This window comes from Folsomia candida, unplaced genomic scaffold (genome assembly GCF_002217175.1).
Source record: "Folsomia candida strain VU population unplaced genomic scaffold, ASM221717v1 Fcan01_Sc035, whole genome shotgun sequence".
NCBI classification, from domain to species: Eukaryota; Metazoa; Arthropoda; class Collembola; order Entomobryomorpha; family Isotomidae; genus Folsomia; species Folsomia candida.
In genome coordinates this window covers 927,027-998,404 of record NW_019091227.1, presented here as the reverse complement: position 1 = coordinate 998,404, position 71,378 = coordinate 927,027, and the positions used below count along the sequence as shown (strand labels likewise).

The following is a 71,378-nucleotide window of genomic DNA, read 5'->3' as shown; positions in this document are numbered from 1 at the left end:
AATTTTCTGCTTTCTCAAAATGGTGGTTACATATTGCTCAGATCAAGGGTGTATTTTTATTTTGTAAAATTGTTTACGATTTTACAAGTTACAAATGAATGACTGAAGAAGTCAATTGCTTCGCTAGCAATTTTTAAGGATTGCAATTTTGCTAGAGTAAAATGCCGAATCAATGTTTTGTAAAATTTGACAAACATATTTTCTAAATAGATACGTTGTTTGCTTCGCCCAAAAATATGAATAAGTGATTAAACAAATAAGTCCATAATTAATTGCTAATTAAATAAAATTACTTGGTAATTCTTTCTACTTGTAAACTACAAGTTATGCAAAATGATTACACAAACTTTTACAAATTATGGTTACGCCCGTAATTATAAATTAATTTAAGTTGACACTAAAAAAACTTGTGTAGTAAACTCTGTAAAATTTAAGGTTTAAATCTCTTGAGAAATTTACGAGAATTAATTGAGATTAAGTTTTAAATCTATGTGTAATGAGGTAAGAAAGTAAAATAAATATGCATACATAATTACATCGTTTTCACTACCTACCATTAGTATAAGGACTTTCGGGAATTTGACATTGTAACAAATTTAGAGGACTTTACTGCTTATTAATTTTATAAATTAATCAATTATTAATTAATTAAATTAATTATATTTTTTAGTAGCAGGCATTTAATTTTCAGGTTTTATGAAAGATCCTGTTCATCTTAAGTATTTTTAACAACATTTTCATGCTTCCGTTCCCATCGGTCTGCTGTAAACTCTCTCTATCGCATGAAATGCATTGTGGGTATCAATCTAGATCACCTTTAATTATTATTTTTTACTTCTAAAAATAAATTACCGGCGTATAAACCCATCAAAAATTAAGATTTTAATAAACTTGATTAAATTCAATATTGATGTTAAATTCACGCCCTGACCTGTAGGGGGTGGGCCGATTGACCCCAAAAGTAGGCAGGATCCTCCCCCTCTGGGGTCATATGTATGATGCCGCAAACCGATCTCGATTATCCCGATACGTTCTCCCGTTATCCTGCTGATGGACAGACTAGTGGTCTCAACGGTCCAGTTGTTGCACCAAAGCGGTAAGGAACTGAGAACCGTACCGAACTTTTTTAACTGGAACCTGAACCGAACCGATTCGAACCAACGGATCCGGCCCAACAAGTAGTGTTATGATAAGATGGAGTAGCTGCCTTAAAACAATCTACCTCACGTATTTTTGCTGAAATAGTGTTTGTCTTATGTATAAGTTCCTAAAGAAATCCACAAATTGAGATAAGAAGCTCGGTTCGGCGATTAACCGGAACCGAGTCGAACAGGTAATAAAAGTTCGGATAGGTTCGGTTCTTTGTACAGAACGTCACGGGCTCTTAAACAATGTCCTCTCTCCCAGTTGTTAACTTCTCATTTCTTGCGACACATATTTGTCACACACCAGCAAACAGCAAAGCAGGAGAGGCACCGTCGTGGTCTTTTTCAATTTTCAAAGTCCCGTCCCCACCACCACCGCTCATTCATCCATTTTCCCGACCTGCGGGCAATCTGTCAACTCAAAGTCAGACCAATTTATCCAACCACACATTTCTAATTTCATAACAATGAACTGCACAAAAGAACTGGAGGAAAGAACAACCAACTCCACGTCAGCAGAGGAGCTTTTTAAGCCGCCAAGAATTTAATGGGAAAATAACAATCCATCTTAGGTTACGGTTCGGTTCGGTCAGAACCGAGATCCGTTGAGACCACTAGGACAGACTGAAAATTAGGAATCAGTTAACACTCGTATTTCCATTGAGTGTAATTGTCCGTAAATCTTTGTAATTTCAGTAAATTTATGATAAAAAATCCCACTGTTTTGCACCAAAAGTTTTGTGAAATCTGGAAAGTTTTTCAAAACTTATGTTGCTAAGCTCAATTTGAGAAATATGCGAAGGTTGAAGGTTGACGTTAGTACGCTTATTATAAATTGTGGCAGATAATTAATTGTAAATGTAAGTATTTCAAAATTAGTTCAAGCAGATTTTCTAGCTTTTAAACATTTAATTTTGTCCGCTGTTTCCAATTTAAGTTTGAGCATTTACTTGATTGGCTTGTGAAGGTCGAAATTTTTCAATGCTGTAATGTTTGTAATTTTGTAAATTTTGTAAGAGCTTGACGTTGTATTAGTAATATTTATAAAATTTGCAAATCGAAGTTAACACAGATTCCTTTTTCTGTTACGTGGAATATTTATGACGATACGTTTTAATTTTTATTTGATCAGTTTTGAAAATGTACTTTTTAAACAATTTTAAACATATTATTTTGAAGAAGTTCCTTTTAAAATTTAATTTCAAAGTTTTTGAGCATCTTTTTTTCAAATTTGATTTAATTTTGAAAGTTTGAATTTAGTATATGCTTGTCTGTGTGTTAATAATATTTGTAAAATTAGGTAAGTTAAAGTAAGCACAAAGAAGAAATTAGGCAGATCAGATGATCTGATTCAGATCATAAGAAACAAAGCAAATAGATTTCAAAGTTCCTCCTCTCCACTATGATGCAATTTTTTGACATTACAAATTACGATTTTTGATTTGTTAAATTAAAAAACTGTCCTAAATTACACTAAAATCTTCAATGAATGATAATCAGCAATTTAAATATTACCAGTAATTTTATTATAATACGTCATTTCCGTTTTCAGTTTTACCAGATCTGTCATCAAGTTCCATGTCGCTGAAATCTTCCGTTGCAGATTGAATGGTTTACTGATTTTATGGTGCATACCAGAGTGTAGTCGGATCGAATCCGAACCAATCCGACCCGTTCGGATCGGATTGAATTGAATCCGCTTGAATCCGATATCCTACTACTTTCTATGTGTAATTGGTGCATACATACATATACACGGCAATATTACAGAATATGTAAATACAAAATCCAAAGGTCTTAATTTCTCCCGGGGTTTCAACAGTTTGTCTTAATTTTGCACGCTGTTAATAATCTGGTAGAGTCACATATATACTTCGCACTGGTACTCATTTGGTAATAATTTCCTACCAAATTGGTAGTAAATTTTGTATCAGTTTTTCACTTGATGGATTTTTCATGAGTTTGCTAACTGCTAATCAACTTTTCATGCCTGTCCCAATCGACTTTGACTATTTCGGTCATTGAATTTTTGAAATTTAACACATTTTGAACACATTATTGTATGATTGAAAGTGATTTTACATTCCTGAAAAGTTAGGACACATCTAAATTATTACCATGATTTACCATATTTTACAAATACATTAAATTCTACGTCGAGCTCTTACAAAATTCTAATTATCAAAATTAAGCGACTCATAAAGATAAAATTCGGAAAAACTACTTAAAATTAAGATTTTGGAAACTTATCTATTATCTATCGCAGGCTACAAAGTTTCCAAGCAAAACTTTCAACATAATATGTAATCTTCTCAGTATTGTTGCGACCGTGGATCTTTTATCAGCTTATTAATTACAAACCAACCTTTTCGTGAGTACCCCGAAAAAAGAAATATTTTCGAGTACTCCGTCAACTTTTGCTTTCTCTCAATCAGTAGTTTCATCGTTTTAAATATGTTTATTTGGTCGAGATATTTATAGCTTGGTGTTAAAAATCTGGTAGAGTTACATATATACTCCGTACTGGTATTGATTTGGTAATAACTTCTTACCGGATTGGTAGAATTTGTTGCAGAATGGACAATTTTTCATTTACATGACATTACTAAACGGTATTGTCCGTTGTTAACATTGCCTGTGGAGTTATATATGTGCTCCCATCAGTAATAATTTAATACCCGTTTTCTAAGAATGTAGATTTTATATAGTTTGCATTAATTAAGCACAAATTTGTTAAGATTTCTGGAATAAGTGAAGACCAAAATATGAACAAACTAGAGGTATATTTATGATTAGAAATTTATTTGCATGTCAGACTTTTAAAATATTTTAAAATATGAATTTTATTTTATGACTTTCTAAAAATTTACTGAATTACAAAACCCACGTTGAAACCTACACTCTTAGAAATCCAGTATTAAAATAATTCCAAGCGGTATTTATTTATGACTCTACCAAAGTGGTATTGATAAGTAATACTGCGTAGTAGTAGCTCGGTATTAAAGTTTTACCATGTCGGTATCACATTTTTACGGACCGGTAAAATTTTGATAAAAGGTGGTAGCAACTTTTATACCGAGATATCAATATCTGCGTGATTATACCCGATTTCTAATGATGTACATCTCTTTTGGAATATTGACGACAACATCGTAAGTCCTATTTAAAATCTAGTTTCCTACACTCTAAACAAAAATGAGTAAAATTTACTCAAGGTTGGGTAAAAAAGGGGATGACACAACTAGAAGGTAAAATTTGTCCAACGTTGTGCAAAATTTATCCAAAGTTGTGTAAAATTTGCCCAATGTTGGGTAAATTTTACCATTTTGTTGTGTCATCCTCTTTTTTACCCAACCTTGGGTAAATTTTACTCATTTTTATTTAGAGTGTAAATAGTCTAGCTAAATAAAAACAATTGCCAATTTTCTGCCGACTTTGATCCGCTACAATAAATATGTTTATCTTCCAAATTTGAGGACTTCGTTTACATTGTTAAAATTTGGTATAGTCGGGCAGGTATTAATTTCTCAGTCTTAAAGTTGTCACCGCTTGGTATTAAAAGTATATCGGTCCGTAAAAAAATTGCTACCGATTCAGAAAAACTATAACACCGAGCTGTTACTGCACGGTTTTACGTATCAATCCAACTGTTGACTGGTAGGTCATATATGAATACCGCTTAGTATTGTTTTAATACTGGATTTTTAAGGGTGTACGTAAAACGTATGACTATTATATAAATAGAGACGGCATTTCTCCACTTCGCGTTTTTTTATTTCGGACAGACACTGTTTTAGACAAGTCAGATTTAGGGAAAAAAGATCTGTAAATAAATCGGTCAAGAAAACAGAACATTATAAGTTGAATTTCTGATCTATTTTATTTTAATTTCTGGAATAAAAAACACTTAAAATCTAGAAAATGGCGTGTATGTACATATATATAACCTGGTTCAATTTTTTTTGACCATCAATTTTCATTTTAATCGAAACGCAACAAGAAATTTAAAAATTTACATGTTATTGTTTACATCAGTAAATTCTATTCCCAATGATAATCTTGTCGAAATTTTACTCAAGGCAAAAATACAGAAATTGTTGAAATCCCGGATATATAAACCTGACTTTTTTTTAAATATATAGAAATACTAACCTTGTTTGTTTTGCACAGCGAGACAATTCACGCAGGCATTGGTAACATAATAAAATCCATAAATTATACAAGCTTATCAACTTTTACAAAATTTTAGAAAAATTTCGAAGGTAAATTGGTTCACAAATTTTTTCAAGCTTATTAATGTATTACCAGGTAAGTTACTTACCTGGTAATACATTAAAGTAAAACTTACCCGGTAAGTTTTACTTGTGCACAACACAAAGAGATTTTTTTGGCTTAGCTATCGTCCTAAACTTGACTTGATAACTACGACAATTGTACAAAATTTGATACATAAGGTCAACAATGATAAAACTAACGCACACCTTTGACCTTGGTAGCCTTGTAAAATTCGTAAATTTTAAATTCGTAAATTACGAAAATTCGTAAATTCGTAAATTCGTAAATTACGTAAATTCGTAAACACTTGCACATATTTTTGCGAGATTTTACAAATACTTCAAAGATTAGCTCACAAAGATTTTGTAAAATTGGTCAGATCAATGGTGTATTTTTATTTTGTAAAATTATTTAGGAACAATTTTACAAGGTAGAAATGAATCACTGAAGAAGTGAATTGCGTCGCCAGCAATTTTTATGGAATTACACTTTTGCCAGAGTAAAATGCCGAATCAACACGTTTTTTAAAATTTGACACATATTCGGCAAATAGGTAAAATGATTGGTTCACTCGAAAGTACGATTAAGGGCAAAAATAAATAGGCCCATAATTTTTTGCGAATTAAATAAAATTAATGGTTAATTATTTTAACGTGTAAACTACAAGTTATGTAAAATGATTGCACAAACTTTTACAAATTATGGTTACGTCCGTGTTTATAAATTAATTTGAGTTGACAATTTAAAAAAAACTGTAAAATCTAAGGTTTAAATCTCCTGAGAAATTTACGAGAATTAATTGAGATTAAGTTATAAATCTATGTGTAATGAGGTAACAAAGTAAAATAAATATGCATACATAATTAAATCGTTGTCACTGGCTATGAGGACTTTCGGGCATTTTATATTTTAACAAATTTAGAGGACTTTACTGCTTATTATTATTTTTTTTAATTAATTAATTATTAATTAATTAAATTAAGTCAATTTTTTTAGTAGGAGGCATTGAATTTTCAGGTTTTATGAAGGATCCAGCTCATCTTAAGTATTTTTGAACCATTCAAAAACGATGCAATACTTAAACGGCGTTCTGCAAGTGCAAAACTGCAAAAAATTCTAATCCCATGTATGTGACTTTCTATCAGGATGGTTCTTTTGTTACGTGGAAACCCTAATAACCAATGAATTGCTAATGGGTACATTTTTTCCGCCATTTTACTGAACAATAACAGCGACGAATGTTATGTAACATATCAAACTTTAAGATTCACAAATTTCTAATTATGTAATTATGTAAGAAGTTCAACAGCTGAACAACAATCGTGAAATTTAAGGTCGGTACCAGTTTTCTCGAAAAGTTTCTCCCACAAAGCGACACACATCTCAACGGAATTCAGACCATGAAATTACTGAGAAAGCCAAAGTCGACCCGATGAAAATATTTCTTTTTCGGGGTACTCACGAAACGTTGGTTGGTTAGCATTTTAAAAAATTGATGCAAACTTCAATGATAAATCCAACAAACGTGGTAAGATTGTGGTTTATGATATAATATGTTTTCCACCTAAATTATTTAAATTGCGACAGACAATTAAAGTTTTAAAAAGTTAGCTTAAGAATTTTTTCATACTTAAAAAAATAATTTTGAGCAGTCTCTCAAATTTAATTTTGAAAATTAGAATTTTGAAACATATATTTAACTGTAAATGCAGGTTTTCTAAATCTCAATTTTAAGTAGTTTATCCCAATTTTATTTTAGCAGTTTTCCAAGTTTAGTTTTGAAAATTAGAAATTTGTAAGAGTTTAGCGTTGTGTTAAAAGTGTTTGAAACATCGATATGATACTAATAAATAAGATCCTTAAATTTTCTCTGATGTAATCTCTGAAGTCATTTTTGAATTATATTATTACAAGTTATGTATTTTTTAATTTGGTAAATTTCTAAAATCAAATCACTAATTTAGTAAAAGTCGATCGGAGTAATCACGAAAAGTTGGTAAGCGATTAGCAAACTGATTCAAAATCCAGCGACGCAACAATTCTGATGAGTATAAAAGTTTTGCTTCCAAAGTTTGTAAAATGCGACAGATAATTAATTTGAAATTTAAGTATTTTTTAATATAGGTTTAAATAATTGTTACAAATTTAATTTTGAGCAATTTTTCAAACTTAAATTTAAGCAGTTTTATAATTTAATTTTGAAAGTTGGAATTTTGTGCGAGCTTTGGTTGATGAACCCGACGTTGATTAGTAATATTTCTGAAATTGGGTTAATCTAACAAATACGAAGATATCATTTACCCAGGTTACTATATGAGGACAGTTTTAGATTTGTTATTATAAAGTAAGAGTATGCTTGTTAGTTTGTTAAATTTCAAAAATAAAATTAGTTAGTTACTTTAAACTATTTCTTGTTTCGGGGTACTCACTCACAAAAATTTGGTTTGCAATTTTAAAAAAAAACTGATGCCTACGACCAATCTGACAAGATTATTGTTAAATTTCAAAAATGAAATTACTTAAACACTAAAAGTAAAAGTTGTACGGACGGATTACTTGAAAATATTTCTTATTTCGTGGTACTCACGTAAATTTAGTTGGTAAGTAGTTAAAAAAACTGATTCAAAATCCAGCGACGTAACAAATCTAAGCTAATGATTTGAAAGGTTTTCTTCAAAACATTGTAAATTTCTAATGGGTATTAAATTTTAAATACAAGTTTTTCAAAATTATGGCAATGCGGTCCAGTCTGTTTCACGGCGTAAACTTATTTTTTTATTATTCGCATTTTTTTTCACACATTTTTGTATTTCGAGGGTGAAAAAGTTATTTAAAATTTTTTTCTCCCCATTACGCGTTTTTATAAAACACTTAAATTTAACAATAACAATTTAACAATGATTTTCATATACAAATTATTGTTGGGTGACGATTCCCCGGACCTTTTTAAGCTTGCCGCTCCTCAAATTTGTCAGAAATTTGTGATTTTAGGAAAAACGCCACTTTAAAAAATTCTAATTTTTTTATCCAATGTTCTTCATTGGTGGGAGGTTAATTTGAGACAATAAAATTTTTTTCGGAAATATATCCAATTTAAGAAAAATGGAAGAAAAATTTTGGGTTCCGGGGAATCGTAACTTTTGTCTAATAGGGTACCGGGGAATCGAGGCCCGCTAAATCCTGCGACAAGTGGGTTCCGTTTCCCTGTAACTTGCATAAGTAAAAAGTCCAGGGAATCGGAACTTTTGGGTGACGTTTCCCAGGTCCTAATTTCCAATCCCCCGGCACTTGAACCAGACTGACAGTGGATTTTAAGTTCGAGATAAAGCAATTCACGCACTCATTGGGGACTTTATACAATCCGTGAAATCCGAAAACCTGCAAAATTTTTTAAATATATCTGAAGAAAATTTGCTTACAATTTAAAAAAAAACTTACCCAGATCAATGGCGTATTTTCAGTTTTTAAAAATTTACCATGAAATTACTGAGAAAGCAAAAGTAAAAGTCGACCCGAGGGATTACTTGAAAATATTTCTTTATTCGGGGTACTCACGAAAAATTGATTAGCATTTTAAAAACTTGATGCGAACTCCAGCGACGCAACAAAACTGATAGATTATGATTTATCTCTGATATTGTTTTACTGTTTTACTTCATGACTTTGTAACCTGCAACAGATAATTACTGGTAAATACATATATAATTTTGAATTAAAATTTTAAATAGGTTTTCCAAATTTATTCGGAGCAGTATTTTAAGTTTAATTTTGAAAATTAAAATTTTGTAAGTAAGAGTTTACCGTTGTGCTAAAAGTATTTGAAACATCGAGCATATTATGGTAATAAACAAGATGTTTTCATTTTCTCTGGTATTTTGAACGTTGGAATTTTTTAAGAGCTTGACGTTGTTTTAGTATTTCTAAAATTGGGTAGATTAAAGGAAATACAAAGATCACGGCCTGATGATGCCACGTCGTCTTGAAGGCTCCAAGTTTATATTTTATCATCTAAAACCTAGTATTTTTCATATTAAATGAACCCTTGCATAATGCAAATTGCAAATAAATTCTAATTCGCATAAGCTTTGCAAATTTTGCAAGATTATGTTTCCAATATTTTTCAGGACTGTAAAAATCTTTGTTAAACAATTCTTACACATTTCAAAGTTTTGACAAGAACTGGAAAAGTTCTTGTGGTAGGATTTATGGTCTAGTTCGGTATGCATGCGAAGAAGATTTTCAAGAAAACCCACAAAGCGACAAATACCTCGTCAAAATTAAAAGGATGAAATTACGGAGAAAGCAAAAGTAAAGGTTGACCTGAGAGATTACTTAAACATATTTTTTCGGGGTACTCTCAAAAAGTTGATAAGCAATTAAAAAACTGGTACAAAAATTGAGCCACGTAACGAATCTGATAAGATTATCGTTTTTAATATGACAGGTTATGTTTTGAAACTTTGTAACCTGCGACAAATAATTAATTGTATATGTAAGTCTTTTTACGCAGTTTTTCCAAATTTAATCGAAAGATCGAAATACTACAAGAAATTCAAAAAAATTATTACTGTTCGCATCAGTTACTTCAACACCATGCACAGTGCATCTTAATAGACTTTATTAAAACCAGAAATGTAGAAATTGTGTAAATGGCGGATAAGCCTGGCAAAATTTCCCTTTTTCTAAACAGTGAGGTAATTCACTCAGGCCTTTGTGACATTGTGAAATCCATAAATTTTGTATGGTTATAATAATAATAATAATAATAATAATAATTTATTGCATCATAGCCAACAGCCTTTGCACATCATGAATGGTTACATAATATTGATATCATAAAATCGTAAAAAAGTAAAAGTAATTATTGGTCAGAACATAAGTCAAAATATTTGGCGACTTTGTAATATTTGGCGACTTTGTAAATTTTGTATGGTTAAGACATTTAAAAAAAATTTTTGAAATGTTTGGGAAGAGAATTAGCTTGCAAATTTTTGAAAACTGGTTCAGATCAAGGGCATCTTTTTATTTTGTATTTAAAGGATAGTAAAATGATTTTGTAAAATTTATGGATTTCAATCTATTCCCAATTAATTATCAATTATCGACTTGACAAATAAATTTTTTAAAGTTATAAAATTTTACAAAATTTTGCAGCTATTTCTAAAAGTATAATTACCTTACAAATTTGTATACACTTAAAGGCGTCCCTTTATTTTGTAAAAATTTGTGAAATTAATTTCCAAAAATTTCCAAATTTTACAAAGTTACAAATGACTGCTTGAATTTCCTCAATGATGCCAAGTCGCATTGAATACCCCCAATTTCTACCTAGTTTATCTCATCATGTAAAACATAGATAAACCCAGAACTTCATCAACCAGATTGGAAGTCAAGGTAACGAAGAATCCTCGAAAGTGTAAAGTAAAGGAGAAAGTTCTCTCAATTTCCCCAATGAAATTCTTCACTCACGAACTTTCCAACAAAATTAGGAAGTGCAGAGGGAAGAGAGAGAAAGTCAAGGCAACCATGTCCCCGAGTGAGAACAAGCCAAAAGAGAAAGTAGAAACGTGATAATAAATTGGAGATTAGAAAAAAATAGCGCAAAATAAATCAACAAAATGGAACCGTACGCGGTTTTGAATTAAAAAAAGGGGAGAAAAAACTTTATGACGAACCGTACATAAAGCAGGCTAACCATTTTTTGCTCTAATTACTTCAGGTTAAGAATTTAGAAAATTTCATAATTGTAATTTTGTAAGACATTATCTAATTTTGTGATTTTGGTTCTGTTTAAAGACATCAATTTAACAAAAGGATTTTCAGTTTTACACAATTCACGCAGTTATTGGCAACTTGTAAAATCCGAAAATTCTGTAAACTCTTACAAAATTTTACAAATATTTCTGAGCAAAATTAGCTGTCAAGTGTCAAATAAAAAAAAACGGGAACCCGTGCTGTATTAAAAAAGAAAAAAAACTTACCACGAACCGCACGTAAAATAGACTAATCATTTTTGAGCGAATTAAATAATTTAAGGTTAAGAATTTTGAATTTTGAACTTGAGAGGCCAATATCTAATTTTATAAATTTGATTCTGTTTAAAGATAAAAATTTATTTAACAAAAAGATTTTAAGTTTGACGATAAGACAATTCACGCAGTCCTTGCTAACATTGCAAAATCCGTAACTTCTGTAAACTCTTACAAAATTTTACAAATAATTCTGAGCAAAATTAGCTTTCCAATTTTGAAAAAAATACGGAAAAGAAATCAGTAGAATGGAACCCGGAATTTTGAAATTTTATTCAATTTTAATTTGGGAGGACGAGATCTAATTTTATAATTTTTATTCTGTTTAAGATAAAAATTTAACAAATGGATTTTCTGTTTAACATGACATGACAGTTTAACATGTCGAGTTTAATAAGACAATTCATGCAGTTGGTAACATTGCAAAATTCGTTGTAAACTTTTACACAAATATTTCTGAGATAAATTAGCTTTGCAATTTTGAAAAATAACGAAAAAAAAACAGCAAAATGGTACATGTTTTTTGTTAAAAAATAAACGAAACTTTACGACTAACCGTGTATGAAGCCAACCATTTTTGAGGGGCTTAAACTTAAATTATTCAATTTTGAAATTATTCAATTTTGAAATTTTGAAATTTGAAATTTTCTTAAATATGACCTTGTATGGGCTGAAATCTAAATATAAATATTATTCTGTTTAAAGTAAGAATTTTACAAAGGGATATTAAGTTTGGCAATAATACAATTCCGGCAGTCCTTGGTAACTTTGTAAATCCCGTAAATTCTGTAAACTTCGACAAAGTTTTACAAATAATTCTGAGGAAAATTAGCTCCAAATTTTTTGTAAATTTGCTCAGACCAAAGACATCTTTTAGTTTTATACACGCCTGGAAAATTATGTTACAAAATTTGCCTCCATATTTCCTATTGGAATTATAAATAGGTCGAAAGAGTAAATTTGCTCCAAACTTTAATCCATGCCAAACTTTGTAACGTGTAAAGATTGTTAAGTAAAACACGGGAAAAATAATTTTACAAAACTTTCAAAGTTCGCATTCAAAATTCAAGATGTTAAAGGATTTGATGCCAAATAATAGAAAATCTCAAACATTTAACTATCTACAACATGGAGTTTTGTAATATTATGTAGGTCAATTCGGAGAAAAAATTTAGAATTCTGACTCACCGAGTCAAGAACGCTGTCCCTGACTCGGGCTATATAGAGTCTGCACTGCAGGTTTTAAGAATTTAGCTGGAAATTTGACATTTAGTACGAGCTTGACGCCGTAGTCATAATATTCTTAAAATTTGAATAGAAATGTTTAACAAGGTACACGGTATCCTGAGTTGTTGATAGTAGGCAAATTGACAGAATTATTTTTTGCACAAAATATTACATACAAATATTTATTGCAAAAACTTGCAAATTGCAAATATTTAGCAAAACCACGACACTTTATAAATATTATTTCCTAATTGTATAACCTAAAGTGTTCCAGATTCATATTGTAGGCTGCGCCATAATCTGTCAACTCTGTTCTGTCTGGGTAAATTGTGGAACAAAATTGCATCCTTATTGTTTACGCGAGTTTCCGAAATTTGACAAATTTCGCAAAATTTGCAACATTAAATTGACATGTGGTAAAAACGTTTTGCAACGTGCAACATTTTGCAGATTTGTACTATTTGTTCCAGGTATTCATCCTAAATATGTGCGTTTGTGGGGAGGAAATTGTACAGATAGTGTTTCAAGTTTCAAAATTTTTCAAATTGTTTAATTTAGAAAACAAACATTAATTCGAACGGTAAAATTTGCGAGATGGAAATTAATATTTAAGCCAATTTTGCAAGTTTTCAAAGACCAAATGCAAAATAATGCCAAAACTTATCCGTATTTTCCAAAATTAATACAACGACTGACCATTTTATTTAAATATCGATCACAAAAGTTTATTTTTAAACTAATTATGTGCAAATCACAGTAAATCCATAATTCGTTTCTATATTTTTACATTTTTTCTACCGCCTCTCTTAAAAGTTTCACATGAATACAAATTTTTTAATTTACAGTTCTCGCTTACAGTTACGCATCACGTATGTAGATACTCCTAAGTTCTGTGTAAACGTTGTAAAATTGGCCTTCATTCAGGACTTATCATAAATGAATTTATGTAACTGTACAATTATTTTACAAAAGAGACATGTGCAATTTTATAATTTATTTATTCGCCTTTACAAATTCGTAGAAACGCTTCGAAATTTGCAAAGTTTACTGAGCTATAAATATTGACGTGAATTACGTTATACATAATTAATTTTCTCGTCTCAACTTTATCCAAGTTTTAAATTAATTTAAATTTTACGAGTTTCCGCGCCCCAAATATTTTTCCCTAATTTTGTCTCACTTTTCTCCAAATATATTAGGCAATTCACGCAGTAATTGGTAACTTTGTAAAATCCGTGGAGCTTTGTAAAATAACTTTACAAACTTTTACAAAATAAAAAGACGCCCTTGATCTGAACAAACTTTAAAAAATTAGTAAGCACATTTCCCTTAGAAATATTCGTAGCGTTTGTAAATTTGCGAATTTTACGGATATTACAAAGTTACCAAGGGCTGCGTGAATTTCCTAAATTTAAAAAATAATTATTTTTCTTATTTTCAATGTTCCTTAATCGTCCAAGATTTTTAATTAATTTAAATTTTCCGACTTTTCGCGCTCCATATTTTCCCCTAATTTTGTCTCACTTTGCCCCCGAAATATATCCCCCCTTTTCACTTCCTCTCATACGCCCACCTTCCCCACGCCTCCTCCTCCTCCCCCCCACAACCCTCTTTAACCTCAAACCTCACATTGTAATTACACCTTAACAACCCAACCCTCCCCTTTTCCACCTCCTCCCTCTTAATCACCCCGCGCTCCTCTAAGCGCTCCACTTTCTCTCTCACTTTACCCCCATCCCGCCCCCGCTGCACCTCCGCGACGACCTGCTTCATCACCTTATCCGAATTCCTGTCCTCTTCCTGCCTCTGAATTTGCAACTTGATCTGAAACTCTTTAACTTTATCTTTCAAATCCCGCTCCTCGTCGCCAAACCGAATTCCAAACCGTTTCATTTTCTCTTCCAGTTCAATCTCCTTTTCGAGCTCGGATCTCACCCGGGTTTTCACCGCGTCATCGATGACATACTCGTACCTAGCGTAGGGCGGGTAGACCACGGAAATCGGGACTTTTTCAAACCATCGAAGAATACTGAGTTCCGTTTCGAACCCGAATTTTAACCGGAAACCGTACTTTGATCCGATTTTTTTCTTCACTCCGATAAAGTTTTTTTGCCAATCGGACCGATAAAAGGAGCCGGGATGACCGGGGATTAGGATACCCGGGTTTTCCAGGACTTCAACGGCACTCCATTCAGAGTTGTAGGTGATCCCTTCCGGTTCGGAGTGCTGGAGGGCGAGTTCGATTAATAACTGGGGGGTAATTTCGGGTCGGACGTATTCGGGGTTTATGCCACGTTGGGATTCTTTAAAATTGTCGAGGATTCGGTGCACAATGTCTTCCCCGATTTCTCCGATTTTTCGTTTTTCCCGGACTAAAATGACCAGCTGGTATTCATACGAGGTGAAAAGATCAAAGGCTGTGGTGATGAAGATGTCGCGCAGGGCTGGTTTTTGATCGGCGGGGAAGTATTTTTCGAAGGCGAATTCCTCATCGGAGATTGGGGTACGGTGAGACGGGTCTAGGGCGGGATAGGAGGAGTAGCGGGAGTAGAAGAAATCGTCGCAGTATTCGTCCGCCTCGTCTTCGGAGGAGGGGGAGGAGGACGTTCCGTGGTGGTGGTGATGGGAGGAGAATATGGTCGATTCCATGACGGATACGAAGGTTTTGGTGAAGTGGAATAGGAGGCGGGGTGAAGTGGGGGGTGGTAGGGTAAGGTGAGGGGGAGGAGGGGTGATTTTAGGAGTGGGGGTGGCCTGGGGTGAAGTGGGCGTGGTATTTTGGGAATTATTGGTTTGTGAAGTGGGCGTGGCGGCGGGTAAAGTGGGCGTGGCCGCCTGTGAATTATTGATAGCTGCCTGCAAATTGGATGGGGCAAGGTGCGAAGTAGGCGTGGCTCCGTTTGAAATTTGCGGGGTCTCCTTAATTTCTCCTTCCACCCCACGATCTGTCGACTTGACATCCGTCTCCATTTTTTGACTGGTGTAAAGTCCGTTTCTGAAAAATACAGGAAACAGGATGATTTAGAAGTTAAACAGATTTGACTTTGATTGTTGGAAAATTTTCAATTCATGATCGTTTAAAAAAAAGTTGAGAAATTATATGAAAAATGTACACCAAAGATTTTCTGAATTTTAACAAGTGATCAACAATTACCATTCAGTGTTAACAATGTCGGTGTAAATTAAACAAACCTAAATTTCGAGTATGTCTCAATGCAAACTTTTAATCGAAACGAGCAGAAAAATAATTTGCTCTGTTCGAAGTCATTTGCAAATTTTTGTGAGAGATGGATTAAAATTAATGATTTCTCAGATAGTCAAAAGAAATGACAAAAAAATTATTAGATCAGCTGGTTAGAAAACTTTACACCAAACGTGTCGTCTTTAAAAATATTCCGGGATGCATCGTTCCTTTTCCTTAAATACAATTTGCAGAAATTACATTCATAATTTTAATATTTTGCGTAATGGTTTTCTACAAAAGTTGTATTTTGACGTCGTTTTACAATTGTTTTAAATAAAGGTTAAAAAACGTAATTCGTAGATTAGACGAGTACGTATCCACAAAGGTTTGTTTTAAGTTTTAAAGAATTTGCAACGCCTAAAATTGTGCATACAGTTTTAACAGCTCCCTTTTTATGAAACTTGCAGATTGCAAATTAAAATACTTTGAGCGTCTCGGATTGAAATCTCGCAAATTGAGAGTAGCACAACAGAACTTGCGAAATTTTGCGAGATATGTGAGATTTCGCAAAAATTTTACTGGAAAAATATGTGATTTTTTCACAAATTTACCCAGGAAGAAGGCGTGTTCTTATTTCTAAAAATTATTTCGCCAACTCATCTTCACCATCACCAGCAAGAGAAATTACAGAAATCCATTGAAACAATATCAAAATAGGTGCTTTTAGTAGATTTGCAAAGTCATATTTTGCGAATCCACTCACTTCTTAAATATTTTGATCTTCTCAAGTTTGCTAAATGATTTGCGACGCGAAATAAGACATTGTCGTGAGTAAGCCCATTGTCAAACTTAAAATCTCCTATTAAAATTTATGTGTTTAAAGAATTCTGAATTCAAAATTAGATTTTCTCGTCCGGCTTCCGTAGTTAAAATTTAAAAATTCACACACTCAAATTTAATAACTATAACAAAATTCTATGAAATTTATCGTCGAGATTTCAATTTTCCCCAATTTTGTGAAATTTTACTAATTTTGTCACTCCTAAATTTGTGCATGCAGTTTCATCACTCCATTTTTTGCGAAACTTTCTCACAAATTAAAATTTATGTCAAATTTAAAACCCATTTTTTAAATTTATATTATGTGGAAATAATAATTAACATTTCAAGGTAAAATTGCGTCACTATTTAATTGTCAAAATATCAAAATTCCAAAATTCACCCACCTTAAATGACTAATAAATAAATTTTGAGAATAAAATTCAATGGAATTTATTCCAGCCAACGAGTCTCCAGGCTCCAGTCAGGTCCGGTTCAGTCTAGTTTTTCTCATGTTCAGTCAGACCCAAGCAAGAAAATCTCACCTTTCTGGTCACTCCTGCTGACCAACTGAGAATTCAACACGGCACAATTTTACCTACATAGATTTTTTTGTCTCGCTTACTTATTATTATGCAACAACAACGAGCATCATGTTGACGACTGCTGACCATTTTTGGTGTTCTCACCTTCTCGCCAAAATCCGCCTCTGGTTTTGTGTTATGTTACAATGTGTACCTCGTCCTGTTGACGGTGGGCAGTGTAAGTAAAGTTTGCACTGTAAAGTGAATAATTTTTAGCTTATTGAAGGTCTCCCAGCGTAATAGCCTCCGATTTTAAGAAAATTTGTCTCATTCGGTACGGAATTTCAGTTAATATGAAGTTTGCGAAAGATATATCTACGAAGAGACAAGGTTTTCAAATCCCATGATTTTAATTGAATTTTTACTTTGTAAAATTTCAACTACACGATTTCACGAAAACATAACAAATTTCGGGAAATTTTTAATAATTTCTTGATATATTATTTGCCTACCAGCGCGATATGCACTCCGATTTTGAGCAAATTAGCCTTAATCGATTGGAAATTTCATTAATATGAAATTCGCAAAAGACACGATCTAACTATGGGCACGTTTTGCAGAGATACTTGCATCCAAAGAGGAGAAAACACGCAGTAAATTTTGAAAGTATAAAATTTGTTTACTTTCAGACACATTTTCTCCTCTTCGGATGCAAATATCTCTGTCAAGCGTGCCAATTGGGAAATTATGTCTTTCGCAAATTTCATACTGATCAAATTTGCGACCGAGTGACATTAGTTTGGTCAGAATTGGAGAGCATACGCTGGGAGACCTCCATAGTAATTTAGGAAACCTACAACAAATTTGGATGTGTTGTGTTGCATTTGTTTGCTTGCGAAAACTGCAATAAAAATCTGAACCCAACCAAATCTGGACTATTCCAGGGTAGAGGTTGAGTTTGGTTTTGGTTAACTTTATGCAGGCGACATTGGTATCATTATTTTTATTAGTATGCCATTCAGCAAAGCCAAGGTGGGCAGGTAAATGAGCAGAAAGCATTAACATTATCAAGTCATCAACAACTAATTTGTCTCCGCTGTGCGGTGGTAAAAAGACGGCTGTAAAAAACAGCAACGATCACAGGTAGAGAAGAGAGAAGCGAGACAATATCTGGGCTCATTTATGTATGTATGGACACACTAAATAATTTGGTAGTAAAATTGTCACCAGGATGGTAACGAATTCCGTAAAGTAATTGTTGGTTATCAGGTCGGTAGAAAATTTGAGGTGGTAGAAATTATGGGTACCATTTGGTAGAAAGCAATGCTATTCATTTAGAATTATTTTATTACCAAATTCATAACGAGTTTCTACGCTCTAAAAAATTTGGTAATAAAATTGCCACCGCGATTGGTAACGATTTGTCATGAAAATACATAATGATGGAGTAATTGTTCGTTATGATGTCGAAATTATGGGTACCATTCGGTCGCGAATAATGTTATATTATTACCAGTTCGTAACAAGTTTAATTTCAGAGTTAACGCTTTCGGTAATAAAATCGACTCCTCAATGGTAATGATTTGTCACAGAAAAAGTAACCAATCAATTCAGTCCGATAGGAAAAACTTGAATTTCATTTTTAATAGTATTTAATTATAATAATTATCGCTACCATTCGGTTACACATTTTATGCTTATTTTATCTATTACCAGGTTCGTAACAAACTTTAATTTTCGCAGAAAACAAATATTACCACTTTTACCAAATTCTTTCACCAAATTAGTAATAATGATCATTACCATTACCGGCAAATGGTGGATGGCAATTGGTAAAGCGTTAAAGAGTGGCAATTGTGGAGTGGCAAATGGTGGATGGCAATTGGTCAAGAGTGGCAATTGTCGAGTGGCAATTTGTGAGTGGCAATTGTTGGATGGAAAAGTGCATAATACCCATTACCACATAAGTATTTAGAGTGTTGGCTCAACCTAACCAAGATAATAAAGAGATCAATCCGTTCCTGAAAATGGATAAGTATGCTCATTCCTTTTTATGGGCATTCAAATGCATCTCGCGTATCGTTCCATGCGTAATTAACCTGCCTAGAAAAAAATCTATACTGATGCAAATCACGGAACCTGCATAAAGGATGTGAGTTCATGTAATTTTCCTGTAATTTGGACCCCTTCTGACCTCAAATGACCGTAAAAGTGACCTCAAATCCCCCTAAAAAAATCGATCAAATCCTTTATGCAAGATCCATCCCCATCTAATTCTCACCTGGCTTTTAATATTAATTAGTAAATGAGTTTGTATGTATATCCAGTAGTGCTTCGTAACCTGCACTTTTTTCCTAATGAAGCAATTCATGAAGTCTTTGGTAACACTGTAAAATCCGGAAACTTACAAACTTTTACGAAATTTTTGCAAATATTTCTGAGGATAATTACTGTTCATCCAATATTAATAGTCGCAATTTCTTGGAAAATTTTCTGAGAGGTTATTTGGTTGCTAATTGAAAAATAAATAATCTACCAGGTAACCTTTCAGAATTTTTTGAGACTAATAATACTGGACCAACAGTAGTTCACAAATTTTTGAAAGCTTAATCAAATCAAATGAGCAAATTCACGCAGTCGTTGGTAATATTGTAAAAAAATTATGTAAATTTATAAACTTTTACAAAATTTTTCAAACATTTATAAAGAAAATTCAATTCACACAGTAACATTGTAAAATCATTAAATTCTGAAAGTTTACAAACTCTAAATACAAAATTTCGCATAGCTCCAAGGAAAATTAGCTCACACATTTTTGTGAACTTGCACACATCCTTTTATTTTGTATTTAAAGGTTGTAAAATTATTTTGCAAAATCTGCAAAATTTACAAAGTTACCAAGGACTGAGTGAATATTTCGTGAATATTTGATCTAATTTCTTTTTTACTAATTTTAAATTTTGGATGGATTTACACAACGATAATGGTTTATCTAGAATTTGTACTGTTGTAATTAACATTTAGATTTATTCCCATTTTGGTTTTGGTCATTTTTCAACAAAATATATGACTCTATATTTAAAATATTTACAAAGTACAGATTCCTATTTATTGAAGAACTATTTTGTTTTTAAATGCACGTATTTTTAAAACAATAGCGAAAATATTTTAATGATTGAAATCTAGAAATATCTAATGTGTGTAAGAAAATGTAAAAATATTTTGAAATTTTTGGGAACTACCAGAGTTGCTCAAAATTAAAGACAAAATTAAGATAACTGTTGAAACTTTACGGAAATTTTATATTTTCATTTCTAGGAAAATGGAAATTCATTCCTGGATAAATTTTAATAAAATTCTGATCAAGTTAGATATATATAAGCACCAATTCTAAAATTATAAAAGTTTTTATTTTATTTTATTTATTTTATTTTATTGTTAGCCCAAAGTCGAATTTATCGTCTCGTGGTTTACTTAAGAATACAATTTTTTAACCAAATCTGCCGACCCCATCCGCAAAAATTGGTCGCCAAATGGTCGAAAAATGAACAACCCGACCGTCGGGTTTTCATACGGCTAAACGACGTCGGAGAGACGTCGACTAATGCGACGAAAATTTTGCGACCACTTTTAGCAGTTGATTCGACCATCATATTATAAGACAATACGAACATATTATTTTAGGTCAGTTTAACTACTTTTTCAACGCCTTTTCCACCGTCGCATAATTGAAAATTTTTCAACGGCTTTGCGACCGTTGCATAATTTAAGATTTCTCAACGTAAAATCCACCATTTCCCCATCCAAGTGCCATGCTTCCGCGATTCTCAAGTCAGTCCACACCATCGCATTGTGCTCATCGAGTCACACTTATTTCTTGTCCTTCCAAATTAAAAAATAAATCTTCATGTCATCCCAAATTGACAAGGCAAAAAAATATTCCATAGTCCGATTCCTCAGGGACAAAGTTAGTTGAGATTGTCCCAATAATATGGATCGAAGAAGACCAGAAAGAAGTATTTTGGCCACCTTGTAAAGGATCTGCCTTAAAGACTATGGTGAAAAAGTGCGAAATTGTTCCGCTGCCATCCTGGACTTCTCACACTTTTGAAAAAATTCTAGGAAGTTATGGTAAGATTTAGAAACATCTTTTGTTGTATAATAAAATGTCGGTTCAATGTATGGCCTGTGATAATTTACTATTATTATTAGGTTCATTTCACGACGCCTGTTTGAAGCTAAAACAAGCTGAGGATACCTCAAACATTGAAAGTAGCCAGGAGGACGACATTGGAATCCGACGTGGACGCAGGGTCCAGAAAAAGAAGGATGTCGTAATTGAGAGCCGTGATTCAAGTAGTGATTCTGAATTGGATCTGGATAATAGTTTATTCCTTGCTCCTCCCACAACGCAAATCAGTGAGGATCAATTTGACATTACGATCGGTAAGTTAACTGGGTTAACTTCTATTTTTATATTTCTTAACATTTATATATTTAACTTGTTTTGTTGTCAAGAATCTACCGGCGACCAGCCCCACCCTCCAGATGAGAATAATCAGCAGGTAGCAGTCGTTCCAGAAATTCCTCAACCTGTTATCGTTCAAGAGGATTTTGATGTTGAACAGGATCCTAAGTTATTTTTGGCGACGGCAGCGGATACAGCTGACATCAAGTCTCTAATTGAAGGCATGTTTTTGTTAATATGTTATACATATTATATTTCTATATTTATGGCTATTACACTTATTACAACTTATTTTATTAATTTGATGCTGTTTAGGATTCATGAAAAAAGTTTCGAGTTATTAGAGAGACAAGCAGAAGATATAAGGGAAATTAAAGCTGCCATTCACACGTTGCGTGCAAATTCACAAGGTGGCAATTTGCTCCCAGATTATTCTATTATACCACCTTTGCCGATCGCTGGGAGATTGGAACTCGTGGCTTTTGAGGATTGGCTGAAATCATCCGATTCCCATAAAAAACTGCTGGTACAATAAAAACATATTTCTTAAATAATGTTGATCCAAATTGTGTGGTAACTGAATTTATGAAACTGCAGATCTCATATTTGAGTACAACTGGCGGTTCAAATACTGACAGGAATACTAGGCAGGTATTGCTAAAATTAATTGGTGGCAGTTTGAGATGTCAAATTAATTATACCGGGAAAGGTAACAAAGTCGCACTGGAAAATCTGGAGATTTTGAAAATTTTAAAGGGTGAGAGCATGGTGTGAAGTAAATAAGTGTTGCAGCTGGTTTTCATAATTATTATTATGTCATTTAGATTCTGTCCGTACTCGGTATCCTGTGGCCAATGACGACGAGATATTAGGGACAGCAAAGAATTGGTTCAAGTACGCCCCTAAAGATGGAGAAGACCAATAGGACAGGTCGGTCGCCCAGGAATTTAAGACGTATTATTGCAAAACGAGTCCAACAGAACATTGAAAACACTCAGCGACAAATTACTCCTACTCCAGAAAATAATAATAATCATTTAAATGATATTAATACGGTAGATACTGGTAGATTAGTAAATAATTTTATTCACTCAGAGTCAGAGGAGCGAAGTCAGATTTTGTTTAGTTTAAGTGACACGGGTAGTGATGGTCCTTTTAATGATATTGATATTAGTGAATTTAAAGTTAGTTTAAGGGAATGGGCAATTAATTACAATATTACAGGTATTGCTACACAGGAACTTTTGAAATTGTTGAGACGCCATAATTGTTTCGAATCTCTTCCTATAGACCAAAGAACTTTATTACGCGGCGACATTCCAGTAGTTAAAACGATAACTAGAAATGACGATGGGTCATACTTTAGTTATTTTGGTATAACTAGTTCATTGCAGGCTCAATTCAACGAGGATTTTATTGAGCCCTTACTAACAAGTATTAGGGTAGCAGTTAGTGTCGATGGTCTTCCAATTTCTAGAAGTAAGTCGAAACAATTTTGGCCGATCCAAGTTTCATGCATTGAAAGTAAATTTGGAGTTTTTGTAGCTGGGTTATATTATGGGGAAACGAAACCAAAATTAGTCGATAATTTTTTGAAGGATTTAGTAGATGAAATCCAAGTTTTGCAAACGGTTGGTCTAATTCTTAATCATAGTATAATCAAAGTTAAATTTGATAGGATAATTGCTGATGCGCCTGCGCGTAGTTTCATTAAGCAATGCAAAAATCACAACTCTTATAATGGGTGTGAAAAATGTAAAGTTGTAGGAAAATGGACAGGTAGAGTTATATTTCCTGATTTATCTGCTCCTGTTAGAACAGACGACGAATTTTTACAGCAATTAGATATAAATCATCACTCTGGTAATTCACCATTTGCACGTATAGATTTTCCATTAGTTAGTTGTGTTCCTATTGATTACATGCATTGTATTTGTTTAGGAGTAGTTAGAAAATTGTTACGTTGTTGGATAAAAGGTCGAATCCCATATAAATTACCGCCCAGTAGCGTTTTAAAATTAAACGAATCATTATTTAATTTACGAACAAGCTGTCCTAATAATTTTAGTAGAAAGCCGAGAACGGCTAAAGATGTAGATATGTGGAAGGCGACAGAGTTTAGGTCATTTTTACTTTACACAGGTCCTGCAGTTCTTAAAAGTGTTTTGCCTAAGAGTAAATATCATCATTTTTTATTATTGAGTATAGCGACTTCAATTTTGATAAGCGAGAAAGCGCAAAATGTTGAATGGAATGAGTACGCTAACAAATTGTTTAGATTGTTCGTTTCAAAAATTAGCGACTTATATTCAGAAAATTTTCTAGTATATAATGTGCACTGTTTAATTCACATTGCTGCTGATGCCATGAATTATGGGAGACTGGATAACTTTAGTGCATATGACTTTGAGAATAATATACAATTTATTAAAAGAACATTAAGATCTCCTTATAAACCGTTCGAACAATGTATAAGTAGATTAAAAGAAAAGGAACATTTAAAATTGTCAGCCAAGCCTATATCTCCATCATGTCAGAGTAAATTTTCTAAAGGTAATAATTGTTATAAAATAGAGACTGGTGAAATTGTAATTATTATTAGTTATGTACCTGGCTCCGATACATTACTAGTTAAAAAATTTACAAAAGTTGATGACTGGTATGTTGTTCCATGTATATTAATTTAAGTTCATTAAGGCAAAAATGTTGGTTAATGGAGTTGGAAGGTGGCATTATTTGTATTCCTTTACATAACACTAATAATTGATTCTTTTGTAATGAATGATCGATTTTTGTATAATAAAGAATCACGTTGCCAATATTATCGTTGTATATTCATTATTAAATCGACGGATAAACGACGGTGAATTATGACCATAATGCGACCATACTTTCAACGGTATTTCGACCGTCGATTTTATGTTGATTCTGACGATCAAATCCACGTTGAATCAACGGTCGCATTTTAGGCGAATATGGATGGTTGTTTAGACTAGGTTCTGCCGGCCATATGTGACCAATTTCCGACTGCGTCGTTTCGACGTCACTTTCAACCAATTTTGCGGATGGGGGACTTGTTTAAAACACAGTCTTTCATAAATTAAGAAAGAAATAAAAAAAACATTAGGTGGAGAAATACCGTCTCGATTATTCAACTACGTTTATGTAATATTCGTATTTGTTTTGCGTAGAAATCCAGTATTAAAATAATACCAAGCGGTATTCATCTATGACTCTATCAAAGTGGGATTGATAAGTGATACCTTGTGTAATAACTCGGTATTTGAGTTTTACCATATAGGTAGCAAATTTTTACGGACTGATTGGGTCATATATTAAAATAAGGTATTAATGAATCATTACCATGCGGATTGACTATGTGGCTCTACCACCTCGGTTACGATTTATCGTAGAAATGGTAATAATAATTTCAGGGAAATTCAAATTCATTACCAAATATTAAGGAAGTTAATACCATTATGTATTAAATTTGAATTTCCCTGAACAAATTTAAAAAGCGCATAATTTTCAATTATACTTTTTAATGACTTCAAAAAGCAGAAAAAGGAGATGGATCTGTATTTACTTGAATTTATTGAATTTTACAAATATTATTACACAACGTCGAGCTCTTACTCTGAAACTTAACTTAAAAAAACTACTTGAAATGTAATTAAGAAAATCTGCTCAAAACTAATTTACAAAAAATGCTTGGAATTAAATTAAAAAATTGCTGAACCTTAAATTAATAAAAAGAAACTGCACACAATTAAAATTGTAAAACTGCTCAAAATTACAGATAAATTCAAACCAACTGCTACAAATTAAATTTGGAACACTATTTATAATTAAATTTAAAATTTACTTCGTAAAATTGAATTTGAAAATTTTCATGAAACGAATGGAAACAAATTAAAAATACTCCTCATTGATGATACAAATAGACAATATCAGTTTCTTCTAAACAAAGGAAAGGCAAATCTTGCTTACTTTAAATTAATATCAATATTTTCGAAGATTTTCTGACCAAGGGTATGAATTGAAAACATTCGAAATTTCAAAAAAGTTGAGTTTGCTATTGGATATGATAGAGCAACTATCTGGAATCACAAAAATGTAAATTTCTTGAAAATCTGACCAAAACTCGATTTTTGGCGATGATTTTAGTGCGGCAACTCTGGGGGTTTTGGCGCCTTTGAGAGGGTGTGGCGGGCGTAAATGGGCTCATGGAGTCTAACCCTCCTTCACTTTTTCTACACTCATGTAGTACTACAACATATCCAAAGGAGATCGAAATCGGGGCCCGACAAGTAATGACCTTCTACTCCTGAGTATTATTAATATAACGTCAAATTCCTATAAAATTCAAAATTTCAGAATTATTAATACAACGTCAAGTTCCTACAAAAATTCAAAATTTCAGAATTAGCTTGAAAAAAACTACTCAAAATTGACTTTGTGAGCTAATTTTCTTCAGGAATATTTTAAAAATTTTGTAATATAAATTTTGTAAAGGATAAGTAAATTTACGGATTTTACAGAGTTACCAAGGCCTGTGTGAATTGCCTCTTTGATTCTTAATTGTTATATAAATGTTCCTGAAATTTATGGATTCTACAAGTTTACAAATATTCGAATGCATTTCTCCCACATTACGGAACCTGACCCCTCCAATTTTACAAAGTCAACAAATTTATGTAATACTCTGTTAATATTCTGTCATTTATCCATTAAACGGATCACACATGTAAAATGTTTGTCAGTGATTTTTCAACATTTTTTTATCTTTGACTAGATTTTCGATTCACTCTTAGAAATCCAGTATTAAAATAGTACCAAGCGGTATTCATATATGACTCTACTAAAGTGGTGGTGACACTTAATACCGTGTAGTAAATAATAGCTTGGTATTAAAGTTTTACCATATCCGTCGTAATTTTCTACCGACCGAAATAATTTTAATACCAAGCGTTAGCAACTTTAATACTGAGAAATAAATTCCTCCTCATTACACCATGTTTCTAACAGTGTAAAAGTCCAGTATTAAAATGATACCAAGCGGTATTCATATATGATCCTTCCAAAATTGTATCGATAGATAAGTAATACTATGTATGAATAGGTCAATATTAAAGTTTTACCATGTCGGTAGCAAATTTTGTACCGACCGGTATAATTTTAAAACCAAGCGGTAGCAACTTTACTACCGAGAAATCAATTCCTCCTGATTATACCATATTTCTAACAGTGTTCCTTTATTCCGGTCACACACTTTATGCAAAATCCGGCCTTTTAAAGTGTTCCTCTTTACCGGAGGAGTCAACCCGACCCCGACGACGCCACAGTTTGCATACGAATCACTCCATTATTCCATTCAATTTACGGCCTGACTGCTTCCTAATGATCACAGGATTCCATTCTTGTGCTAATTGTGTTCTCCTCCCGTAATTGAATTGGAGATGAGGTGAGATGTATTTAACTCATTAAATTAAAAATGACTGCATTGAAAATATTGTGTATTTATTTTGGTGAATATGGGACCTGTTTTAGAGTCAGAGATTAGGTCAACTCATGTCAAATTTTAAAAAAATTTGAGAATTTCGGGGTAACATGACGAAAATAAGGACAAAATTTCGAAATTAAGGTAAAAAATTTAAGTTGTGGAAAATTTACAAGAAATAACTGATTAGAAATTGCGTCTTTGAAAATCAAACAAGTTCTAAAATTAATTTTATTAAGAAATATAGACTTTTAAATTTCAGTTGAAGAAATTGAATGCTATTTCATTAGTCGAATTTATTTACCAAAGTTGTATTTTTGTAATTACCAGAAGAAGCTTAGCAATAGATTTCCTGGAAACTCGAAATTTTGAGAAGATTTAATGCCGATTTTAAAGATTCTTTTATGTAGTATATATTATCGTGAAATAACAGGTAATAATGCGTTCATTTTGGCCTTATATTCATTCAGGTCTACTTTTCGCAGCTTTATCCACTTTTCTCTGATATGCACTTATCATTCCAAGGAAAAAAAGTTGTACGGGCTTGACCACAGGTTAAACAAGAACAATTTGAATACATTGATTTTAAAGATTTTTTCACATTTTTAATCTAAACCGTTATTTTTCAAATCCAGTGATTTTACACCTGCTTCTCAATTAGACATGTTTTTTATTACTAAATATTATGTTTGGCTTTTAAGCTTTTCAATTTTGTCTTTAAATTTTCGACCCGCACTAACTTTCCATTTGTGGGAAACATTTTAGCAAAATTTTTCCGGTCAATATTTTTACTTATGTATTTTATGTATTTTCTTTAACAAGTATATAAATAAATAAATTTGACGACAAAAATTAAAAACAAATCAAGTACTTGTTTCCAAAAAGAAATCTGCATGTTGAAAACTTGTATAGCATGTAATTTCGTATGTACAATTTTTTTAGGTTAAAAAATCATAAGTCATAATTTTTTGGCATATTTTTTAAAATTCAGGAAACTTATTTCATTCATTTGGAAAATTTGAAAAAATTTGGTTGATGTAAACCCAAATTATAAATATTTTTTTGAAAATCGAACACCAGAATTTGGTTTTTGAAGGAAACTTTAAAATACAGACTTCTGAATTTCAGTTGAGAAAATCTTTGATGCTGGTTTAACCATCAAATTGGACCAGGTAAAGGCATATTTAGGACAAAATTTATAGATGCAAATTGTTCTTTATAAATTGTGGTCAAGCTCTCACAATTTTTTTATTTGCGAAGAAATGTACTACCTTTTATTTTACGAAATTTTAACTGGCCCATAAAAATGGTTAAAATCGGCGTTAAATCTTCTCAAATTTTGGAATTAATAAATCTCCAAATTGTTCATTTGCAAAATTGTTCATTCGCAAAATTTGAAAAAATTGGCTTGAGTTTGAGTTTTAAACGCGAACTATATAATATTTTTTAAATTAGGACACCTCAAATTGATTTTTTAAGAAAACTTCAAGATCTAGACTTTCAAACTTCAGTTCAGAAAATTAAATGCTGTTTTAACCATCGAATTAGATCAAGTAAAGTCAAATTTATGGCAAAATTTATAACTCCGGAGAATAAATCAATTTGCAAATAAATTGCAAATAAATTTAGCTAGGGAGCGAATTTGTATTTTTTTAGGTAGTAGAAGAAGCTTAGAAATAGATTTCCTTCAAGAATTTTTAAAATTTGAAGAATTTTTGAATTCCAAATTTTGAGAATATTTAACGCCGATTTTAACCATTTTTATTGTCCGTTATAATTTCATAACACAAGAGGTTATACTTTTCTTTCCAAGTAAAAAAAAATTGTGAGAGCTTGACCACAATTGAAAATGAACACTTGGCATGTATAAATTTTGAAGATTTCTGCATATGTTTAATCTTAAATCTTAAACGGATATTTTACAAATCCAGTAATAGTGTTTTTATGATTATTAAATAGTTGATTTGTCTTTTAAGCTTTTCAATTTTGTTTCCAATTGTTTTCAATTTCATCAAAGTTTCACAAATTGCAATTTCCTCAAAAAATCTTGTATTCTTGTACCTAGATTAACTTGTGTTTAAAATTTTAGTTACGATTTTTTCAATTTTTTTTTTTATTTTTCGATTTTAAATTTTGGAAAATTAAAAAAAAATTGGATTTAAATGTTTTACGAAATTAGAACACTCGAAATTGTTTTTTTTCCAAACTTCAGTTGAGAACATTGAATGCTGTTTTAACGATTTAATTAGACATTAAATTGAGGACAAAATTTATAAATTCAGGAGAACTTATCAATTTGCAAAGTTTGCAAATATATTTAGCTAGGGAGCGAAATTATACTTTTTTAATTAGTAGAAGATTAGCAATAAATATGCTTAAAGAAATTTTAAAATTTTGAGAATTTTTTAATTCAAAATTTTGAGAAGATCCAATGCCGATTTTAACTATTTTGTTTGTCAGTTATACTTTCTTTAAACAACAGATTTTATCTCTCTTGCTAAATAAAAAAATGTAAGTGTTTCCCCAACTTGAAAACCACAACTTAAAACAAGAACAATTTGAAAAATATAAATTTTACAGATTCCTGTATATTTTCAATCTAAACAGTTATTTTGAAAAAGAATATAGACGCCTTTCGTATGATACACCTGCAGCTAAATCAGTATTATTTTAGTTATTACTAAATATTAAATTTGGCTTTTAAGTTAAGATTTTTAGACTTTCAAAAATTTTCGAGCCGTACTAACTTAACATCTGTGAAAAGAAGCATTTTATTTTGACAAAATTATCTCGATTAATATTTTGCGTATGGATGTATTTTCTTCTAAATATTAAATAAATTTGGTGACGAAAAGCATGTACTCGATTCCAAAATGAATCTTTTTAAAAATTGTGATTTCATATATACCATTTTTTACGTTGAACAATCATATGAGCAAATTTTGAAGTTTCAATATAAATTAAATAAATTCCAAAATCGTCAACTTTTGCAGCAATTTTTAAATCGTTTTTTATATGTTTACTAATTTCACAAAGTTTAGGTACATGTACTCAATTCACGTACTCAATTCATGCAGATCATGATATAAATAAAATCCAATTTTTACAAATATCTGAATTTACTTGACGTTTATTATTCTAAATACATATGTATCATTTGCATAATTTGTATATTACAGATGATTTTGTATTATGAAACTACATTTAAAATTAATTAAACCTCTTCTTATACTTAATTCATCCTAAAATAACAAATCTCGACTACTTAAACGCTAGAAACTAAACTAAAAATTATAACTTATAGTAAAAAAAATCTGTAAAAAAATAATTCAACTTGATTTTCACACTTGTAAAATATTGAGATAATTCACTCCCACGTTTGTAACACGTGTATAAATAGTAAACTGTGTAAACTTTGTAAAAATTGGGGCAAAAACTTGTACAAAATATGTAAAGACACGCCAACGACTTGGCACCCTTTATAACCGTAATTTTTACAAAAAAAGTGTTTGCAAATATTGCGAAGTTTACTGGAATCCGCATGAATTATTAACCTAATTTTGTACCAAACTAATCAAAAAAGTGTATAAAAGAATCATTTTTTTCGATAAAAATCAACTCTCCAAAAACTTCAATTCATTCCATTTCATTTCAACTTCGTAAAAATTTTCCAAGAAATTTAAATAATTCGATTTCACTCAATTAGATTTTACCCCACAAAATTTCGAAATCTAATTAAACCTGGAAAAATTTGCATCCTTAATTTCTCTCTGTTTGTCTTATTCATTATAAAATTACCATGCATAATTAATTTACAGTTTATATTACGCGACTAGAATGGACCCTGTTTTCCCTAATTTACAAAAAAAATATAAGTTTCTTAAAGTTCCCGTAATTTTATGTAGCTTGTGAAACTGTGATGGCTGGATTTCTCTCTACCGCAAGGTGGTCACTATCTCGACGACTTTGTGACCCTTCTTCCGGCGTGGCTGGAATTGTGGTGGCGGATCTGCTAAAGGTTTCGAGCTCTCGTGGGGGCGAATTTTCCGTGTCGACGATGACGAGATTGTCCACGCCGAAGAGACCGTTGCGGATTTTATCTTTTCGTGTAAAGATGAAAAACGAGACGGACCTAGGGATTAAAAAAACGTGTAAATTTCTTAAATAGTTGTGGAAGGGAAGTATTATTAATCGTAAATTAATTAAGTGTAAATTGAGACAATTTTCTAAGAAAAAATATTTTTTACAAAAATTGCATAAACCCAGTAAATTAATGACGCAATTCACGCAGATCTTGGTAACTTTGTAAAATCCGTAGATTCTAAGAACTCCCAAATTTTTATAAAGTTTTGCATATATTTCAAAGGATAATTAGCTTTCAAACTTGTCAAGAAAAATAATTTTACAAAAAATGCATAGACCAAGTAAATTACAGATAGTGACGCAATCCATGCAATTCTTCGTAACTTTGCAAAATCCGTAAATTCAGAAAACTTTTACAAAATTTTACATATATTTCAATTATGAAAATTAGCTTTCAAATTTCAAAAAAAATACAAAAAAAAAATTACATAGGCTTTGCTTTGACTGACTGCGAGTAAATTAGGAACTTTTAAGGAATTACAATTTTGCTAGAGTAAAATGTCGGATCAATATGTTTTGTAAAATTTAGCAAACCTAGTTTCCCCAAATAGATAAACTGTCAGTTCCTTTACAAAAGTACGCATAAAGTGGCATAAATACATAAACTGCTAATCAAATTAAATTAGTTGGTAATTCTTTCAACTTGTGAATTAGAAGTTGCATAAAAATTATGGCGTAATCTTTTACAAAATATGAACTTAAGGTGACATTTTTTTTAATTTGTAGAGAATTGCGCCGATTATTAATATTTTGTAAATTTTGGTAATAATTTGTGGCAAACAGATACATGGCAGGTAAAACTAATAAGGTAGCAAAAGGTAAAACCTGGATTTTCTGAGTATTTTTAGTAAGCACCATAGCTTAAACTCCGTTTCAAGCTGTCTGAGTTCACCGCCTTGAGGACATTAGATTACATCATTAGATTACATTGTTAGATTACATTAGATTACATTAGATTACATCTAATGTCCTCAAGGCGGTGAACTCAGACAGCTTGAAACGGAGTTTAAAAAAATAAGGGGGTATTAAACAAAACATGGCTTTTCTTGAATACACTCTGAAGAAACTGGAATTAAATATTAAATCATTACTGACCAGAGTATATGACTATCGGCACCGGTAATAACGGAAATATCGTTCAGTAATGTTGTGGTAAAGAAAAATTAACCACGCAGAAATAAACCACTACCAATCGGGTAGAAATTATTACCAAATCAATACATTCTTAGCAAACTGGTATTAAATCATTACTGACTAGAGGGCATATATGACTACCGGCACTGGTAATAATATGAATTACCGTTTACTAATCTTGTAATGAAAAATTTACCACTCAGAAACAAACTACTACCAATCCGGTAAGAAGTTATTACCAAATCAATACCAGTACGGAGTATATATGCGACTCTACCAGATTTTTAACAATTCACCCACCCTAAAAAGACGGACAGCCATGAGATAAAGATGAGATATCCGAACGTTTCTGGTGCAGGGAGGAGGATGACTAGGACGAATTTTATTAAATCCATCCCTTTGTTGAAAGAATCTTGTACCCCGTTAATCACGCCACGCTGCGACTCCTCAACTTCCTCCTGAAATATTTGCGTCACGCTCAAATCCGCCACCCAGAGACCTTAAAGAATCAAAAAAGAAAAAAAATAGTTGTAATGTCACCTTTAATAAAATAAGAAGAAAAAATCTTGAAATGAAATTGGACCAAAATTTATTTAGACTACAGTTAAATTAATTTTTAGGGAGAAAATTAACCAAGTTTCTTTCTATAATCTTTAAATTGCTTAGTTAAAACGTATGTAAAATTTGAAGAGTTTTCAATTTCAATGACTGTGTGAATTGCGTCACAAGTATCTTTAGCGAATTAAATAAAATGTTTGCAGAGTAAAATGCCGAATCAGCATGTTTTGTAAAATTTGGCAAACATATTTCCTCAAGTAGATACGTGACCGCGTCACCAATTCGTATCAATGTTTGAAATAGCATCATTTGATAGCAAACTACTAGTTGAATTCTTAATCAATCGCTATTTAAATAAAATTAACACATATCTGCAGTTTTGTGATGAATTTCGGTAAAAATTAATATTCAGTATAATTTTCCTAACATTCCAGCTCAGAATTTTTTGCTAATTTAGAATTCTCGCCTAATTTTTCATAAATTTCAGTATTCATAGTTTTTAGTACGAGAAGTTAACCAAATTTAGAAGTTGTTAATTAATGTAAAAAAGATTAATAAAGATTTAAGATTAATTAATTTTATATAAACACGCCAGAAATTGAAATTTACTGCAAAATATTTTCGCAACTCTTGCTCATCACACTTTTTTGACGTTAATCCACTCACCAAATCGTGCCACGATAATTCCGCCCAGCAGAATTACAATGTGCACCTCCTTCTCCCAAATTTCCTTAATAGAATACGTCATCCTTGTAAAATAAGAGGACGATGGGGCTCCAGAAAAGTGCTGAAATCTGTCCACAATAGCTTCCGGTTTGAACGGTGATCCCAAAGCGAACACAGATCCGACACAAAGCAGGAGGGCTAACGTTTCCAGAATAAAACCCAAAATTCCAGTGCTATTTTTCCCAAGATGTTTCCTTAAATGGGGGAACGAGAGGGAGCCCAAGATTCCAAAAATGGCTCCGATCGCGGTCAGAATTCCGATAAAGCTTTCGTCAACGCCTTGACTGTACATGAAACCTGTGTTTAGAAATCAAATTGGTATAAAAAATTGGCAACAATTTGAAAATAAAATAGAATTTTATACAGAAACTTTATAAACAAAAAGTAACAACACTTTGGATCAAAATTTAATCAAAATTAAAAATTTGTATTGTACTGTCAAACTATTTAAATTGTTATACAGAAATCGACAATCAATTAAAGTTAGCAAATTTTGATACAAAAATCATAGACATCCAACAAATTAGGTAAAAAACAAAAAATTGACTGACAAAAATCCCACCAATTCTAAAAATGGGTATCGAATTTTCCAATAATTCAAAATTTGAACCCACATCGATTTAAAACCTGACCAAAATTTCACCAACTAAAATCAAATAATTTTCTGTGTCTTATTCCAAAAAATTCCACAAATCCCCCCAAAAAAGTCACACCCACCCACCCGTCGTAATGCTATCGAATCCTAACACCGTCATGTACAGGCAGGCCAACCCCAATCCGGCAAATTTTACATGATGTCCAAAATAGTTCCTCCATCCGACATGACACGGCAAACAGGGCGTCGCTCCTCCTCCGCCTCCTTTTTTCTTGCCACTCGCAACATCGCCTCCGTCCAAGTTAAATGTTCCCAATGTCGTCGGTGTCACGAGGGAAACGTCTTCAAAACCCGCCATTCCGGGCGAAACGTTCAACCGATTTGACGAAACTCCGAGGTGTTGAACGTTATTATTGCTTGGCGAAACGACTTCCGGTGAGGATGTCATCTTGACGAAGGGCACGTTGGGCGGGGATGATGGGGAGGCTAGCACCGATCCGTCCTTGGTGCCAAGTTCGGGCACGATTTTGTAAATGTGGAGGAGGAGGGAGTACTCAATCACGGCGGAGACGATGTTCCACGCGGCGATAAATATGGCACCGGCTTCGGGCGAACCGTAAGTGATGATTTGTCCAACAACGATGGGAGCGAGGATGGACGTGGTCAAGTTGATGGTACGCATTGTAGAGTTGAGCTCTGGAAAAAAAAGGAAGCAAAATGATGAAATTTCGTGTTATAAAATTTAAGAAATTATAAAAAAACTGGGGTAAAAAATTGTACCACTGTGTTAAATTTATAGATAAAAAACCTGTTAAAAAAGTGTCGAAACTTTTAAATTTTGTTGAAAAGTCATTTTTCGACACAAAATGTTAGTCAAAAAATAAGAGGGGTAAAAACTGCACAAATAAAGAATGGTGGACATCCGTCACAAAATGTGTAAATATTTAAAAACCCGTCCTAAAAAATATCAGAATTTTCATATTTGGCTGAAAATGGTTAATTTCTCGTCACAAATTTGCGAAATTAATAAAAAATCCGTCCCAAAAAGTTTCAAAATTTCAACACTTAGTTCAAAATGGAAAATTTTTCGTCACAAAAATCGTCATCGTCACTCACTCGCCAACTGTTTATTGTCGCCCCCCGCGAGAACGACGATCCAGTCCTTTTCCAGCGCAATTTTATTTGCTACTGAGGCCAGCTCAGCGACGATGGCGATGGTGATGATGACGGCGAAAAGGATGTGTTCCAAGTGACCGTTCCACACGCCTTGGATCCTCGACCGGTAGAAGAGCGTTATTGTGAGGATGGTCGACCCCAACACGACGGCACTATTCTGCACTACCACTGAGGCTCGGGCAGCTGCCGGAAACAACAAAAACACCAATAAAGAAAAGTTCAAAATCTTAATTTTTCAAACATCAATCTGACAATCTGAAGAGAAATTCAGACAAAACAAACTTGAATTTCCACAGGTTTAAACATTTCCAAAAAACTGACCCCGTAGCCAAAAATTTGGCCACGTGGCAAGAGAAACATGTAAATATCCCACCAAAGAATCTAATAAACTTGTCCCCTGATCCAAAAATTGACAAATTCTCCTTTTTCCAAAATTTTCCACAAAATCTAGCTCCTTATCCGATCTCTTGCTCACCCGTAATGCGCTGCGTCTTATCGATCCATCCGCCAATATAAGGTCCCAAAATTATGCCGGATAAGCAATTGCAGAAGCCATAGATTGCTGTGAGCTATTAAAACCAAAATCAAAATTAGCCAAAAATTCAAATTTGCATACAAAATTAATTTACATACGAAACTAATTTGCAATTTTGCATACTAAATAATCACTACTTTCATTACCAGTAGCGAATCCGGAAACAGGATGACCATATACAACCCGACCGCAAAACCCCACATCCGGTCGCCCCACGACGAGAAAATGTGACACATGTAGATCTTCATGGACGAAGAGGTCCACCAACGCTGTCCTGCTCCTCCTCCCCCCGGCAGTCGTACCCCCTCCACCGTCACGACCGATGTCGGCGACGACGCCAAGATTCCCTGACCTTCTCCCGACATGGTGACAACGGTTCGATACGATTCAACCGCCGAAACTGTGTCGTTGTTCTTATTCTAGCGCAAAATTTCGATTTCAAATTTGTAAATATGAAATCTGTTGAGTAATAACAAACAACTTTTTGCAGGTAAAATTCTCCTTGGTTTCAAAAATTCAGATAAAAAGTGATTATCCAAATCGATTTCAAAAACTTTGAACGAATTACAGATCAAACTCTGGACATTTTCAAAATCAAAATTTGAACATTTACATAATTCTGATAAAAAGTAATGCAATAAAATAATCACTTTAAAAAATTTTGGGAACTTAAATCAAACTCTGGAACTTTTTAAAATAAAACTGAAAATCTTAAAAACAGAACTATTTAAAATAAAACTCTTGAACTTTTCAGAATACGAGAGGAATAAAAACTGGACTAAAATAAAATAAGGTTCGAGTAGCAAGAGGAGGATTTAATGAGTGATTAAATCAAGGTTTTAAGGTTAATTGAGCCTATTTAAGTCCAGTCCAGTCCAGCCAGTTATGTAAATATGTATAGAGTTACACCTGAGAATTTCTCTGTGCAAGTCACACACGAGACCAAAAATAACCTGTTGCTAACAATTATGTAAAACTGGCAGATAAGCATCAATCAAAACATTGCGAAACGGTTCCTCTTATCGGAATCATTTACGCTGTACGTGATCATCGTTGTCCACCTAACAATTAATCCATTGTTATCTTGCAGATATTTCAAAACTAAGAATTATGTATGACGACACGTACAACGCTTATCTTTCCTTATCATGCTGAACAATAACAATGTTCAATGTTCAAGAATAAAAATAATTAAAATTTGCACATGTCCTGACCCTGGCGTGGTTTTAATATTTAAATTATTCGACATGGCGTAATTGCGAATTTTTTTCATGTATAATTTGCCTACATATTTTTGAGTGCTCAAAAGTTACTCGAAATTTAAAATGTTGAAATCCAATTGTAAAAAAGATGGGATATTATTTTCATTAAATTATTTATTGTCCTCATCCTCAAAATTAATGTAATAATTAATTCATTAACTCATTTCTTTCAATTATAGCTTCTAAAGACTCTAAATATTCATACGTAATTGGACTGAAGTAAAATTGTAACAAAAAACCGGAAATGCTGACTTTAAAAATATTTGACACCGGGATCTAATTAATTACTTTTTCCGTCTTCCCCTCTCTTCTACAAAAGATAAGTACAAAGTTACTTACATAAGTTTAGGATAAGACACGAAATAAGAATTGAAATAAGTGTTTTCTTCTTTGGCGACACAAAAAAAACATGAGCAATACTCTGATAAGCATCTTATCTTAATAAATTCTCATCATCTCATCCCACGGAATCCTTCCTCGCTCGATTCGCCATAACCCAGAAGAACACTTCTGGACAAAGATTCCTTAAAAATATGGCAATTCGTGGCATCAAGGAACAAATTACGACGTCCGTTTCGCCCCCCAAAATGGCTCGGAGGGTTCTCGCCGCGACGTAATCGGGTGAGTGGCCAGACGCCGTGGCGGCATCCATCCGTCCGTAGTTGTGACCCGTGCCGGTCACGGCGTTCATAGAAAGGTGTGTTTTTACGTAACCGGGCGAAATCACGGTCACTTTGATGCCCAGGTCGGTCAGTTCGGCACGCAGGGAATCCGCGAGTGCTTGCAGGGCGTGTTTCGACGCGGTGTAGGACGATCTGTCATCGGAGAGGAGAGAGAAACTGGATGTTAATTAGTGCAAAAAATTAGTGTTATGTGCAAAAAAAATAAAAGTGCAAAATTATTTAAATGGGTGGATGAATAACCTGTATGGGATTGCGATTTTCCCTTGGACACTCGAGATAAAGACGACACGGCCACATTGGCGTTCAACCATGGAGTGGGCGAGATCTGAAAAAAGTACAAGTATTACAACTTTCGAAATATCCTAAATTGAAATGAGCAAAACATTCGCACACATTTGCAATTTGTTCAATTCAAAATCTGTGCAGTAACTCAATTAATTTAAATTTAATTAATTAATTGAAACGCTCGGATGTAAAACAGCCTTCGCGACAATTTAAAAAAAATTCAACCTAGTTACATTTAAATACCGTTTTGTAAAAATAATTAAAAATCATTTAATTTCAATTTTAGCCCGAGTCAGGCTTATTTTGAAAAATCAGTATGAATCACTCTGGTTGCACTTTGCTCACTTTTAACTTCATATTCTTTAATGAGAAGCCATTAAGTATCATTGTGCCGGATTTCATCTTTTTAAATAATTTCTAAAAATCGGTATGGATCACCCCATCGGGTCGCTCCAGATAAAAATTTTGACCCCCACTGGTCAACCACTTGACCGATTTCGCCCATATTCGAATTCGTTTCCTAACTTTGCCCATTATGCATATGGTAAAAATTTCAAGTCAATCGGTTCAGCCGTTTTGGCTCTATCGTGCCGGACAGACAGACAGACAGACGGACGGACGGACGGACATGACGGTTCCATAAGCCTAGACTCGGGCTACAAATTTTTCAAAAACGGTATTTAAATGTAACTAGGTTGAATTTTGCAAAAAATTGTCGCGAAGGCTGTTTTACATCCGAGAGTTTCAATTGATCAACATCGTGTTCTAAATTTTTGTATAAATAGCGAAATTTCAACTCATAAAGTAATTTTGTACGACCAAAGCAAAGTTTCTGATAAAACATCATAATTTTTGCCTTCATTTTAACAAGAAAAATTCTCTTTTTCCAAATTCCAATTTGTAAATAAACGGTTTCAACAAGAAAATGCTAATTTTTTTGCCAATGTATAAAAAATAACAAGTTCTGGCTCAAAATTTTACTAAAATGGAACAAAACTACTCACTCTTTGTGAGGGCGAGAGGTCCGAAATAGTTGACCATCATGACTCGCTGGTCAACGTCGATATTCGTCTCCAAAATGGTGCCGCGATAACTCATCCCTGCATTGTTGATGAGGATGTCGACGAATCCGTAGATTTCCAGGATTTCCAGTGATTTCGCCTCCATCGATTTCAAATCACCGAGATCCAACTGCACGACGGCAGGCATGTAAACAGTCCCGTACTGCTGAAGCAAAACAATTAACCGATTAATTTAATTAATAATTAACTACAATTTCTAAAAAAAATGGTATCCAATAAAATCTATCACAATTTTGCCAGAATAATTGCAATTAATAATAAAACCAGCTAACGAAGTAACTTTAAATAAAACAATTAACATCCTTAAACTTTGAAACAAACTAATAATTAACCCGTCGTGACCTTTATTGGCCTTTATTGACCCAAAAAATCGTACCGTCTTGCTCCTCACTAATTCCGCCTTGACACGTTCCAACTCTTCCACTCGTCTCGCCGCGAGGATAAGTCTGCATCCATTCGCATACATCACTTTCGCCAAACTTTCTCCGATCCCACTGCTCGCTCCCGTGATGACGACGACCTGACAGTGATAAGAACAACCTTATCATAAAACCAACATCAAGCATAAGTTATGCTGTATAACAAATCTACAAGGCTTATCCATACCTTCCCCTCCAAACGGCGCATCTTGAGACCATACCGCTTTCGAAATGCGATAATGAACTTGTACATGAGATAAGGCAAGGCGACCGGGAGGAAGAAAAGGGCGAGGATATTCTTCATCGAGGAGTGTTGAATCAGCTGCGAGATCAGGGAGGACGAACCTCCTCCCGGCGACGTCGATGATAAGCTCCCTCCTCCTCCCGTAAATCTGTTATTATTCGGAGCAGCCACTAGGAAAAAACGGGAATAAAATACGTCAAGCGACGACATGACAAGTGACTTATCGATGCAAAAAGTGAAATGAAAATGAAACCCAATTAAACTCACTCTTCTTCTCAAAATGTAAACAAGATCTGTCTGACTCAGATATAATCACGCCACACACATAAAAGAAAGGATCTTATCCACACTTTCGCCTTATCACGATACACTATCTATAATTAAATGTTGAGTAGTTAACTTTAACTGCAGTTGAGTCTTCTTCACATTATTATTTAACTTGTTTATACTCTTCCTTCAGTCAAGGACATTATTGGACTGACTTCTTCATCACGGGTTTACAGAATGGCACGAAAAAACTGCAGCAGCAGCAGCTCAATCATAACAACATTTATTTATGTAACTTTTGTTATGAAATATGGAATAATAAACAAACAAAAGTATGAAATTATGATGCTTATTTATGATTATTTATAGTAATTTGCGGCGCAATAGTAAATTAATTGTTCAATTACCACATTTACCACCATTATTATGTGCGAAACGTGAGACTTTTTTGGTGGGATTGAACTCACGACCAAAATTGTATTCGAGTTTTGCTTTTGCTTCCTTTGTTTGGCCGTTTGAGTGTAAAGGAAGTTGGGAAAGTCGTTGGAGTTTGTTGATGTGATCCCATGTGCACGAGATTATCTAATTGTTAGTTAACTTAAGATAATTAATTATTTTGATGATACAATTAATTAGAGCTTGTTACATGGGATCACATCGGCAATTCTGCGAGATCTTGGTTATTTGTTAAGATTTTAGTGAATAAAAGCAGTTTACCGTTTTTGCTGAAATTTGTAAATTTGTTGTAGTTATGTGGAACATAAAAATACCTAGTTTAATTAATTAGTTACGTGAATTTGACCACATTGGATGCTATTCGGCCCGTTTAATTGGGACTTTTGGTGAATTTTCGGGTATTGTTTTGTTTTGCAAATTTTATTTTAAATTCAATGCTCTGCCTTTCGTATAAAATATTGAACTGACAAAATTTATATATTTCTAATCAATTGTGTAATTGTGTACATATTTCTCGACTACAATAGCTGCGTAATATTTCTTATAAGTCTTAAGATGATACAACTATATCATTATTATATCATCTCAGGAATGCAGGATCAGCTACAAATTACATTGCAAATTATAATACAAACATGATAATACAAAATAATTTGAGCTTTATTTAAGCTAAACCTAAATTTTTTTCATTCCAGATTTTCTCAAGTATTTCTCAAATATTCTTGAGTTATGTCGTCCAGAAAGGAATCGAAATTCTGCGACGACTACGATGACGACGACTTTTACAACGCCAGGCATAATGCCTATGATCAAAAACGTCAACCCAACCATAACCCACGGCCAGCAGAAGGCCCTCCTGTTTGGACGAATCCGTTCCTTTCAACAACTGAAAATCTGTCACGATTCATCAAATTGGAACCAGAGGAAGCTACGACGTCGGCATCGATTATACCAAGATTTATTAAGCAGGAGAAGAATACCGACACTGTGACCACTACAACCGTCGTAAAAAAGGAGTCGAGTCGGATTGCTGACGTCAATGTGGACATTTTTCCCGAAGGAATCAACAATCTCTGCGGACCAAAGAAGGCCAAAAACAAGATCAAAGTGGAGAAAACGGTCGTCGCCGAGACGAGCAGAACTTTTGCCGTAAAAATTGAGAGGACACCAGTGCCACCAGTTCTGCAGTCAAAAAGCGTAAGTTTACAAATGCTACTCTGAAAATTACAAAATTCTGTGGAGTCAAAATACGATATCTGTTCAAAATTTATAATTTCAAATTCCTTAATTCCTCAAAATCAAAATAGAATTATCACCGAATTTTCAACCAATCTAATAATCTTTTTCACTTTTGACTTTCAGCTCCACCGCAGTTACAGTAATCAACCAGACGTCAAAATTAATCCTGTAAACAATCCTTTCAAAATTTGCAATTTCCTAAATTCCACAAAATCGAAATTTCAATCCGACGTCAAAATTAACACTGTAATCAATCTTTTCAGAATTTATAATTTCAAATTCCTCAAAATTGACAATGAATTTTGCACCAATCTAAAGAAAATATTGGTTGTTTTTTTCACTTCTAGTCCAACCCCCGCCCCAACAATTACAGCGGTCAATCTGACGCCAAATCTAACAGTGCCACCTCCAGTATCAAATCTGATCCTGCTCGTCCGGTTCCCTTCAGGTCAACCAAACTCACTGACCCAAACCCACTGCCTCAAAGGATTCAGAACAAGGTGGCACGCCGCTTGTCAAATCCGCAAAATATGACGGATTCTGAGAGAGAGTCGCGACGTCGTCAACGGTACAAGCGCGACAACACGCTCGGGTATGAGGGCCGGAGTCACCATCGGCACGCACATCAGGCCGAACGACAGAAAGAGTATGAACGTTATATGAACGGCGGTCAAAAAGACGACGACGACTCCGATGATTACTACAACAGAGATTAAATTTAAAACACCTCAATTGTGAGAAAAAGTCCATGTCTTTGTCTAATTTACTTAATTTAATTTGTTCGTAAGACAATTACTAATTATTTTGTGCACTCATTTCCAGATTTCTCGGTGTCTGCCGTAAAGTTGAAACTCAATTTGTAAGACACTTTGACTAATTTATTTTAATTTTCTGTTATTAAACGCATTGACATATTTAACCAATGTACTATATAATTTCCAGATTTTTGCTCAAAATTCGAACTTTCGATCGAGTTCTGACTCCAATCTTCAAGTAATGCAATACTTAATTTAATGATTTTCATAACAATTTGTATTTAACGTTTTTGTAAGTCCAGGTTTTCATCCTGTCGCCATTTCTCAATTCTTGCCAGATGAATTGAACTGCGGTTATCTTGCTATTTCTCTCACTGTCTCTGCCGAACACTTTCATCGGTCATCGATTTAATTACGCCACTACATAGTGTTCTTTTAATTAAGTTAGATTTTCAAAAAATATCCACCTGAAAACTAGAAAATATTGCCAAAAATATTTATCTTCAGATTTTCTAAAGTTCAATAGTGTATAAATAGTTTATTTAATTGTATTGGTGGTGGTGTTAGTATTAGTTTTACACTAATTAGTATGCAAATTAGTAGCAATTGTAGCAAAGTTTAAGAGCAATAATTTATACAACTTATTTATGTAGTTCTAGTAGAAGTAGAACATTAATATGTTTTATCTTGCCAAGCGTGTTCTTGTAAACTTTACAAATTTTACAAAACTAAAAACCCTGCCTTCAACAGTATCAAAATACTATTTATAATTCTAAATAACATCTTCACTAGTTGCCTTAATTATAATAATAATTATAATTATGTAATAATAGGAGCTCTCAAGGCTCAAAAAATGAGCGAAATGAGCAATGAGCAGAAAAATAAAAAATCCGATTTTTCTGCTCAAACCTTGAACGTACCACTTTTTTTATCGATCATAATTCTTGAGAATCGTGATTTTTATTTGTTGGAAGTTCAATCATTTGTTTATCATTTTCATGGTTCTAAATTCAGTTTCATAATTCACAAAATGTCGAAAATAACTGAACGTTAAGAGACATTTGAATTTTTATCATTTATTATTTATTTATTTTTATGTGGTCGTAATATGGATTTGAACAACAAGCCCATGATATTTTCAAGCTAATATTGCAGGAGAATTAAAACGAACAGAGCATTTATCTCAAATAATTCATTTTATGCAGCAGCAATAAACAACTATAAATCTCATATTTAGGACTTTCTTCGCAGTTAAGGGCCAAAGCATCTTGGAGACGACGAAGGGATTCAGTGCGTTTGGCCACCTGCTCAAACATTTTTTTGCGATTAAGGATATGGTCATTCGAAATTATATGTGGACAAAAAACTATCATTTACCTTAAAAGTGTAATTGTCGACGACATAGATGATGTGCTGTGTCAATTTTTATTTGTGGTTTCCAGCGAAAAGTTTTTCTGCCGTCTATTACCTCTACAACGCCACGTTTGTTACGACAAACGACGGGATTTGCAACTTTTTCGACACTGGTACCCTTAACCTTGGTCTTGGGACCAATAATGATAAGGAAAACATGTTTTAGAAAATTTTACTCAATTTTTAAACGAAAAATTTAAGTAAACAAACATCTGATGTGCTGGTGTGGTGATGGAGGAGCAGAATGAGCAGGATTATGAGAGCAAAAATCAACCTAAAACTCGATTTTTTTGTTGAGCAAGAAAATCTGATTTTGAGCGAAATCGCATGCGCACAGCCGAGCAGAAAAGATCAGAATGAGCGATGAGCAGAAAAATCTGATCTTTTTTAGAGCTTTGAGAGGACCTAATTACTTCAATTCACTTAAATCTTTATAACCTTGTAAACTTACTTTCCCGTTTCGAAAAATATGTATTACAAAGTCTAGAGATCAACGCTGTCTCTATATCTTTAAATATTTTGTCAAATCCTTTCACAAAATTGCTGATTTTGCGAGCCCGGCGAAGCCGGGTGAAGCAAAATCTAGATTTTGTGAGTCTTCCGAGTACGAAAGACATCACGGAGTATAGTTGGTAGTGGTCGACCTCCAGGTATCAGGGAGACACTACGCGCCGCCTAGTTCACAGAAATGCACTTAAAAAACAACTACCACACTCACATGCTCACACCACACCAGTCACAATGCATAGTTTTAAAGAGCGAATCGACTTTATGAATATTGTGGGGGTGGGATGGAGGGCCGTGATGTCTTTCGTACTCGGAAGACTCACAAAATCTAGATTTTGCTTCACCCGGCTTCGCCGGGCTCGCAAAATCAGCAATTTTGCTTCGTATTCCTCATACTCCGACATCACGGAGTATAGTTGGTAGTAGTTCAAAGCAAAGTCGATGAGCACAGGTCACGGATTATTTTACACGTTATTTATTATTATAAATTCATACTTTGCTTATTACATACACACCGTACAAGATTCTTAAATATTCAAATTGACATAACTATTTTACCAAATTCAGAGGGATCCTCAAATGGACGATTATAGTACAATGCAAATGATTTGGAGTTATCTGTCCAACCAACCCTTTTAAAAATAGTATCTACACTGACCCCTTTAGCTGCCGCTTTAGAAACGGAAGCGTGCCTAAAACTGTGAGCATGAAAGGTATGCACATTAATTCCAGATTTCTCCAAAACTTCACACAACCAGCGACTGACAGTCTGTGATGTCACAGCTTTATGAGGCTTACAAAAGCTTATAAATAATTGTAACTCATTACCTCGAAGACTTTTAGTCATATCCCTATACATTTTGAGAATAGTTACAGGACACAAACTTTTATCATGGTAGGGTGGTACAAATAATACTGGGTTAGATCTATTAACAATTGTTGTCTTTAAAATACTACTCAGTCTAATTTGAATTGTCTCCTCCCAAACAATGTCGTTTAACTTAATGGAACAAAGGGTCTGGACACGTTGACCAGTGCATAATGCTAACAAGGCAATAGATTTAAGAGTAACTATTTTAAGACTAAATTCTGTCCATCCCTTGAGAAATTTAAGTACAAGATCAGGGTTCCATGTAAAATCATACCTAGGTCTTGGTGGCCTCAATCGACTCACTCCTTTCATAAAATCGACGATCAATTTATGCTCACCAATTGCACAATTATCAATTTTTCCAAAAACAGACGACAGTGCTGATCTAGTAGAATTAAGAACAAAATAACTCAAGCCATCGTAATATAATTTACTTAAGAATATCAAATAATGACTAATATTAACTTCCCACACCGACCAATCCTTTGATTTACAAAACGAAGCCCATTTTGATAACGCCGACTCATATTGTCTCCAAGTTCCGTCTGATTTTGATGACTTCTTTTGATTATTTCTAAAACTTCCACAGGAAGATCCAAGTTTTTCATGACCTGCCTGACAATACTGCTACCAACACCGCTAGCTTCGAATTGACTTGTTTCTCCTCCCTGCAAGAAGGATTAAATAATAAATTCTTGTTCGGACCCATTCTTAAAATTGGTGTCACAGCAAAACGCTTAAATAGTGGGTACCACGGCTGAGTTTTCCAGTCAGGTACCACCAAAATCCCTTTGCATTTATCTCGACGTATTTTATTAATAACTCTTGCAACAAGATTAAACGGTGGAAATGCGTAAAAGTTGTCTGTCCACCTAAATGCAAATGCGTCTACCCCTTCACCCGAAGGATCAGGTTTAAATGAATAAAATCTGCTGCATTGAGTTGTATTATGAGATGCTAACAAGTCTATCTCTGGCATACCAAATGTCTCTGTTATTTTAATAAAATATTTTGAACTTAATTTAAACTCAGAGGAATCGTTTGACATTCTGGATAATTTATCGGCTATGAAATTATCTTTTGTATTAATGTAATTCGCAGACAAAATTATTTCCCTTGATTCGGCCCATTGCCAAAGCTTCTTCGCCACATCATGTGCACCCGTTGACCTACATCCTCCAAACTTGTTAACGTAGGCTAAAGCAGTGGAACTATCTGTACGAATAAGGACATGAATTTTCTCTGAATGAACCAATGACTTTACACCATAAAAAATCGCCCAGAGTTCCTTAACATTTACAAACTTCTCGGGACATGAAAGTCCCGAGAAGCTCCAGACCAAAATCCATAAGTCTTAATATCGCTTGCTTCAATCCATGCCCCCCATCCGGTGGGCGACGCATCTGTTGTTATAATACAGTCTGGATCTGGTTGGTGTAAGCAACTAAATGAACCTGGAATATTAGAGATCCACCAATTTAAGTCTAAAATTGCGTCTTCGGATAGAATGAGCGTTTCATTCCAATTTCCAGATTTCTCTAAGGCAGCAGCCTTTTCTTGCTCCAATTGTTTAGTGTACAGCAGCCCATATTTAGTAGCAGGGACTGCGGAGATTAATGTGCCAATTAATTCTGCTAATTTCCTAACGCTCATATGAGGTCTCAAAACTGCCTCAGAACACTTTCTAACGACTCTGTCGCACTTATCCTGTGGTAAATACAGCCGCATGTCTGCAGAATTATTACCAAATAGCCACTCAGCATGAGGGATCTAATTTTTCACAAATTTTGCATATTAAAAGTCACCAAATTATCATTAGCAATTATTAAATATGTAGCAAAACAATGATATTCGTACCTCGCTTGTACAGATACCCGCATATTCAGGATTTAAATGTTTTTTAACCTCTTGCCTCCGGCTTGAATTTAGGGACTGAATCTGATCTCCCAAAATGTTCCCTGCATCTAAGGCCAGTTTTACTATGCTGCTGGTCGCCTCCTTTGGGATGACCGTCTTATGTGCCACGACCGTGCTGGCAATCATTGATAACGCTGATAAGGCTTCTCCTAAGGCCCGCTGCGTTTGTTGGCTTTTAATGTCAACGACCCGAGCATTTGAGGGTAATATCTTCCAAATTTCGGAATTGGTTTTGGGTGGAACAAACTGCTTCAAGTTACTTGGTATTTTTAGAGCGAGTTTTAGTTTTTCTTTTGACTCCTTCGTCAAAGGACGTTCCACGGTTTTTCGAAAACTTTCAGCAATTTGGGGAAGTACTTCTGCACCATAATCTGGACCCTTTTCGATGTCCTCCAATAAGATGGCAATCTCATTATCCACCTCGTCATGCTGCTCTTTACCACCTCCGTTAATCATTTTCTCGACATCATCCTCTTCATCCTCAGATAACCCTAAGGACCATGACGGCTTGACTGCTTGATTCATATCTGCCGGTCCCCCAGCGACAGTTCTCTGCAAATTTTCAATTGTTTGCTGTTGCTCACTAAGTTTTGCTAATAGATCAGCCAAATTTGTCTCCTCTTTGTCAGCCATCTAAATAATTATTTTTCTATATTAGTTTCTAGCAAATGTGGGCCCCTCAGGGTACCACAGGCCCGTTTCCTAATCTAGGAGCGTGGGGCTGATATTTTAAACTCGTCACCTTATCAAGGTGTCTCAGAGTATATATTTGAATCTTTATTTTATATAAATTTTCCTTGGCCATGCTAAATAAAAATAAAAAACTCCATCCCGAGCTCCCCAGTCGATTATAAAAGAGTGGGCTTACCTCATTAGTTGACGACATGTCCCAGAATATCGAATAACAGCAACTTTTAGAAATTTTTAAAAAAATTTCAAGCCGACGAAAAATGATGTGTCTCCCCGAATGCCTAAAAATCAACTATGCATTGTGACTGGTGTGGTGTGAGCATGTGAGTGTGGTAGTTGTTTTTTAAGTGCATTTCTGTGAACTAGGCGGCGCGTAGTGTCTCCCTGATACCTGGAGGTCGACCACTACCAACTATACTCCGTGATGTAGGAGTATGAGGAATACGAAGCAAAATTTATACAGTTGACAGTTACAAACATCCGAGTGAATTGTATGTAAGTCTAATAATCTCTTGAAACTGGCATTTTGCAATTCAATAATCTCACTAGTCTTTGAAAACTATCAAAATTTAGAAAATATATTTTTTGCAACTTACTACAGATTCGTAGTAATTCGTGAGCTTTCAATTCAATAAATAAATGAATGTATGATTACAAAAATAACTAAATTAGTAATTAGTTAACCTAAAGAGTTTATAAATTGTTACACATATTTTTCAAAATTTCAAATAAAAATTTACACCCTTAACTTAATTATTCGCAGTACTTCAATTTAATTCTGGTTTAACTGCACAATCAATCAAGTCATCGTCAAATCATACTTAACGCTTAGCTTGTTCAAAATGGTAAATGAAACATGTCAAATTCCGTAGAAAATTCGAAATTACGAAAAGAAACTTCGAAATCGAAATTCATTTAGTTTTAAATAGATTTAATAAAGTTTATTTTTAAGTAAGAAGTGAACGCCAATCATATTTTTTTTTACATATAATTTTGTTTACTTTATTATTAAGATTTTGACTTCCAGGATTCGTATTTAGGTTTCTTCATTTTTTTCTTATCAAAAATTCAATCTTTTTATTTCAACAAGTGTCCAAATTTATACTGTCTTACCAAAAAAATGAGATAATTTTGTTTCTCTTTCACCAATTCCATAATCTCATCCATCCAAAAAGTTCCAAAATCTGGCAAAGTTTAGCATGCACGCATAATTTGCGAATTTTGACGTGAATCTACCCTGCAATTTTTCTCTCTTACACATTTTGCATGACTTAATACCACTACAAATTCGTAATGTGTTGATCAGAGTAGCAATGTCAATCATCACACAAAATTTGCTGTTTTATTGACCAATGCAATAATCTCATCAATCTAAAAAGTGCAAAAATCTGGCAAAGTTTAGCATACATACTTAATTTACAAATAATTTTGACGTGAATCCGCCCAATCACGAAATACAAAGCCTTTCTTACTTCTACATAAATACTTTATACGATTTAATACCACCACAAACTCACACCCAATCTTTTAATCACGGTCATAATAATCATCTCACTACACACACAAAACTTCACAGTCATGGCCATGGCCAAACAAGAATTAGAAGAAGAACAAAGCCTTCACAAAACATTTGAACAACACGCACAAATTTTTTCTATTTTGGAGTCCAGTTTAGTCAAGCTTCAATAAATATAAAACTGAATTTAAGGACCGTTAGTGAAGCATGTGATTAAATTTTTTTCAGAAAATTTTGAAATAATAATAATTTTCCATAATTTTAAATGATGGTCCATGCTAAAATTTTACGTGGTGATTACCACGTGAAATTGATGCTATCCTTTCTGCACGGTCATCTCGCAGCACGTTCTTCTTAATCTGGCGTGGTATCAACAAATCCAAGGCTGCAGAATAATAATTCGCAACAATTCATATCATGTTATGTATTCCAGGTATTAAATGGGACTGGATTTTGATACGTTATGCTGAGTGATTTTATAATTTCCTTGATATATTTTTAATTTTGCAATTTTCATAGTTCGCAAATTGTGTAACAATTTATGTAAATTATATTAATGTCAAATTAAGTATTGTAATTTATCTAACATACTTATAAAACCCTTCTTACCACGAAATGGTGAATGTTATCTGCAAAATTTATGTGCTCGACAATCTCCATAAAAATTGCGAACGGCGTAAAACTTGTAAACTTGACAAATTTTGTATGTACTTGTAATTTTCGTCATTTTACAAATTGTTAGACAATTTGCGAAATTTAAAAATTGTCTCACAATTTGTAAATTCGCAAATCATCGTAAAATTATCGTACATAAAACTCTTCTTATCCGCACCCAAACAACTTATCTGTAAACGTTACGTGGCTCGAACGATCGCCTTGAAAATTGCGAACGGCGTAAAACTAATAAGAACATTTCAAATTAAGTTGAAATTATATAGAAATTTCATACTTTGTAATTTTACAAAGTTACATATGTTCCTCCAAGTATGAAATAGTTCTGTATTTTACCAGCTTCATTAATACATATTAGTTTTGCAATTTTCATAATTCGCAAATTGTCTCATAGTTTGCAAACCTTTAAATTATCGTACATATAAAACATTTTTCTAATTATGTCATGAAAAAGTAATCTGTAAACTTAATGTCACTGGACGATCTCCGTGAAATTTGCGAACGACGCATAATCTATTCAATCTATATAAATTTGACAAATTGTGTACGTAAAATGAATGAATTTTGAACTTGCACATTTCAAATTAAATTAAATCTCAGAACTTTCAAATTTTGTGACTTTACAAAGTTACACATTACACAAAGTTACACATGATGTTATTCCAGGTATGAACTAGTTCTGCTAATTTTGATACGATATTCTCGATATTGTTCTGTAATTTTCAAAATTCGCAAATTGTTGCACAATTTGCAAATCTTCTTACATATAAAAGACTTCTTATCCACATCCAAATGACTTATCTGTAAACGTTGCATGTGGATCGAACGACCTCCTTGAAAATTTCGAACGGCGTATAATTTATACGCTCCTTTAAAATTTAATTTAATTAATTTTATAGAACCTTCAAATTTTGTAATTTGATAAACTTTACAAAGTTACATCTAAACATTCCACGTTTGAAATTGTTCTGCTTCGTAAACTTTATCTGTAAACTTTATGAAGCTAAACAATTTCCCTGAAAATTGCGAACGGCGTCTAATTTACACAATGAACGTAAACCTGACAAATTTTATATAAAACACTTGCACATTACAAATTAAATTAAATTAAATAAAACTTTCAAATTTTGTAACTTTACAAAGTTAGGAATGTTAGAAATAGTTCTGGATTTTGATACGCTATTTTCGCTAATATAGCTTTACAATTTCCATATTTCGCAGCTTATATATTTTACAATTGTAAATTACTTATCTTACAAATCACATTTATTTGTAACAGTATATGATCTCATCTGTAAACTGTATCTCGATGTATGATTTTCCTGAATATTGCAAATGGAGTATAATTTACACAATCTGTGTAAACTTTACAAATTGTATAATGAATTTTAAACATGCACATATATTTCGAATTAACTTGAATCATAGAAATTTAAAACTTCGTAACTTGACAAAATTTTCATATGTATTACTCCGGGTATGAAATGGTTCCAGATTTTGATCCGATATTCTCAATCATATCTGTCCACTTTCATTTTTTTTAGTGATTATGATGGTGAATGAAAATGAATTTCCTATGATTTGAATGAAAATCACTGAAAGATTCCGTCATTTCAGATGAATGACTGTGAATGAAAGGATTTCTCACTCCTTTCATTTTTCACCTTATGGTTAATTCATGGTGCGACGTAAGAAATGAAGGCTGTTGAGGTGAAATGAAATGAGTTTGAAGGAAAATGACTGAGGATGAGTGTGAATGAAAATCTTTAGTCAGGAATCGGGATGACTGAACTTTGAATGAAAACACAATTTTTGAACAGCTATGTTCTCAATATAATTTTGTAAGTTTCATATTTCACAGCTTGTTTCACGGATCAATCTAAGATTGACAAACTAAATCTACAAAACTTTGTCGCTTTACGATCTCCATGAAAATTGTAAATGGCGCATGATTTATACAACTTACGTAAGCTTTAAAAATGGTGTACGAATAATGAATTTATAGTAGAACTTGCACATTTCAAATTAAATTGAATCGTAAAACTTTCAATTTTTTTAACGGAACAAATTTTATACTGTCTGTTTATTCCACGTTTGAAATGGTTCTGGATTTTGAAACGATGTTCTCGATAATATGTTTTGCAATTTGCATATTTCGCAAATTGCCTCAATTAGTAAATTATTTATAGTAGATACAAAACACACTTAATTCTGCTGATTAATCTAATCTATAAAACTTTATGGAGCTTTAAGTTCTTCTTGAAAATTCCAAACGGGGCATAATTTAGATAATCTATGTAGTAAACTTGTCAAATTGGGTATGAATTTTTACAATTTGGAACTTGTCATTTCAAATTAAATTGAATTTCATTGAACTTTAAAACTTTCTAACTAAATAAACTTTACAAGGTTACATATTTAATTTTGCAATTTTCATAATTCGCAAATTGTGTATCTTTAAATTATCCTACATATAAAACACTCCTTATATTCCACAAAAAGATCATCTGTAATAATATTCTGCCTCGATGATTTGCGTGAAATTTGCGAACGGCGCATAATTAATCGGTTTACGTAAACTTGGCAAATTTTGCATGTATAATGAATTTTGAACTTGCACATTTAAATTTCATAGAGCTTTAAAACTTTGTACCTTAACAAATGTTAATCCAAGTTTGAAATGGTTCACTCTAAATAAATTTTATTAAAATTTACTCAATTTTGAGTAAAATTTACCCTGAGAAAGGTAAAATTTACTCAAGGTTGAAAGATTTTTGCTCAACCTTGAGTAAATTTTACTTTTGTCAGGGTAAATTTTACTCAATAGTTGCTTTGGTGGCAATTTTACTCAACTTTATTTTCATTAAATTTAATTTTAATTTGATGCAACTTTAAAATTTTGTAACTTAACAAAGTTACATATATTAATCCACATTTGAAATGGTTCTGAATTTTGATACGATATTTTTGCAATTTTCATGTTTCGCAAATTGTCTCGATTTGTAACTATGAAAACTACTATCGTTAGTCAATCCTATTGACTCAATACACAATAGGATTGATCTCATCTACAAAGCTTTATGTAACTTTCCCATCCTCTTGAAAATTCCAAGTGGCGTATAATTCATACGATCTGTGCAAACTTGACAAATTTTTGGTGAACATTTAGTAATCTTTATTGGTATCTTGATCTGCGATTTTCTTAAAAATTTAAACGACGTATAATTTATTTGACCAACTTGCATATTTCAAATTAGATTAAATTGCATGAACCTTTCAAACTTTGTAACTTAACAAACTCTGTATATAAATTTCTGAAATTGTGAAAAAGTGATACGTTTTCGGAGATATTTGAGACTAAAATCCCTCAAATCTTATCTAATATAAAACCCACATAGGAATTTCACAGAAGTCGATCTAACATCCTTCATGCAATGCCTTTCTGTAATAAATTCATGAATTTCTAAAATACTGAAAATAAATGATAACTTTTCAGAGAAATTTGAGACTAAAATGCATCAAACTCACGTGGGAATTTCTTGACCTCCCTCAAAAGTCGATCCAACGTCCTTTATGCAAGGCCTCCTTGCAAATAATTCTTACTTCCTTAAACCTCCTAATTTGTGAGACTCTCCTCGGTTTCATGGACATTTTACATGTAAAATGTGCATATTTAGTTGACTCTACTTTCCTCTAACCTTCAATTATATTTCACCTCTTTGTATTCTAAACGAAATTAAGGATTTATTTCATTCCTCTCCCAAGTTTTTTGTGTCTGAACGAATAACAATTATGAAGTGAAATGATGCAATTCACTCGGATTTTTATGAACTGTGTAAAGTTGTGTAACATTATTTAACTGATTTTACATAATTATAGAGGCAATTCACCCAGTCTTGGATAACTAACATTGTAAAATCCGAAAATTCTGTAAACTTACAAACTTTTATAAATATTTCTTAAGAAAATTAGCTGACAAATTTTTGTAAACTTACTCAGATCAAGGGCGTCCTCTTGCATGTTTTGTAAAAGTTTGTGAAATTGTTTAACAAAACATGAATTTTACGAAGTTACCAAGGACTGCGTGAATTGTCTCAATACATTTTCAATGTTTCAATGAATTTTTGTAACTGGATTTTATTTTTATGTTTGTAAATTACGAATCGTAATTTTCGCAAGGTTGGCAAAAAAAATTTGTGAGGGTACCAGCTTTCAGAGTGATATTGAATAAATTCGACTTCCTTTTGTCTAAATTAAAGTACCTTCAAAATTCATATATTTATTTTGTATTCTACAAATTCGTAACTGTTTAACCCGTTTTATTTAATTAATAATGACAACTTTTTAGTAAGAATTTTTTTCAGAAAAAATTACTAGGATTTATCAATCCATTTTATATATTTATTTTATTGATAAACATCAACGTCATGGAATTAAATTGGTTTAACTAAACAAACTGTTATAAAGCAAGATAACATAGCGCGACTTGATTTTCGGAGTGTTGCATAAGCTGAGATTTTACATTTCAAGTATCCACGCGCCTTTTGTTAGCATATTCTGCAAAATCCGTGAAAAATTAGATTTATGCAAATGATGCGATCTACAATTTTGATTATTGATAAATTAAAACTTCTTACAAATTTTGTAAAATAAATCGGCTGAGTTATTTGTCAAAATTACTTTAATGTCTTTCCAAATGTTTTGATTTTTTAGCTTGATTTTATATTTATGTTCGTAATTTACGAATCTTTGCAAGGTTGGAAAAAATTGTGAGAATTGTGAGAATACTAGGTTCCTACTTTCGGAGTGATAAGTATTTAATAAGTTTGACTCAACTTTGTCTAACTTTTAAAGTACTTCTAACAATAAGCTTCATCTATATGTATTTTATATTTATTAATGATAGATTTTAAATGGTGATAGTTTTCTGTAAAAAACAAGTAGGATTTACTAATCCATTTTTTTTTATTTTTTGTAAATGAAAGTAAGTGCTTTTAAAATTTATTTTCATTGATTTTTATTTGTATGCAAATCCGTGACTTTTTAATCATTTTTAATAACGACAACTTGTAAATGATAATATTATTCTGCAATAGAAATCTTTAGGATTTAGTATTTTATGAATAAAATCCATTTTTATTATTTTCTAACTGAGAGGTATCAACGTCAGGAAAGGAAATTAGATCAATTAAGCTAATACTTTGTAAAAAGATATGCATAGGTGACTTCGTTGTTTGGCGTTTACGTCACGTAAATTACGTGACTTTTTTTACAAAAAATTATTCCCCTTTTTAGCATATTTTGCAAAATCGGTGAAAAATTAGATTTATGCAAATGATGACCATTTTCATCACGGATATACATATTTAATGCATAACTTGCAAACTAAATCGGTCCAGATAAATAGGTACAGATATTTATATTCTCCGTACTGGTAATGATTTAATACCAGTTTTCTAAGAGTGTATTCGTTACATGGATAAAATTAACTCTCAAATTTTAAGAGTGTACATATTTTACCCGATTACAAAAATATGGGTCAAGTGCATTTCCAAGTGTGATAAGTTGAAACTGAAAAGTGCTCATTTTTTACTTTGCTTATCACACTTCAAAATCTGAAATTGCAAATTGCACTTAACTTGCATCCATTTTAGCGACATATTTAATTACCAATCTTTAAGTATACTGATAACTATTGAAGTTTTGAAGTGTACATATTTATGCTAATACTTACCACATTTCAAAATCTAAAATTGCATCCACTTTATTTAACGACATAATTAGTAATCAGTTAACTAAACTGTGCATCCAGGAAGTTGAAGTGTGTCTAATCGCAGGCTGGGACCGTGGAGAAGCGATATGCGGATTTTTGGGAGAATTTTAGCCTACGTGAACCCCTCTAAAATCGAGCACATGCTTTGTGCACGGTATCCCAATAAATACTTAAAACAGGAAAGGAAACGTAACTACAATTCAATTCCCACGTATCAGAAAAATATGTACAAAAGTAGCGAAAAACACTTGGGAACAGTACACAAATTAAATGCAGTTTTCGCAAAAATGGAACCCATTTCCTCATCCTCGCAGAGAGTCACGAGTTACATATGTACAGATTTATTTGTTATTTTCCTAAATACATATTTTCCTACGTAAATATTGCATTTTTATGAAGATTTGTAATTGGTTTTTGTAACTGTATAAATATTTGTAAATGCTAAAATTTTATCAAAATTGTAGAATCTTTAAAACGCATCATCAATTTACGAACCATGCAAATTTTACACACTGTTGGAAGCCTGGTATAGTCAGGCAGGTATTGTTTTATCTGTATTAAACTTGCAACCCCTTGGTGTTAAAACGATACCGAAAGTTGCTACGGATATGGTAAAAATTTAACACCGACCTATTAATACACATCTTCCTCTCGATTAAAAACATACTAATGTAAAAAAAAAAAAGATTAATTTTGATATCGAAATTGTCCAACTTTTATAGTTCTTAAACGAAGTCAAACATTTCAATGACAAGTTCTTGTAGTTACACACAAACGTTCAATATTTTAGTTTGGTTACGTTTTCAAAAAGTTTTCCGAAATTATTATTGAGAATTTGCGATTTGAAAATTTGCCAACTATTTGCAAATGTTCTTAAAAACTTTTTAGTTTACTCTTTCTGACCTGAGATAAAATCTTTTCCCCCATTTAACAACTCACTAAAGTACAAAGTTCATTTTTGGTATCGAAGTTACCCAACTTTTATAAATATTAATTTCTTATGCGAAATCAAACATTTTAGTTCTGTATAAAAATGCTAAATATTTAAATATTACTAATTCATAAAACGGTTAATCTTCACATCAATTCATTTCTAAATGAGAAGATCAAGCATGAAACAATTTGTTCAGATGTTTGCATGCAAATTTGGCAAAATTTATTATTCTATGAATTGCGCAAAAAATGTCGCATAATTATTTGCCTTTTATCTTTATCCTACATACATTGCAATTGTAACCAACTAATTAACGAATTATTATTTGACCTAATTTTATTTAAGCGATTTATTTTAAAATTCTGTAAAACTGATTACGGACTTCCAATCTTGACAATTTTTACAATATTAAAAAATTACATTTACGTGTCTTACACTTATATGTATTTCATTTCATGGCATTATTCATGCCATGAAATGTTATCACATGTTTGTGTAAACCTCAAAAATTTAAGCTTCAAAGTAACGTGCAACTTTGTAAGGGTATAAATCACGTAAATTTTATAAAATGCGCAAAATTAAATTTAACCCCCAACAATATAGGCTTTAAACACCTCTAAAAACTTTTACATATATGTATACAAAGTTTGCTAAATTTACAATTTACATAAGACAACAAACGTAGCGTGTTTATAAAAAGTGAGTCATATTTAATTACAGTACAATTCAAACTCAAAAATCGCACCATTTAACGTGGGTAAATATTTTTCTCGGTTTATGTAATTCAAACTTAAAGATAAATACCTTTGTTCCCATATATTTGTTGAGCAAAATATGGGAAAATTATAACTAAGGAGCTCACTTTAAGATACTCCATGACATAAATATTTTTGAACTTTTGTTTATTCTCCTAAAATTCCATGCGCAAATATACATTAATTAATTAAATTTATTGCCTTTAGCATCAAAACATATAAAATAAATGTAAAATAATTTCATAAATATGTTAATCGACAAGATATTTATATACGTATCAAAATTATAATTTCGTTCAAATCCTCGTTCCCCGTCGAAATTTCGAAAATCTCAAATTTTCAAAAATTCTGAACCAGAACGCTCCAGAAATTTTTGCAACCAGTTTGATTTCGCCATAAATTTCGCAATTCCTTCAATTTTTATCCAATTTTTACATAAATACAATTACTCTCCAGAGCTCCATTCCATCAATTCAGTCCTTGAGATCTATTTACAGATTATAAAGCTTAGCATCCCATTTTATCATTCTGCACTCTCATCCATCCATCATTTACTTACAAATATTTAGATAGATATTTACAACATGACTCACACTATTAATTGGCAAACAAGAAAAAATAAACTACTATCTACTCTAATAAAGTGTTAGTATGATCCCTGGGTCCCTGGGTCCGTCTTCGCAATGCAAATTGCCCCATACAGTAGACAAAGAAGGAAGCGGAGCAACCACTGCATGCATGCACTGCACTGCATGAATAAATGAATACATGAACATGTACACCCCACATACATACATCACTCATCAATAGTGGTTATCATGATAAGTGATCGTGATAAACACTATTAATTAATTATTTTAGTTTGAGAAACTCTACCCACAGCGAGTGGCATGTCAATTCGAATGTATTTTTGACGCTGAATCCAACGCCGTCAATGGTTTTGACCTGCGAGGCCCCCGTGACCTCGCCGTGACCTTGGTGTCCAAATCTGGCTTATTCGTGATGTCGCATATCAATTCGAATGTATTTTTGACGCTGAATCCGAATCCGTCAATAGCTTGGCGTTAATTGTAGAAGTTAACGGGGTTTATGGAACTTAACGGGAGCGTGAAGCGTGGGAATTTAAATAGTTAGCTATGCAGTTACTCCCACGCGACGGGAATTTAAGTAATTAGCTATTCAACTACTCCCACAGGGGGGAATCAAATTTTACTGTGACCAGGTTAATTAAAATGCTGTATGACTTGGGCAAACCCTCAGTCTGATGTATGTATGTAGTATGACAAAGTCTCCACTGGGAATTATTTAAAATATAGTATGACGGATTTTTCGCTTTGGGCACACCCCCCACTGGAACTCTAGAACCCGGCCTTGGCCGGGCTATACGCTAGTGTACTTAAATAAACATGCAAATAGATTCGCATTCGCATAAAAATTTTCGCATACATTTATCTCCATCTCATTCAATTTATATCCATCCATCTATTCAAGCTTCGCAGATACACATACAGCTCAAATATCCACTCGTGGTTCATACCTACCTACATAAAATTCATTCCTATAAATTCTCCCTTGTAAACAAAACTATAAGAAATAATGGTAAGTAAAAAACAGTGGTCGTTATAAAATATATGGCTGAATTGTTCTGCACTGCACAACACACTCTCATCAAAAGTTAGCTTAACTTGCAATATAAACGTGATTCTTAACTAAAAAAACAAGTATTTTGTGTACGTACAAGCACAAAACTACCACATTTTACATACAAGCACTCACTCTTTAAACAAGTCGTTAATGTAGCGACGAGAATCCAATATTTCGCACTGCACTTGCAGAAATGTTAACTGTGAAGAAATTTCTATTTAATATTTGCCTATTTACTTGTGTTTTTTTTCATATTCGCGAATCCAAGAGGAGTGGATTGGATTGTTTTTTCTTGAGTGGATAACACCACACTTTCACTAAAATTTTTATGGCGATGATGGCCGGATAGGTTGAAGTGTGTGTGTGTCGCAAGGCAGGGGTACATAATTAACCTTCCCCTTCAACATTGGTCAATTTTTTTTGTTCTGAGGTGTGTGGTGTGTCAAAGAAGAGGTTTTTTGTCATTGTTGCGCCAGATGAGAGTGAACGGTTATCGTTGAGCAAGAAGAATTGTGCCGTAGATGAAATTGTGCAGCAATATTTCGCGATAAGGATAAAGAAATCTAAGGTGAGTTACGTTAAATAAGAAATCAACTTTGTGTAAGGGAAAAAAATTCAGAAATTACTAATTTCGCGAAAATTTTGCGAATTTTTCTTTCTACCCATGTCTATTTGATAATGAATGACAGATACGATTCGAAATATTGAAAACGTAAAAAGTTTTCTCATTTTCCACTAACTAAAACTTTCCTGTAATCGAAATTAATTTTGAGGAATTTTGAAACAAAATATTAGTAAGTCACAAAACTGGAATGAAATATTGATAATTTTATAATTTTTAAAATTACTAGAAATTAATTTATAAGCATTTTGAAATTTTAATAATTTTAAACTATGGTTGTGTACAATTTTGCAATAGTTTAGTGACTTTTAATGAATTTTAAAAACTTTAATAAATCATAAAATTTCCTCAGGTTCCAAAATTTTTTCTCTCAGGTTCCAGTCATGAATTCAAAAATTTCCATTAGAAAAAAAGACCTTAATTTCAGTCTCGATTTTTTTCATTCACTGATTTCTTTCAATTTAGCATACAAATTTGTCACGAGGCTCGTGTCAACATAACCGTTGGAATAAAAATGAGGTTATTTACCCTACTTAATCTCGATCGCAGAAATTATGTCAATACGTAGGCAAATTCAATCCAATCCAATCCAGGAAATGCAAATATCTTTCTTGACTTGTTTATAGCTTAACTGTCAATAAGGGACCTCGCATAAGGCATGTGATCGATTGTATGCAAATTTTGACCACGTGTTCCATATAATTCACGCAAGCATTGGTAACATTGTAAAATCCGTAAATTCTGTAAAGTTGCAAAATTTTGCACATATTTCTAAGGAAAATTACATAGCTGACAAATTTTTGTGAACTTACTCCGATCAAGGGCGTCTTTCTATTTTCTAAAAATTTGTAAAATTATTTTACAAAATTTACGGATTTTACAAAGTTCTAATGACTGCGTGAATTGCCTTAATAATTGTGAAGCCTTGGAATGAAATGATCACTCCAGAAAATCGATCACATTCTCCACGAAAGCCACCCGCAGTAATGAAATTGAGACCATTTTTATGAATTTTATTTTTCGTCGGTTCTTCCTTCTGACTACTCAAATTTGCCCAAGTTTTGCGACGCATGGAGTTTTAAGCAGAACACGTTTTACCCTGACTTAATACCAGATTAGTTAAATCTCTTGACCCTAAATTTTATAAGGTTGGCCTACATTTTTGAAAATTCCGTTTAAAATATTGGAAAAATTTCTTTTCATTCAAGACTAGTTTCATTTTTCTTAAATTCTCACAAGTCTAGATTTAATCTTGGAAATTTAAAGAAGGAAATTGTACGTGAAATAAATACAAGACGAAATTAATATCAAATTTTGGACCTTCAATTTAGTATGAATGAAATCGTTTTAATCATTAAAGTCATAAACCTCATTTATAATAAAAATTAAGGATATATTTTGAAAAAAAAGGTTCAATATGGAACTCTCAGTGGGTAAAAGTTAGCAAAAAATGCACTTTTTACCACATACCGCTCAAAATAGGGTGAAAAAACGGGGAATTCTTTTTTCGAAATACTTGTTTCTAAATTTTGTATAGAGGCAAGTCACGCGGTCCTTGGTAACCCGGTAAAATCATTAAATTCTGTAAACTTGCAAACTTTTACAAAATTTTACAAATATTTTAAAGAAAAATTAGCTTTAAAATTTTTGTAAACTTACTCAGATCCAAGGCGTTTATTTTTAACAGTTATAAAATTATTTACGGATTTTGCAAAGTTACCAAGGACTGCGTGAATATTGCCTCAAAATCGAATGTAGTGAAGTTTTTTCAAATTTTACATTTTGGGTTTGTACGCCGATAATGTTTTATTTCGAATTTGTAAAACGTGAAATACAATTTAGATGCTTTTCTACACGGCTTGAATTGATTTGTATCAATAATTTGTGTTTCTTTTTACTAAATTGGAAATTTTGAAAATATTTTGACTAAAATGCTCCTCTCATTTTATTTCCAGCCCCAAAAATGTCGCGACTGCTGGATCCCCACCAAACCTTAAGTGACATGGATCATCCCTTAATACGGGCAAAAATCCTTCCAAAATTGGCCCACGTGTTCCTCTCCACGTGGACATTTCTTGTCACTTCGATCACATCGTTTCCCATCGTGGAAATTTATTTCTCCATCCAGCTAATCACAGCCCTCTTGACGATCCGATTCATGGAGTGTGACCTCTTCAAAGTCATTCTCAACACGAAGCAGACGCTCCGATCGGTTCTCTCTTAACGCGAAAAATAACGATGTTTTTTTACAATTTTATACTAAAATTTTAGTCAGACGGTTATAGAAATATAGAAATAAACTGATTTTATACACCTTATACACAGAGAAATTTATGCTTGTAATCTACATAAAAAACAGTCATTGGTAACTTTGTAAAATTCGTAAACTTTTACAAAATTTTGCAAGTAATTCTGAGAAAAATTGCGTACAAATTTTTGTGAACTTACTCAGATCAAGGGTGTCTTTTTATTTTGTAAATTTGCCGATTTTACAAGGTTAATAAGTCCTGCATGAATTGAATTCACGCAATAATTGGTAATTTGCAAAATAATTTTACAAACTCTTAATAAAGACAAACTCTCCCAAAATAAAGAGACGCCCTTGATCTCAACAAGTCTAAAAAAATGAGTTAATTTTCCTAAGAAATATGTATAGAATTTTGTAAAAGTCCGTAAGTTCAGAGAATTTATGGATTTTGTAATGTTACCAAGGTCTACGTGAATTGAAAATTATTTTAAGAAATTAAATCTATGAAAGTGCATGAAAATGCAAAGGGTCAAAATGGGACCAAATTTTGTCAGTGGACCCGTATTTTGCAAGTTTCTTAAATTTTTACTATTTCAAATATTCAGAAGAGTCACTTAGATTCTAATTTTAGTTTAAATCCTTCATATTTTTTTCTATAAATTAAAAATCGCTAGAGATGAAAAAATTCATAATTTTTAATTGTTAGTCATTAACGTCGTAAAACCAATTTAGGATTATTAACTAGCTAATTAGTATACATAAAAAGATGGACGTTTTGATGTGGTTGTTGGAGTTTGAACCACAGATATGGAGAGACATAGATGGAGGAACTATTGAAAAAAGCGTCTCAGCATGGAGAAAGATTTGGGTATAATTTGGGTATAATTAGGGTATAACGCATGTGGACTTTTTTGTCACTTTACCCCACTTTCTCAGTTTGCAGAAGCTGGAGCAGTATTTAGTTTCATTGAAAAATGTTGCCAAGTTTTTAATATTGGAGTGATTTGAGATCGGGGATCTATGTCTCTCCATATCTGTGGTTTGAACTTATGTTAAAGTAGTCACATAATTTTTAAGGTTTTTGATAAATGTAAAGTTTACTAATGATTCTGTAAAATAAATCAGTTCTGCCATATTAAAAATGTCAACTTGTTGATTTTACGCAAAACGTCTTTATACGCAAAAAATTCACCAATTTATGACGACGTAATGTGAATGCGGGCAAACATATTTTAGTTGCACTTTGAGAGAAATTCTGCGTACATAAATGGATACAAATGTGCAAACAGATAAGTGACTATTCAGCTTTCCACTGAAAGATTTCAAGTTTAAAAAAATAATATTTACGAAAATTAAACAATTTTTATATCAGTGCATAAATTTTTACACTTTCCAGTTCGAGAAATTACTCAAAATCTGTTAATTGTGACGATTTTGAGTCACTGTGTTTTAGGTAGTCTTACATTAAAAGTGTCCAAATTAGGATTTGGCTAATTTTAATAAAGTAATTTGCATAGCTTTCTATAAAAGACAGGATGTACAAACCTACTGACAAACTGATCATCCATTTCCTAAAAAATTTATTTCGGCCTTGAAGTTTAGCACACTTTACACACAAAAGTTTATGTTTGTAATATTTGTAAAAAGGCAACTCACGCAGTCCTAAGGAACTTGGTAAAATTGTGTGAAATAAGTTTACAAACTCTTACAAAAATACCTTGATCTTGAGCAAGCTTGGAAATATTTAAAAGCTCGTTTTCCTCAGAAATGTTTGTAAAATTTTGTAAAACTTTGTAACTTTACAGAATTTACAGATTTTACAAAGTTACAAATGACTGCGTGAATTGATTCAAAGTTTTGTAAAATTACTTTACAAAATAAAAAGTGGCCTACGATCTGTAATAGTTTAGGGTAATTTTGCAACTTGATTTTGACCACAAAAATGCAAATGGTCAAAATGGGAATATACTTTGTCAGTGGACCCGTATTTTCAAATTTTCACACTTTCAAATATTCCGACGAGTGGGCAAAGTTGCAAGTTAAGCTTTAACGCTGATTATTTTTTTATAGGAAAGTAAAATCGCCAAGGTTTATTGATGAATAAAAAATGTGATTTTTCTATGATTATTAAATATTAGTGATTAACGAGGTAAAATCAATTTAGCAATACTAGCTAATCCGTTGGTGTGGAAAGATGTGGTTATGGTGTTGGTGACGGATTGAGTTTGAATTTGTGTGTAGTTACATAATTTTTAAGGTTTTTGATAAATACAGTTATTCTGAAAAAAATTACTAATGAAATTGTAAAATAAACAAGCTCTGCCAATGTTATTTTTTCGATATTTTATTATTAATTTGTTGCCAATTAAAGCTATAATTTGATTTATGCCTTCATCAATTCCCTGCTTATTCCCTCCGATTTTGATAAATTGGTTTTAATCGATCACAAATTTAATTAGTATGAAATTTGCGAAAGACACGATCTCCCAATGGGAATGTTTGGCGGAGATGTTTGCATCCAAAGAGGAGAAAAGGCGCAGTAAATGTGGAAAGTATAAAATTCTTCAACTTTCGGGCGTGTTTTCTCCACTTTGGACGCAAATATCTCTGCTAAACGTGCTCATTGAAAAATTGTGTTTTTTGCAAACTTCATACTAATTAACTTTGTGATCAATTGACACTTCTCGACTGATACAACACTCTGAAAAACAAGAAGTTTTGACTTTATTTCGTAAAATAATCCTTCAGAATATTTCATCCTATGACGTTAATGACTATCACTTAAAACTGTATTTTATTCGAAAAAGAAAACCTCGTGATCTTTATTGAAGAAATTATTGAAAACTTACGGATTTGATGCGTACAACAAACTATATGAAACTTTAAGGTGCTAAAATTTAGATAAAATTGAGTCGAACTTATCATCACTCGGAAAGTAATAACCTGGAAATCTAAGAAAAAAATTTCCCAAAATTAGCAAATATTGTCAATTTTCCTTAAAAATATGTACTCGTAAAATTTTGTAAAAGTTTGGCCGTGTCTCATTTGCATAAATCTAATTGTTCACCGATTTTGCAAAATATACTAATAAGGATATCTGAATAATTTAGAGTAAACGTATTTGTACAAACACTCACGGAGGAGAATGAGGACATCTAATTTTGCAAACCAATGGCTTAATTGATTTAATTTGTTTTCCTGACGTTAATACCTATCAGTTAAAAAATATTAAAAAATGGATTTTATTTATCAAATAAATTTTAGTGATTTTTATTGCAGAAAAATATTATCAATCGAAAGTTCTCATCATTTTAAAAGGTAAAAAAATTATAGGTTTGTTACATAAAAAATAAATACGTAAAACTTGAAAATACTTTTGCAAATTTGGGGGAAAATCGGACCTACTTATTATTATCTTATCGGACCTATTTATCAGTATTTTCATCATCAGTCTCACAATTTTTTTTCTAATCTTTTCAAATATTACGATTCGTAATTTACGAACATAAAAAAATAAAATCAAGTTAGATACACAAATTCATTGAAACATTGTAAAGATTTTATGGCAATTCACGCAGTCATTATAACTTTGTAAAAATGTGTAAATTTTATAAAACGATTTTACAAACTTTTCCAAAATCAAAAGACCCCTTTGGTCTGAGCAAGTTCACAAAAATTTGAAGGTAGTTTTCCTCAGAAATATAAAAGTTTGTAAAAGTTCGTAAGTTTACAGAATTTTCGGATTTTACAATATTACTAAAAACACTGGATGAATTACTTCTATAATTTTGCAAAATTAGTTTAATTAGTATAATAATGTTACACAACTTCACACAGTTCATAAACATCCGACTGAATTGCATCATTTCACTTCATAATTGTTATTAGTTCAGACACATAAAAAACTTGGGAGAGGAATGAAATAAATCCTCAATTTCGTTTATAGTACAAAGAGGTGAAATATAATTGAAGGTTAGAGGAAAGTAGAGCCAAATAAATATGCACATTTTTCATGTAAAATGTCCATGAAATCGAGGAGAGTCTCACAAATTAGGAGACTTTAGGAAGTAGGAATTATGCCTTGCATATAGGATGTGGTATCGATATCGATTTTTTTTGAGGTACGTAGGTCAAGAAATTCCCAAGTGGGTTTTATATTAGATCAGAATTGAGGGATTTTTGACTCAAATTTCTTCGATAATTGATAATTTTAGAAATTTATGTAGTTCTGTAAATTTACAAAGTTTGTTATGCTACACACTCTAAACAAAGTTGAGCAAAGCTGGCTGAGTAAAATGAAGTTGATCAAATTTTGTTCAACGTTGGACAAAATTTATGCTCCTAAAGCGTAAAATTTACACAATAAAGTTGTGTAAAGTAAGTTTTACTCAACATTGAACAAAATTTGACTTTTTCGCTGATCAAATATAAAATTAATCAATGTTGGGCGATAAATGAACAACAAGTTGATTAATTTTTACTCAACGGGTTGAGTAAAATCAACTCTGCCTATTTATCAGCCACTTGCATGCCGTCAGTTGGTTACAGCAAGTCACAAAAGGAGCAGCAACAAATTTACTCTTCATTTCTCAAAATTTACCAAAAAATGACCCAACGACTGGAAAAATGTAAGGTAAAGTGATTTTTGTTTATTTTTTTGCACATTTGGTCGTATTTTCTAATAAATTAAAATATTTATTTGTGCTTATTTTTTTTACAGGAACGATGGTGACGACAAAGTTTTTTAACCACTTCGCCCCTATAACGACTATGTGGCGTATTTGACCTTTACACCGAATACGACTATGTGGCGTAAGTTCCCTTGGCTCCGAAATACGACGATGTGTCGTATTGACCCTTGACAACGGGAACGACTATGTGGCGTATTTTCCGTTCCCACCGGCATACGACTATGTGTCGTATCCAGAAAAAAAAATTAGGGCATTGTTCTTCCAAGTATAGTTATGAGTCAAAAATCCGCCATTTGGGCGGGAAGACGAATTGCCTCTTCGGAACCAATATTATAAAGGGAGGTAAAAACAATTTATAGCCAACTGGCTATTTCTAGCTAACACGCCTAGTTTTGAAAACTGCTGTTGCATGGAATTTTTGTCCCATATTTCAACAGCGCTTTCAGATTAAATTAGTGAAATTGTTTTTCTCGGATTTAGAACGCCCCACCGACATTTTTGGCGGGAAAACTAACCACTGTAGCCGATGAAATCTCGTTGGGCGGGAAAATTAAGAGATTACCTAGAAAGTAGCATATAATTTTCCCGTTAAAATTGAGTTATATTCAAAATGCGCTAAAGTATGGTTTCGAACGGTTGATGCTATAATTATTCATTACCAGTGCTATCAATTTAAAGCCACTGTAGGAAAACGTTTGTTTTCCCGCCCTAAGTATGCGTAAATTCTATGCATGTTAGATGTACAAGAAGCAATTTTTACACATTTTAGTCTAATCACAAAATTATTTATAGCCGATGTCACGAATTGAAAGCGATATTTGCTATGTTTAATTTTCCCACCCAAATCGGCTTCTGGGGCCCTTGAGGCGCGATAATCGATTTTTGCGAATATATGTACTATTATGCACGTATTAATCAATGTTTGTGTAACTTTCCATTAATTGCAATCATTTTTAAATTTGGCGTATTGGCTATTTTCGGCTATAAATATTAGTGGTTCGCAAAAATACACAAAGGCAAATTACAACTCATAATCCGTGCCCAAATGGTTATTCGCATCAACTTTCATAAAAACGTGTCCAGAATAATTCCGGTGGGAACAGCATTTTTCAATTCATCTCCCAGTAATTAACGTTATGCAGTAGGTGAAAATTTCGGGGTCAAGGGAAGAAAAAATTCGCCGTTACTAGGGGTGAAAGGTATGAAAATATTCGTCTCTCAGGGGTGAAGTGGTTAAGTTGCTGGACGGTAAACGGTGCTGATTGTTTGTTTGCTGAAATAATTCCATCACTTGGCCGCATATTTAAATTATTCACAATCAACAATAGCTGAAGAGGTTAGTAGTTAGATTAGAGTTTCGTTAGATTATCCCTCAAAATTTTAATTGTACATGTATTTAGTAATTTTAAGTAATATCCAATGATTTTTATGAAAACTAATTGTTTTGTACTTATGTAGAATTTATAAAATGTAACACGAGTACAATTACAATAAATTATGAATTTTAAAAAGGTAATGAATGTGTTTTAATCAGCATAAAAAGCAACCTTTGATCAACCAAAGAGTAAATTTTAATCATTCATTGATCAATTTTTAACTGCTTGTTGAGTAAAAATTCCACAACGTGTTGAGTAAAAATTCCACAACGTGTTGAGTAAAAATTCCACAACGTGTTGAGTAAAAATTCCACAACGTGTTGAGTAAAAATTCCACAACGTGTTGAGTAAAAATTCCACAACTTGTTGAGCAAAAATTACTCAACAAAGTTGAGTAAAATTTGACCAACGGTTGTGTCATCCTGTTTTTTACCCAACCTTGGACAAAATTTTACACAACCTTGTAGAATTTTTCTACAACTTTGTTTAGAGTGTACATAGTTTGAAGGTTCTACATAATTCAATTTAATTTGAAATGTGGAAGCTTAAAATTCATAAAAAATTGTCAAGTTTACATAAATTCGACACCGTTTCCAATTTACAAGCAGATCGCGGAGTAAAATAAAGTTCTTAGATAAAATTGGTTGGAATCAGAATGTGATTTGCAAGAAAAGTTGGAAAATGTGAAAACTACATTATTGTCAAAATCGCATCAAAATTAGGAACCGTAAATTACAGTCCGTAATACGTGGAGTACCATATTATGTTAGTATTAATACATATTATGTAACTTTGTAAAGTTGGTCAAAAAGTCTGAAATTTCTATGAATAAATTTAGTTATGCCTATCCGGTCTCAAATTTGATTTCTTGCTTTGTGGTTTGCAGGAAATTTATTGTGTAAAATTGGCCAAGGCCATGCGATGTGGTAATGGCTAGATTAAAATTTTGCCATATTGATAGCAAACCTTTAGGTATCGTATAATTTTGGTACCAACCGGTACCATATTTAACACCGAGAAATCAATACTGTCTGACTATACCAGATTTCTAGCAGTGTTTTTGTATCCTATTAGATATTTTTTATTTTGTTTATGAGTTATGTTATTGAACTAGATATTTAACTGTCTGGAATATTCTTTAAAATTTGGTTATCTGTAAAGTCGTTTGATGTAATTCGGAAAAGTTATCATAACTAAAACAATGATCAGATTGTTTTCTTTCGAATTTTATAAATCCGTAGATATTTAGCAAACAATAACAATGCCATGGTGTGAAGTGTAACCCTCTTATTTAACGGAAATTTTAAAATTATGTGGTCCGCGTAAGTACAAGCAAAAGTTTCCTTAGGGAGTTTGTGCGCTTATTTGAGGTCAAAATTAAGAAATGGACGATTTTTACCAAATGAAAGAAACAAACCCAACTCCAATTCCCTTCGAATGTAAAAATTGTCAATTTTTTCAACTTTGACCTCAAATATTTTGGGCAATTCCAACAATCGCACAAATTGCCTCACGAAACGTTGTTTGTATTAACTTCGACCACATAATTTTAAAATATCAGCCAAATCGGAGGGTTACACTTGAAACCATCGCATTGATAGTATCTTCATTTTATTACTGAAATATTTGTTCAACAAAAGATAATATTTACAAGAATCGAAAGATTTCGATATCAATGCAAATTTTTTTTACATTTTCCGGTTCCTAACTCAACAAAAGATCCCATAGACATTTCTGTGATATCGAACTTTGTCAGGACGGCATATTTTAAATTTTATTGAAAACAGGTATGAACTTCTTACCGAAATTCTCTTAAATATTTATTAATCTGGGAGAATTTCGACGTATAAGAACAATTTTTTTAGATTTGTGTCGAACTAAGAATATAAAATTTGTTGATGTAGGATTCCGGGGTTCAGTAATATAATTAGTACTCGTTTTATACGAATGAAGTTATTTTGAAGGATTAAAATAGGGTAAAATATTTCATATAATACGTGCAGATAACCTTGAGTTAAGGTGCAAATTATCTAAACAAATTTAATACCTACATTAAATAGATAAATTTCACAAATTTTCCTAAATTCGCGTAACCCGTAGAATATTTGGTATACCATAAATCTCCATTTATATAGCCGGGTCTTGAGCCCAAGTGTAAAAATTTTAATAAGCTCATCTCTAATTATAGCATTCGTTTAATGCCTGTTCTTAGATGATTCAAGTTATGCATAATCGGAAACAAATTTAGCCGGGTCTCCAATTATACCCGATTTGAAATTGTAGCCGGATCAGTGCCGTCGTGAGACCTTGTAATAAGTATAGTATTTATGACAGTTGTATTTACCTTGTTACTGAAATATTTGTCTTACAAAATAATATTTACAAAACTTGGACAATTTCTATATCAATGCCCAATTATTTCATTTTCCACTACGTAATTCAACAAAAGATTCGCAAGGGCTAATAAAGACATGCGATTTACCAAAAGATTTAATTTATATATATTTGTGAGTATTATAAGGATGGGATTATAAATTTTGTTGCAGATTTGATCGGAAATTTGCTCAAAGTGTTAAAGCTGAATTAAAAAGAGTATAAAGTTTACTGAAACAAAGTAAACATGTTTTAATAATTTTTTTGTGATGAAATAAAGTTTAATGTGATGAAATTTTCATGGCATTAAAAAAAAATTTTTTATTAACAACATTTTTCCTCTATTTTCTCTATTTTGTCTATTTCATGATGAATGTGGAATAAACGTGAACATCACGTTTATTCGTGATCGTGGAAGTCAATGCGTGGATAGACTTCATTTAAGGTGTAATTTTTATCCACTAAAAATTTAGTAATACCGACGGACATTAAAAAGATAAATTCTAATGCATTTCCAAAAATTCAAAACAAGAAGTGTTCACCTGAATACAATTTTTAAAGCGCTTAACTTCCCAAATCCAATTATTTAAAGCGCTTAACTTCCCAAATCCAATTATAGACTTCGATGGGTAACAATTTAATAATA

The 71,378-nt window shown here is 32.6% G+C and overlaps 6 protein-coding genes and 3 long non-coding RNA genes across 20 annotated transcripts; 5 read left to right on the top strand and 4 right to left on the bottom strand.

Annotated features, from left to right (window-relative positions):
- Positions 1–13,345: 13,345 nt before the first annotated feature.
- LOC110860864 lies at positions 13,346–18,133 on the bottom strand. 2 transcript variants are annotated; one of them, XM_035860701.1, is made up of 4 exons: positions 18,061–18,133; positions 17,305–17,457; positions 17,087–17,238; positions 13,346–15,671 (listed from the first exon to the last, which is right to left on the bottom strand). In XM_035860701.1, the coding sequence occupies exon 4, from the start codon at positions 15,644–15,646 to the stop codon at positions 14,228–14,230; it is 1,419 nt and encodes a 472-aa protein (XP_035716594.1). In that variant the 5' UTR covers positions 15,647–15,671; positions 17,087–17,238; positions 17,305–17,457; positions 18,061–18,133; the 3' UTR covers positions 13,346–14,227. The 2 variants fall into 2 exon arrangements, with proteins under 2 accessions (XP_035716594.1, XP_021965669.1); XM_022109977.2 differs by having other exon boundaries at positions 17,087–17,277; positions 17,369–17,457.
- Positions 18,134–21,166: 3,033 nt separating this feature from the next.
- On the top strand, positions 21,167–24,737 carry LOC118439418. Of its 5 annotated transcripts, none has more exons than XM_035860719.1 (4): positions 21,167–21,622; positions 21,722–22,197; positions 22,269–22,428; positions 22,496–24,737. In XM_035860719.1, exons 1-4 carry the CDS (start codon positions 21,370–21,372, stop codon positions 22,594–22,596), a joined length of 990 nt encoding a protein of 329 aa, XP_035716612.1. In that variant the 5' UTR covers positions 21,167–21,369; the 3' UTR covers positions 22,597–24,737. The 5 variants fall into 5 exon arrangements, with proteins under 5 accessions (XP_035716612.1, XP_035716611.1, XP_035716609.1 ...); XM_035860718.1 differs by having other exon boundaries at positions 21,167–21,649; XM_035860716.1 differs by having other exon boundaries at positions 21,167–21,649; positions 22,269–24,737.
- Positions 24,738–26,655: 1,918 nt separating this feature from the next.
- Positions 26,656–27,957, top strand: LOC118439416. Its single transcript, XR_004837418.1, has 4 exons — positions 26,656–27,135; positions 27,222–27,315; positions 27,642–27,725; positions 27,807–27,957. It is a non-coding gene; the product is annotated as an uncharacterized LOC118439416 (long non-coding RNA).
- Positions 27,958–30,283: 2,326 nt separating this feature from the next.
- Positions 30,284–37,238, bottom strand: LOC110860863 (solute carrier family 40 member 1). The gene is made up of 7 exons (XM_022109976.2): positions 36,185–37,238; positions 35,979–36,072; positions 35,444–35,686; positions 34,454–35,023; positions 33,673–34,029; positions 32,749–32,947; positions 30,284–31,303 (listed from the first exon to the last, which is right to left on the bottom strand). Exons 1-7 carry the CDS (start codon positions 36,401–36,403, stop codon positions 31,069–31,071), a joined length of 1,917 nt encoding a protein of 638 aa, XP_021965668.1. The 5' UTR covers positions 36,404–37,238; the 3' UTR covers positions 30,284–31,068.
- A 156-nt stretch (positions 37,239–37,394) lies between these two features.
- LOC110860895 (dehydrogenase/reductase SDR family protein 7-like) lies at positions 37,395–40,662 on the bottom strand. 4 transcript variants are annotated; one of them, XM_022110006.2, is made up of 6 exons: positions 40,281–40,662; positions 39,957–40,183; positions 39,727–39,870; positions 39,273–39,495; positions 38,224–38,308; positions 37,395–38,139 (listed from the first exon to the last, which is right to left on the bottom strand). In XM_022110006.2, coding segments are annotated over exons 1-6 (1,062 nt in total). In that variant the 5' UTR covers positions 40,282–40,662; the 3' UTR covers positions 37,395–37,757. The 4 variants fall into 4 exon arrangements, with proteins under 4 accessions (XP_021965698.1, XP_021965700.1, XP_021965699.1 ...); XM_022110008.2 differs by having other exon boundaries at positions 37,395–38,115; XM_022110007.2 differs by having other exon boundaries at positions 39,273–39,492.
- Positions 40,663–40,829: 167 nt separating this feature from the next.
- Positions 40,830–48,876, top strand: LOC110860896. Its single transcript, XM_022110011.2, has 7 exons — positions 40,830–41,134; positions 41,432–41,933; positions 42,099–42,221; positions 42,323–42,709; positions 42,798–42,834; positions 42,918–42,968; positions 43,033–48,876. The coding sequence occupies exons 2-4, from the start codon at positions 41,466–41,468 to the stop codon at positions 42,689–42,691; spliced, it is 960 nt and encodes a 319-aa protein (XP_021965703.1). The 5' UTR covers positions 40,830–41,134; positions 41,432–41,465; the 3' UTR covers positions 42,692–42,709; positions 42,798–42,834; positions 42,918–42,968; positions 43,033–48,876.
- Positions 43,795–48,437, bottom strand: LOC118439398. 2 transcript variants are annotated; one of them, XR_004837402.1, is made up of 4 exons: positions 48,307–48,437; positions 47,379–48,071; positions 44,108–46,189; positions 43,795–44,034 (listed from the first exon to the last, which is right to left on the bottom strand). XR_004837402.1 is itself a non-coding variant. In XM_035860672.1 (3 exons), the coding sequence occupies exons 1-3, from the start codon at positions 48,322–48,324 to the stop codon at positions 45,965–45,967; spliced, it is 936 nt and encodes a 311-aa protein (XP_035716565.1). In that variant the 5' UTR covers positions 48,325–48,437; the 3' UTR covers positions 43,795–45,964. The 2 variants fall into 2 exon arrangements, 1 of the variants encoding a protein (XP_035716565.1); XM_035860672.1 differs by having other exon boundaries at positions 43,795–46,189.
- Positions 48,877–59,245: 10,369 nt separating the features above from the next.
- On the top strand, positions 59,246–63,434 carry LOC110860885. Of its 2 annotated transcripts, XR_004837408.1 has the most exons (3): positions 59,246–59,377; positions 59,691–59,990; positions 62,000–63,434. It is a non-coding gene; the product is annotated as an uncharacterized LOC110860885 (long non-coding RNA). The 2 variants fall into 2 exon arrangements; XR_002548993.2 differs by lacking the exon at positions 59,246–59,377 and having other exon boundaries at positions 59,413–59,990.
- A 3,020-nt stretch (positions 63,435–66,454) lies between these two features.
- On the top strand, positions 66,455–68,449 carry LOC118439408. Of its 2 annotated transcripts, XR_004837411.1 has the most exons (3): positions 66,455–66,925; positions 67,013–67,064; positions 68,206–68,449. It is a non-coding gene; the product is annotated as an uncharacterized LOC118439408 (long non-coding RNA). The 2 variants fall into 2 exon arrangements; XR_004837410.1 differs by lacking the exon at positions 68,206–68,449 and having other exon boundaries at positions 67,013–67,796.
- The last annotated feature ends 2,929 nt before the right edge of the window (positions 68,450–71,378 follow it).

Excerpts from the sequence above, each read along its gene's own strand:
- LOC118439398 (XM_035860672.1), bottom strand. Across the intron at positions 46,190-47,378 it reads CGGGTATCTGTACAAGCGAG|GGAGGAGAAACAAGTCAATT; the intron begins GTACGAATATCA and ends TCCTTCTTGCAG.
- LOC118439418 (XM_035860716.1), top strand. The coding sequence starts at position 22,580 with ATGGAGAAGACCAATAGGACAGGTCGGTCGCCCAGGAATTTAAGACGT.
- LOC110860896 (XM_022110011.2), top strand. The coding sequence starts at position 41,466 with ATGTCGTCCAGAAAGGAATCGAAATTCTGCGACGACTACGATGACGAC. Across the intron at positions 41,934-42,098 it reads CAGTTCTGCAGTCAAAAAGC|CTCCACCGCAGTTACAGTAA; the intron begins GTAAGTTTACAA and ends TTTGACTTTCAG. Across the intron at positions 42,222-42,322 it reads CCGACGTCAAAATTAACACT|TCCAACCCCCGCCCCAACAA; the intron begins GTAATCAATCTT and ends TTTCACTTCTAG.
- LOC110860895 (XM_022110006.2), bottom strand. Across the intron at positions 39,871-39,956 it reads TGCGCCGTTTGGAGGGGAAG|GTCGTCGTCATCACGGGAGC; the intron begins GTATGGATAAGC and ends TATCACTGTCAG. Across the intron at positions 39,496-39,726 it reads AATTAGTGAGGAGCAAGACG|CAGTACGGGACTGTTTACAT; the intron begins GTACGATTTTTT and ends GTTTTGCTTCAG.
- LOC110860863 (XM_022109976.2), bottom strand. The coding sequence starts at position 36,403 with ATGTCGGGAGAAGGTCAGGGAATCTTGGCGTCGTCGCCGACATCGGTC. Across the intron at positions 35,687-35,978 it reads TAAGACGCAGCGCATTACGG|CTGCCCGAGCCTCAGTGGTA; the intron begins GTGAGCAAGAGA and ends TGTTTCCGGCAG. Across the intron at positions 34,030-34,453 it reads ATTCGATAGCATTACGACGG|GTTTCATGTACAGTCAAGGC; the intron begins GTGGGTGGGTGT and ends TTCTAAACACAG.
- LOC110860864 (XM_035860701.1), bottom strand. The coding sequence starts at position 15,646 with ATGGAGACGGATGTCAAGTCGACAGATCGTGGGGTGGAAGGAGAAATT.